Here is a 62,248-nt window from a genome sequence, read left to right as displayed (position 1 = left end):
ATAAGTCTTTGCTTATCTCAGCTCACTGGTCACCATAGCATAACCCACCCGTAGCACACGCTCCAGCAGGTATATTTCACTGGTCACCCCCAAAGCCAATTCCTCCTTTGGCTGCCTTTCATTCCAGTTCTCTGCTGCCAATGACTGGAACGAACTGCAAAAATCACTGAAGCTGGAGACTCATATCTCCCTCACTAACTTTAAGCACCAGCTGTCAGAGCAGCTCACAGATCACTGCACCTGTAAGCCCATCTGTAAACAGCACATCCAGCTACCTCATCCCCATATTGTTATTTATTTTTTCTCATTTGCACCCCAGTATCTCTACTTGCACACTCATTTTCTGCACATCTATCACTCCAGTGTTTAATGGCTATTTTGTAATTATTTTGCCACTATGAACTATTTATTGCCTTACCTCCCTTATCCTACCTCATTTGCACACACGGTATTCTATATTATTATTGACTGTATGTTTGTTTATTCAATGTGTAACTCTGTGTTGTTTGTGTCGCACTGCTTTGCTTTATCTTGGCCAGGTCGCAGTTGTAAATGAAAACTTGTTCTCAACTAGCCTACCTGGTTTGGTTAAATAAAGGTGAAATAAAATAAATTAAAACGTAGCTCAAATTACCCAACTCTTCCCGACAGTTATGTGTTTTAATTCAGTCTGCCCACAAGCACAAGAAAATGGTAGAAGTGATCGGGATTTGGTTGATAGCCTAATTTTGGTGTTTGATTACAACTAACAACAATAATAGTGTTTCCTGGGTGTGTCCCTGTCAGGTGTTTCTCCTTTGGGGTCGGGGAGGGGGCCAGCACTGCTCTCATCTCTGAGGTGGCCAAGCAGGCCAGAGGGCACGCACAGTTTATCACAGGACAGGATGCAGCCCAAAGTAAGATCTTATTAGTGCGTGTGTGTTGTATGCATGTGCATACGTAAAGAGAGTGCTGTAATGGTTTTATACCTTTCCCACCTCCGTCACTCTCAGCAGTGTGAGAGAGTTCTATAGATTAGGGTGTTTCACCCCTGTGGGAAAACAAAAGCATTTCTGGGGTGGCCAAGCAGGCCAGAGGGCACGCAGAGTTTATCACAGGACAGGACAGGATGCAGCCCAAAGTAAGAGAGCGTATCAGTGTGTGTACATGTGTAAATTGAGGGCTGTATTGGTTATAAACATTTATCACCTTCCTTATTCTCTCTTGTTTTATCTCTTTCCTTTTTTAATGATGTTTTTTACCACTCTCCCACCTCCTTAACACTCCTCCCTCAGGTGATGCAGTCTCTCCGGTTTGCCCTGCAGCCAGCTGTGGTGGACATCTCAGTCAAGTGGAATGTCCCAAAGGAGGTGTCTGTCACCCTTCTGTCTCCACCAATCAGAGTGCTCTTCCAGGGTCAAAGGGCGCTTCTGTATGCCCAGCTCACTGGGGAGGTAAGGGCTCTGCCTTCTACTGTTATGTGTGTTAATATTATTTAACATACAATTTGTCAATGTTCAAAGGACATTGGTAAGGTCATAATTTATTTGCAAGACAACATTTCCTCTTTTGTTTTATCTCTTTCTCTCTGTCTCTCTCCTTTACTCTTTTCCTCTCTCAAACCTCAGGGGACACAGAGGGCTCGATAACAGTGAAGTACAGCCTGGCCAAGCAGCCTGTTGAGAACCAGCTGAGCTTCAGTCTTAAGCCTACAGAGGACACTGGGTAAAAACAACACTGCAGGCCTTGGTCAGATGCATTAAGGGAATGTGCCACTATTTACAGGCAACACTGCCATGATGCTCCATTAACAGAAACTGTGCCAGCACTTCTAATGCACTTCAGCTATGTAGTATGATTTGATATATATAGTACTGTGGGTACCCCCATCTTATCATCGACCCTCGTCTTTCCCACTCCGTCTTAATATTTATATCCCTCCTGTCCCCCACTCCAACACTAAGACATCATTTACAAGCTAAGCATTTGTGTTTAGTGAGTCTGCCAGATCAGAGGCAGTGGAGATGACCAGAGATGCCCTGCACAACTGATGAGCGTCGGAGCCGGTGTAGTAGGATTCAATCTTAGTCCTGTATTGACGCTTTGCCTGTTTCATGGTTCGTCTGAGGGCATAAGCGTCCAGATTAGTGTCCAGCTCCTTGAAAGAGGCACCTCTAGCCTTTAGCTTGGCGCGAATGTTGCCTGTAATTCATGGATCCTGGTTGGGAAATGTATGTACGATCACTGTGGGGACGAAGTCGTCGATGCACTTATTTATGAAACTGGGGACCGAGGTGGTGTACTCCTCAATGCCATGGATGAATCCCGGAACATGTTCCATTCTGCACTAGCAAAATAGTCCTGTTGTGTATAGTATACTTTTTTCCCCCTCTGGTTGCACTTGTGACATTCTGGTAGAAATGAGGTAAAAAGGATTTAACTTTGCCTGCATTAAAGTCCCCGGCCACTAGGAGCACCACTTCTGGATGAGCATTTTCTTGTTTGCTAATGGTTTTATTCAGCTCGTTGAGTGCGGTCTTAGTGCCAACATCGGTTTGTGGTGGTAAATAGACGGCTACGAATAATATAGATAGTAGATAGTGTGGTCTACAGCTTATGAAGTATTCTACCTCAGGCGAGCAATACCTCGAGACTTCCTTAATATTAGACATCGCGCACCAACAGTTATTGACAAATATACACACTTCCCCGCCCTTCGTTTTACCAGACGTATCTGCTCTGTCCTGCTGACGCACGGAGAAGTCAGCCAGTTCTATATTATCCTTGTCGTCGCTGGGGGATCTGTACATTACTTTATTATTTATATTTTGGACAACTTTTACTCTCTGCAGGTAGCCTAGTTGTTGGAGCATTGGGCCAGTAACTGAAAGGTTGCTGGATCAAATCCTGAGCCGACAAGGTAAAAATCTGTCATTCTGCCCCTGAACAAGGCAGTTAACCCACTTTCCCCAGTAGGCTGTCATTGTAAATATGAATTTGTTCTTAACTGACTTGCCTACATAAATAAAGGTTCAATTTCAAATACAAAAAAATATTTTTACTCCATACATTTACTACTTTTTACTCCATACATTTTCCCTGACACCCAGAAATAGTAGTTACATTTTGAATGCTTAGCAGGACAGGGAAATGGTGCAATTCACACACTTATCAAGAGAACATCTCTGGTCATCTCCACTGCCTCTGATCTGGCAGACTCACTAAACACAAATGCTTTGCTTGTAAATGATGTCTTAGTGTTGGAGCGTGCCCTGGCTTTCCATTTAAAAGAAATTGTGCCGTCTCATTTGTTTAATATAAGGAATTTGAAATTACTTTTACTTTGGATACTTAAGTATATTTTATCCATTACATTTGCTTTTGATACCTGAGTATATGTAAAACCACATACTTTTAGACTTTTTCACAAGTAGTATTTTACTGGGTGACTTTTACTTGAGTCATTTTCTATTAATGAATCTTCACTCAAGTATGACAATTGGGTACTTTTTTCGCCACTGTTGAACACACCTGATTAATAGGGGCCATGAGGAGTGTTTCGGTACCTCCTTATGAGGATGAGTAGGCTAGAATACCGCCCACACAGACACTCTAGGATGATTGTTTTCGGGAACACACTCTGGACGACGCAGGGATACTCCCAATACATCGGCATCCTTCACACCGTCAGATCAACCCTACAACCCACTATTCTTAGCTGCTTCAACAGTGCCCAGACCCATTTTCAACTCACTTAATCTCTAAAAGCCTTTTCGTTTTTTCTGCTTTAGTGAAAGAAAACCATAACGTCTTATTAAACCTAATATGGGCAGCAGAATGTCGTAACACCGTACTTCAATCTGACAGGAGATATCCAATGAATTGACTGTCTACAAGCACAATGACCAGCCAGCTATGTTTAGTGTTCAGTCCATTGACGAATTGCTATAGCCTATTGAAATATGTGCCTAATAATACGTTTAAAGCATAAGGTAGAAAAAAACTGCACTACAGATGCAAAAACAACGATTGGTTGAATGGCCCATTGTGTCTTTTCACCAATGGTAAGGAAGATAGCAGGCGTGACTATGAACACTGGCCAATGAGTTGATTGCGCAATGTTTTCTATTGACGTTAATCTTTATAAACCAGGAAGAAGTAGCCTACTCGGATATTAATGCTACACGAACGTAGAAACGGTGGGATTCTATCTCCAAGACCAGTAAAAGGAAATAATTGAAAACTAGCCTATCACATATGTCAAGGTAATACGTTACATAACTGCATCGTTTGGGGTTGTTTCGCATATTTATCTCAAAATATTCAACATATGTTGAAATGGCATGAACCTACTTTGCTTATTAATGTTGGTGGCCAATAAATGTTAGCCAGAAATAGCCATTCATTTCGATTACATCCACATATCATACCATACTTATTTTATGGATGTATTTTATGGAGGTTTAAGTTGCTAGAATTAACGCAATGACAGCGGAGCAACAAGCAAAGTGACCACGCCTCAGTGTCTGTTCTAGAGTGCGCAACGTTACAGAACGTTAAGAAATTAATCATTTTGGGGAGACCAGAGGCAATTGTGATTTTGTGTGTGTTACACTATTGCCCGGAGCCCACCTGAATTAGGCCAGTAATTTTCTTATGTAAGACACTTCCATCCATAGCAGCTTGAAGTATCAGGGGGTGCTGCAGCACCCCCTGATAAACTGAAAAAATAAACTCCCTTAATTTATACGGTTGAAGTCAGAAGTTCACATACACCTTAGTCAAATACATTTAAACTCAGTTTCACAATTCCTGACATTTAATCCTAGTTAAAATTCCCCGTCTTAGGTCAGTTAGGATCACCACTTTATTTTAAGAATGTGAAATGTCAGAATAGTGATTTTATTTAAGCTTTTATTTATTTAATTACATACCCAGTGGGTCAGATGTTTACATGCACTCAATTATTATTTGGTAGCATTGCCTTTAAATTGTTTAAATTGGGTCAAATGTTTCAGGTAGCTTTCCATATTAAGTTGGGTGAATTTTGGCCCATTCCTCCTGACAGAGCTGGTGTAACTGAGTCAGGTTTGTAGGCCTCTTTGCTCGCACACGCTTTTTCAGTTCTGCCCCACATTTTCTATAGGATTGAGGTCAGGGCTTTGCCATTCCAATACCTTGACTTTGTTGTCCTGAAGCCATTTTGCCACAACTTTGGAAGTATGCTTGGGGTCATTGTCCATTTGGAAGACCCATTTGCAACCAAGCTTTAACTTCCTGACTGATGTCTTGAGACGTTGCTTCAATATATCCATGTAATTTTCCTCCCTCATGATCCCATCTATTTTGTGAAGTGCACCAGTCCCTCCTGCAGCAAAGCACCACCACAACATGATGCTGCCGCCTCCGTGCTTCACAGTTGGGATAGTGTTCCTCGGCTTGCAAGCCTCCCCCTTTTCCTCCAAACATAAATGGTCAATCAGTTCTATTTTTGTTTCATCAGACCAGAGGACATTTCTCCAAAAAGTACAATCTTTGACCCCATGTGTAGTTGCAAACTGTAGTCTGGCTTTTTTTAATGGCGGTTTTGGAGCAGAGACTTCTTCAATGCTGAGCTGGTTTCCTCCAGCATCTTCACAAGGTCCTTTGCTGTTGTTCTGGGATTGATTTCCACTTTTCGCACCAAAGTACGTTCATCTCTAGGAGACGGAACACTTCTCCTTCCTGAGCGGTATGATGGCTGCGTGGTCCCATGGTGTTTATACTTTCGTACTATTGTTTGTACAGATGAACGTGGTACCTTCAGGCCTTTGGACATTGCTCCCAAGGATGAACCAGACTTGGAGGGAGGTCCACCATTTTTTTTCTGAGGTCTTGGCTGATTTCCCCATGATGTCAAGCAAAGAGGCACTGAGTTTGAAGGTAGGTCTTGAAATACATCCACAAGTACATCTCCAATTGATGTCAATTAGCCTCGGAAGATTCTAAAGCCATGACATAATTTTTCCCAGCTGTTTAAAGGCACAGTCAACTTAGTATATGTAAACTTCTGACCCACTGGAATTGTGACACAGTGAATTATTTGCAAAATAGTCTGTCTGTAAACAATTGTTGGAAATATTACTTGTGTCATGCACTGTATATCATTAACGTTTATGAATTAGCAAATTATCTAGCCTAGGCAGCCAATGTGCATATCTAGCCTAGTGCATATCGAGCACCCATTATTGGCTTCATATCATCATATATAGCTATTTCTTTACATAACCAATATTTACAGTTACACCCCTGTTTCTGCATGAACATTTTGTTGCTCTCAAAACTACTTGAGTAGTCTGATGGTGCCCAGAATATATTGTTTGCAACTTATTTGGCTTTCCACTTCTGGGAGTACTTGGCCCATCCACAGGGGGTACTTGAGAAGACTCATGAGACCATAGGCCTACTGGTAAAATATACATAAAGGGGTACTTCAGTGGTACTCTGAACAGAGCAAAATGTACTTGGTGTTACATTAACTGAATAAGGTTGGGAAACCATTGCTCTACAGGCTATTTAAATACATTTTTTGTAGAATTCATACAATCTTAAGGTTAAAATCACTTGTTTTCATAATTCAGCTGCTTGGCTCAGGATAATTTTAATACTGCGCTACAATTGCTCCAACCCTAGCAGTCTTGACAACCTCACGTGCCTAGCAAGAGACAACAATAGTCATGTCATTCATGTTATCCAACATATAGACGTTAATGCTCAGGACAGTACAATGACATAGTCGCCCCCCCCACCCCCAAAAGAGCAAACATTTGCCCATAAAACATGCAGACAGTGAGACACTTTTCAAGCAGGGATAGGACCAAAATGGGCGTACTGAGTTTCATCACTAGCTTGTATCGGTTTGTAGAAATTCAAGGTGTTTCATTTGCCTCCGGTTACAATTGGCCCTGGTCTCCCCTGAACAGACATGAATCACAGGCTCTAACTTATTTATCTGCTGTGGTTAATGTTGCACTATTGCATATTCTACCTTCGGTATGATGGGATAAAGTAGCCTAAATGCAAGGGTGTGTGTTTGTTCTGAGAAGCTTCTTGCAAAATGTTTATATAATCCTGGTTGATCAAAACTAGTGTGAAACGTTTACTTGCATCTGTAACTCCGTTTGTGGTAGCCTAAATCTCTGAACGATGACATACCTGACCTCCAGGTGGCAGGTAGGCAGGTAGGCAGGTAGGCAGGTAGGCAGGTAGGCAGGCAGGCAGGCAGGCAGGCAGGTAGGCCTACCTCCTGACATTATTGACTGTATTTTTTTTTTAATTATTATGTTTTACAAAAAACACAAGGAAGGGGTAACATTAAAGTATTAGAACATGAAGGACAAACAATACAGCATCAAGACACACATGTATGTATCAGTCTTTCCGCAACAGAGCCATCCTTGTGTGAGGGTGCATGTGCATGATAGTGATATAAAATAAGTAAGTTTCCTTTTTCATGATCACAATCTTGTGAAACCCGAGCCCTCCAAGATCCCCCCCACAGTTCCCCAATAGCTGTCCCTCAACCATTCGAGTCCCCCGCCCCCTGAAAAAATAAATTTATACAATTAATTCCATTCCCCATCCCCAAGACTGCACCAACAACCAAGAGAATGAACTAATGAGAAAAAAGACAGAAGAAAACAGCAAACAACAATACACTTTTTTTAAATATATTTTTTTCGAATCCATTTAAAACAAAGGACATGAAGGACAACTGAAATCATAACAGCAATGCCTACTGTATGTTTGTGTGCATGTCTGGCACTATTACATGTATGTGTGTGTTCTTGTATGTGTTTATTTGAATGAGAGTGTGTATATGCATGTGTACAAACACCTGCACGGCATCAGCCTCAGGCAAACCGGCATTAGTTGTAAAAACACTGTCCCACAGTGTCATTCTACTTTTATTATGTTTTATTTAGACTTTTGACCATCATTCTCTCTCTCACACAACAACTCCACTGCCACTTGTCTCCAATTCCACATACCAACCCTCAGCTTCCCTCAGCCCATCCTATCATTCTCTCTCTCACACAACAACTTCACTGCCACTTGTCTCCAATTCCACATACCAACCCTCAGCTTCCCTCAGCCCATCCCATCATTCTCTCTCTCACACAACAACTTCACTGCCACTTGTCTCCAATTCCACATACCAACCCTCAGCTTCCCTCAGCCCATCCCATCATTCTCTCTCTCACACAACAACTTCACTGCCACTTGTCTCCAATTCCACACACCAACCCTCAGCTTCCCTCAGCCCATCCCATCATTCTCTCTCTCACACAGCAACTTCACTGCCACTTGTCTCCAATTCCACATCCCAACCCTCAGCTTCCCTCAGCCCATCCCATCATTCTCTCTCTCACACAACAACTTCACTCCCACTTGTCTCCAATTCCACATCCCAACCCTCAGCTTCCCTCAGCCCATCCCATCTATCTCTGCTGGCCACCCACTTCGTGTTTCTACGCAACACATATCTTTCAACTATGCTATGATGTTTAACATACAATTTCTATCTATCTAATCGAATAGAATCTACAGATTGCGTGTTGAAGATAAATACTTTTACTAAGAGTATTAGTAATTGACTTACCCGGTCTCTCAATCTCCTAACAGTACTATTTATTATTGACTATTGCATTCCATTCTATTTTACCAGTTCAACCAGAGATTACACTGGCTGGACATATATTGACGTTATTGCATCAGGCTGCTGTGGTTTCATACTTTGTTGTTAACAACAACTTCATGCTTGAAAATGTACATTTCTGCACAAAGCTTCTGTTTTTTCAGGAATTACTGTATGTTCTGGAAAGACCAATATTGTATTATTGTACAAAGCAATGTTCTTTTTCAGCAACCAGCAGTTATGGTGCATGGTCAACCAGGGCTCGATACAAACTTAAACCAATTTAATGAAGAAGCAACATTAGCACGGGAATGCCCCTGTCGGTGCGTGGGTCAGGGTTCCACGTACAGGGCTGCACAGTTAAGCTAAACACTCCAGGCCAGACGATCATCCCTGTCAGTACCAGTTAAAAAATTAAATAATGTTTGTAATAATGCTATTTTTAATCAACCTATTAAATTACAGATGGATTACCGAAGCGGTTTGTTGTAGATTATTATTCACATGTGCGCTGCACACACAGCCTGTATCAGGGATCATCAACTAGATTCAGCCACAGGACATATTTTTCTTGAGTAGATGGATGGGGAGCTGAACATAATTACAAATAATTTGTTGACTGATCTGTGGGCCACCATCTAGGGAACCCTGCCATAGATAGTCTCTGCCTGGCAGAAAGAATGTGCAGCTTTGAAACAGTTGGTTGTTGAGTGGTGCTGAAAGTGGTTCAAAGTGTTGTTTGAATCCTTGGGACATCCCTGCCCTAACCCTTACCTAATCATTGTAAATTTCAACTTCAATAGCATGTGTTGCAGAAGACATTGCAGAGCTACATTGGAAGTGTGTGTGTAACAGACCACAAGATGGAGTAGAAGATGCTCTTTCCTCATCCAGAACAATTCATAAACTTCCATTGGAATAATACAACTTTAACCAAGGACTGTTTTACTTGAACTGATAGCAGGTGCAAATGGTAATACTATATGGGTACCTTTTTCCAACCCATGTTAGAGCCGACAGGGAAACCTTCTTACAACTTCAATCCAGTTCAATGGCAGTTCAATAGTTCAATGGCAGATCCCCAGGCTTAGTTCAATCCAATCCATTTGCACTAAAGCATTCTGCCTCAATGAAGGAGCACTTTCTTGGCACAACTGTCAAAGGCCTTCTTTCCCAACCACAGTCAGGACTGCCTTTTATACCATTCTGCTTTCCCTGGCCATTGACTTCTCTCTGTGATGCCATTCCATCTCTTCCCAACCCAATCCAACAGGAACTAACACTGGCATGCAGACCAAAGCATAAATTGCCTGAATGAATTTACTCCTACCTCCGCTCCCCCATTCTTAAGAACTGGAACTACAGTTTTGATGAATTCAAATATGTTCACTACTCATTTTGGGATCTTATGAGTGTTGAAACATTTGGACAGTGCAGTCTTTGTGTTCTTGTTTATTTATATGGGCTCCAAGTGGTGCAGTTGTCTAAGGCACTGCATCTCAGTGCTAGAGGCGTCACTACAGACCCAGGTTAGATTCCAGGCTGTATCACAACCGGACGTGATTGGGAGTACCATAGGGCGGCGCACAATTGGCCTAAAGTCGTCCGTGTTAGGGTTTGGCTGGGGTAGGCTGTCATTGTACATAAGAATTTGTTCTTTACTGACTTGCCTAGTTAAGTAAAAATAAACGGTGCAATCTCAATTGTGTCAATTCCTTTGTTTGGAGAGCATATGTCTGGTTTGTCCATAATGTTTCATGTGTGAACGCGCATGCTTCAGCATGCATAGATATACCTGGCCTGTGCACCAAGAATAGGTATGGCCAAATGTTTGTGATGTTCACGTATGGTAACTCAATGGGGAGGCTGTATTCAAGCCTAGGAGTCTCTACCTGTGCCTTGTATGGTTAGGAGAGGTTTTGCTTGAGAAGAGGCCCTTTTTGTTTTGAATGCTCACATTTTAAAGTCAGAAGTTTGTAAATATAATTTAATTGTACATTTATCACCATCACCAGCGCTGTGTAAATAAATCTCTATCTGCCTGACTACTGCAAAATCTTTGTCCTTATGACTGCTACAAGGTCCCTATTTTACAGCAGTATGCTGTCTATTTAGTCAGGCAATGCCCACATTATTCTGACATATTTAGAATGTGGTAATGTTTATTTGTTCAATTTTTTTTCTTTCTGTCGGCTATTAAAACGATTAAACATCAAATGTAGGTCTTTGAAAATTTACAGTTAAGTGCTTGAAAAGGTCCCAAAGAGGAACAAGAATGTGGTCCTCCTGAGCACTGCACAAAATGGCTGAGATCAGTGATCGTGAGGAAATGAAGCCAGCCATCATCCTGGACTACAACCACAACAAATGAGGTGCGGAAAACCTGGACAAGGTAATTGGGACTTACAGCTGCAGGAGGATGACTGGCCCCTGGTCGTCTTCCAAAACGTCATTGATGTTACAATGCCTTTGTGATATGGAACAAGATCAACCCTGCCTGATAAGCGGAACAAGAGGGTGTTTCCGGAACAGATGGGAAAGGCACTTGTAACATCACACATTCAAAGAAGGGAGCGCCTCCCCCGTACAGCAGCCTCTGCAGTGCTTGTGAAAGCTGTTCTGATCCACCTGAGGCTGCAGCTGGGGCAGGCAAGAAGAGGAGATGCCAATTCTGCCCCCCCCCCCCAAAGAAGGACTGTCAAACAAATACGATGTGCTGCACATGTGAGAAATACATCTGCAATGTCCATGCACACACACTTGCATATTGTCCTACATGTGCTAATTAGAGTTGATTGATTTATGTTTTTGTTTTGTATCTATTATCATATTGTATTTGTATTGTTGTTTACACCTTGTGGGTGGGGGCAATAGTTTAAAAAATGGGAGAAGACTAGTATTTTGTAGTTGAATTACTCATTGTACAGTATATACGAATATATCACTATGTTGCCAAAATTGTTTGACTTATTGTTTTACTTCAATAAAATGCATTCAAAACTACTTTCTGCATATTTCTGCTACTTTCTTAGGTAATCTCTTGCTAAAAAAAGTTATGTTTACACCTATGCTGTACCTTTTAGGAATAATAATAAACCTCTACTTTAGTAAAGAAAACAACTATGACAGGTGTGTTGTAATAAAAATGAGTGGTGTCCACTGATTTTAAAAGCAGGCTCATTATGGGACACAGGCCAGGTCATTATCAATTATAAAAAGTGAGACCAAATCATGTGATTGGTGCAACAACTGAATGTTGGTAGCAGTAGACCCCAGAATAAATACCTGTCCACCGAGAGAGCCACAAGATTGAACTTCTCTCAACTTTCTAGAGTTTTCCCTGTTAAAACCATCCGCATTTCCCTTTACCGTGTCAATTGTGATCGAATCGACGCAATATTAGCCACTTTAAATGCAACAAACAAACTATGCAAGAGATTTTGTTGTAGGTAGAAGGCACCAGAGTAGGATTCTATGGTACTCCTTTTGTGCACGACTCGGCCCCTACACTACACAGACCGGTGCAGCATTAACAATCAGAGTTGCAGCAGGCTTATATGCCAATACACTATTGCCATATATGGATGTGTGAAATTTACTTTTAACTGGTCTGTGTTTACAGCTGTGAATGTGAGTAGCTGTGCTTGATTTGAGTAGAAAGTTGCATGTGCAAATTTTGTTCATATCCTTTGCTAGTTAGTAATTAGCCCAGTTGTTATAGATCATTTGTAGTCAGAAATAGGGGAGTGAATGCTTCCTACAAGAGCACACAAAGTGTGCTTGAATACGCTAAGTAGCCAATAGGCAGAGGGTAGCATAATTTGTCTGATTCTCTGTAATTATGGTATGGGAATAATAATGCATTAGATTTTGTAAAGTGATTTATTGCATCAAACACATTTTCATTCACCTTCTTGTATGAAGGACAAGTGGATAAACAGGTTAATGTCAAGCCCTGCATGTTGAAAAAAAAAAAAATTCTCATGTAATGTATTCATACATTGAACACCACACATTGGCTGTGACTGTAGGCTGAATGATTGAACAGCTATTTCCATGTTAAAATGTTATGGGATGCATTTTCCTCCATTGTTTTGATGGTAGGCCACTCTGGTAGACCTTCAGTAGGATCAAATAGCCACAGTAGCCTACTTGGCCACGGTTAAAACTGTAACTGAAAGTGGGTACAGCCTCGGTGTTCACAATTAGTTAAACGCGCGCTGGAAGTTACACAATATTTAAAACATGTCCAGTTTGCTTTCAGCAGACTTGAAATTTGCTCCGTGGTAAAAAATGTTTTGAGGGAACATTGTTGGAGAGCCCTGCCAACATGGTTAGATAAACCTCTCAATGACTGTCATCCTACTGTCAGTGGTTGCATTCTGTGGCTGCCTTTATAAAACAATTAATCATAGACACTTGGCATATTACCATTAACTGTTTACTGTTGGCAATTAACTTTATTCATGTAAGACGCCGGTAAAAGGACTGATATGACACCTGACTTCTCCATACAGGAGCCAAAATGGTGAACTGCTGTGGATTGGTAACTGTCAAGAATGAACCAGGTACGGTTTGAAAGCAGACATGATTGTTTACTTCCAGTGTCTGTTTCTCTTCCTTTATGAAATAAATACTTCAGAACATTTCACCACATTTTATATTGTTTTTCACTAAATTAAACATTTCCATGAGATGAGCCATAAATGACATTTTACTATTTCCAAGTTGTTCCCAAACGTTGTCATCGTCAGTTTTCTCTCTTCCATCTGTTGCTCCATCCACCCCTCCTTCTCTCAGTGCCTCTGAAGAGTATTGTTGTGGAAGTGAGTGTGCAGGGGCATGTGGCCACTGTGAGCTCCACTCTGCAGTATGAGAACCAGGAGCAGAGCCCCCTGGAGGCCATCTTTGTTTTCCCTCTGCCAGGAGAGGCTGCTGTCTGCAGGTTCAGCGCAAAGATAGGACAGACTGAGGTGGTGGCTGAGGTTCAGGAGAAACAGAAGGTGAGGAGAGATGACAAGTCAATAATGAGACAAATGCAACATTTTTATGACATTTTCTGAGATCTACAAAAGTATAATTTATTGCAGGACTTGGGTTAATTTAATGTTAATACCAATCGATAATATGTTAGTACAAATGTTGTTACTAGTGTAATTACTAGCATTACTACACAGTTTTAAGAGCAACTTAGTTTCATGGCAACCTAATAATTGATTCCTAAATGGCAAATATCCTCACAATCCACCATGTTATCTGGTGTGTGTGGTGAGCATTCTGGTACAAAATGGTTGCTGTGTATCACCTAGGTGGGTACCACACATTGATGGTGGATGAGATGAGTTTCCCCCTTACTATGTAAAGTGCTTTTGGTACCTCAGTTGGTAGAAAGGCTCTATATAAATCCAATCCATTACTTATAATTATCACTTTATGGTTAACCAGCAGTCTATGACCTAGGGGCCTTCAAAAGTTATTCAGATGTTTGTTGACAGCTCTCTGCTCTCAGTATTAGACTCACCCTGTAAAACTGGTTCCCAACCTACTGCTTTGTCAAAGCGACTCTCTGTCAAACCCCATTGACCTGACTAGTGTCAGTCACACGGCACCCTCCCCTGGATGTATGCTACTGTACTATACTGTGTCAGGTTGATGATGCGTCCTTGTGTTCCTCTGTCCCTCCTCAGGCACAGGAGCAGTATGATGATGCATTGAGTTCGGGCCAGCAGGCCTTCCTATTGGAGGAGAGTGATGAGAGCCCGGACGTGTTCAAGCTAAGTGTGGGCAGTCTGCCTCCAGGGGAGAAGGCCTCTGTCAGCCTGGACTATGTGACAGAGCTGGCTGTACAGGCTGACGACGGCCTGAGGCTCTGCCTGCCCGCCGTGCTCAACCCCCGTTACCAACCCCAGGGTAAGAACATGGGCCCCTGTATAGAGACACAAACCACTAATACATCATAGGGCAGTGTAAAACAAAGTAAAACCCTTGTGGGCAGCAGTGTGACTAGGAACCAGTACCTGGTCCCATAGGGTGGTGGTCCTCACTCCTGCTATTGGAGACCCACAGGGGATGGTAAAGGCTTTCGTTACAGTCCCGTTTTAATGAATGAATCATTATTGAATTCATCAAGGTCTTGGTGCGTTGTTGATGAGATGAAAGGAGTGTTAGTGTTGGGCTGGAACAAAAACATTCTAATCTGTGGGTCTCTCTCCCCTCTCTCTTCCTCTCTCCCTCACCCATCTCTCTCTAAGGGTCAGACAGTGGTAGTGGTGGCAGTGCCCAGCTGTCCTCGGTGCCCGCTGGTTCTGTCCCCTACAGTCTGTCCCTCAGTGCCCATGTGTTGTCCCCTCATCCCATCTCTAGAGTAGAGTCCAACTGTCCCCTGGACCCACTCAACTACCTCAACACAGAGAAAACCCAAGCCACGGTACTGTGTGTGTGTGTGTGTGTGTTCATATGCATGTGTAAGTGTGTTGCTTTACGTACGTACGTATGAATGTGTACACTGTGTGTATGTCTGTGTGCTTGCACTCTCACTAGCACCATAAACCATCAGAATCCTTCATAGTTGTTCAATTCCCTCTCTGACTGCTCTGCCTTCATGTGAATGTTGTTCTAACTGCAGGTCAGTCTGGCTGCAGGTCATCAGTTTGACCGGGATGTTGAGCTGTTGTTGTATTACAAAGATACCCATCAGCCTACTGCTATAGTAGAGGCAGCACAGGCTTCGGCCAAGCCAGGTGAGGGGGGTGCACTCTGTTGTAGATTGGTGTATATGGTGTACATAGTCTATCGGTAAATAGCCCACCCATTTTTACCTACCTCATCCCCATACTGTTTTTATTTATTTACTTTTCTGCTCTTTTGCACACCAGTATCTCTACCTGTACATGACCATCTGATCATTTATCACTCCAGTGTTAATCTGCAGAATTGTAATTATTCGCCTACCTCCTCATGCCTTTTGCACACAATGTATATAGACTCCCCTTTTTTTTCTACTGTGTTATTGACTTGTTAATTGTTTACTCCATGTGTAACTCTGTGTTGTCTGTTCACACTGCTATGCTTTATCTTGGCCAGGTCGCAGTTGCAAATGAGAACTTGTTCTCAACTAGCCTACCTGGTTAAATAAAGGTGAAATAAAAAAAAATAAAAAATATGAGATCAATGAGTAGTCTAGTCTACTACCATCATCCATGTTTATAGAGAGGGACATGGTGAGACTGAAGGAGAGGCGTCTTATAGAAATGGAGAAAACTGTTGGACACTTTCTTTCTCCTTCTTTCTCTCGCCCCCCCCCCAGGCTCTCTGATGGGTGACCCAGTGGTCATGCTGAGCTTGTACCCAGAGTTCCCTAAGGATGTGATGTCATCTATGACCTCACACGGGGAGTTCCTGTTCGTAGTGGATCGCTCTGGCAGCATGGAATGCCCCATGCACCTTGGGTCTGGGTCACAGGACCGTATTAGCAGTGCCAGGGTATACACACACACACACAACCCTATTCTAGTGAATGAACAGCTCAATCTGCACAGGATTCACCACATGGTAGTTTGGCGTTAAATCCAGTACACAGTGGTTACTCTGTACTAGTTCTTTAAGACTGTCCTATAAAGTTTGAAGAGTAAAGACACTTGTTGGACTTCTCTCTTGCAGGAAACTCTGCTGCTCTTGCTGAAAAGCCTGCCCATGGGCTGCTACTTCAACATCATCGGCTTTGGGTCCAGTTATGAGTCCTTCTTTCCGTGAGTGTTTTCTCCTTCCAACCCCTGTTTCAATCTTGTTTACATCTAATAATTTGCAGCAGGTAGGGGAAGGATTCAAATGTCCATGGCTTGGGTCTGTAATATGTTGTGGTAATGACCCTTTGACCTTGTGTGTGTATATCTATCTGGACGTCAGTAAGAGTGTGGAGTACAGCCAGAAGACTATGGATGAGGCTCTGCAGAAGGTGAAGGGAATGAGGGCTGACCTGGGAGGTACAGAGATCCTCCAGCCTTTAAAACATATCTACAGCCAGCCCTGCCTCCCCGACCAGCCCAGACAGGTATCTAACACACCTTACATTCCTTACAGTGCCTTACCGAGTGGCGCCGCAGTCTAAGGCACTGCATTTCAGTGCTAGAGGCGTCACTACAGACCCTGGTTCGATTCCAGGCTGTATCACAACCGGGACATGATTGGGAGTCCCATAAGGCGGCGCACAATTGGCCCAGCTTTGTCCGGATTAGCGTTTGGCCGGGGTAGGCCGTCATTGTAAATAAGAATGTGTTCTTATCTGACTTGCCTAGTTAAAAAGCAATAATAATATACACAAACACTCCCACAGAGAAAAATGTCTGTACTTTCTGTAACAATCCTTCCATTGTAACAGAACCTCATGCGTTGCTTTACTGTGGGTTATACAATGACAGTAGGGATGATGTTTTTCGACAGATGTCCAAACATAATGATAGTTAAAATGATCTAGATGAAAATAATAAATTGTGTGCAATGTTATCAGGTAACAATAATGTAAATGCCTTTGCTAAAGCCTGCCACCGTATCCTCCAACAGGCATTTCTTTGGAAGTTTCTGAATGTCCTTTTATCTACTTTAGTTTATGCATACGTGTATAGATGCCGCAATGTATAACGACTGTTACCCAAAATACAGATGATGTATTTTTGATGATGCCAAAGGAACGACTGTACCATGTTTGACTAGGTTTGTTTTTTGGTGTCTCAACTATCTGAGTGGTCAACAAAAATCTGTCAGTTATTGTATCATTGTGGAGTGACATTTGAATATTTTTTTCTAATCATCTCACTCATTGGCCTTCTATATACCTTACACACACACACACACACACACACACACACACACACACACACACACACAGTGATTCATTCAGGTTCCTCTTGAAACACCTGAAACTCCTCCCACCTTTCCATGTGTAACGCACAGGATATGAACCCTGGTCTCCCACGGGAGCAACCAATGTCTTAGACCATGAGGGAATTCCCTTTTGGGCATGTTTAGTTATTTTGAGTGTGGTATTACTGGGACACCAAATAGACCTGTGTTTTTGGTTACTAAGGAAGCATTCTCAGTATCAGTGCTGCACGTACATTATTTAACGTTGACACATTATCAACATACCCGCTCTGTCCTCCACAGCTCTTCTTGTTCACTGACGGTGAGGTGGAGAACACCAAGGAAGTCCTGGATCTGGTGAAGACGAATGCCGGTTCTCACAGGTGGGCCCACAAGCACTGTTTCCCCTATCATTACCTAGTTGGGGCAGAGATCCCATAGCTAGGTCTGTCACCTCCCACCTGAAAGAATTGGACTAACTGGTTTTAATGGAGTTTGTTACAGAACCCACTGCGCCTGTCTGGAAAGTAAAGGTCAAAACACTGGTATTTTTGACTCAAAAGATGAATTGTAAAACCCAATCTAAAGTAAACCTACCCAACCTGTCTGTGTTTTCAGTCACCCCACGAGGACAAGAAAATGATACAAGTGATATGGATTTTGGTGTTTGATAACAACAATAATAGTGATTCCAGGGTGTGTCCCTGTCAGGTGTTTCTCCTTTGGGATCGGGGAGGGGGCCAGCACTGCTCTCATTTCTGGGGTGGCCAAGCAGGCCAGAGGGCACGCACAGTTTATCACAGGACAGGACAGGATGCAGCCCAAAGTAAGAGAGCGTATCAGTGTGTGTACATGTGTAAATGGAGGGCTGTATTGGTTACAAACATTTATCACCTTCCTTATTCTCTCTTGTTTTATCTCTTTCCTTTTTTAATGATGTTTTTTACCACTCTCCCACCTCCTTAACACTCCTCCCTCAGGTGATGCAGTCTCTCCGGTTTGCCCTGCAGCCAGCTGTGGTGGACATCTCAGTCAAGTGGAATGTCCCAAAGGAGGTGTCTGTCACCCTTCTGTCTCCACCAATCAGAGTGGTCTTCCAGGGTCAAAGGGCGCTTCTGTATGCCCAGCTCACTGGGGAGGTGAGGACTCTGCCTTCTACTGTTATGAATGTTAATATTGTTTAACATGCATTATGTCAATGTTCAAATGACACTGGTAAGGTCATAACTTATTTGCAAGACAACTATTTTTTGGGTCACGGTCCACGTGTTTCACTCAACCCTGTATTTCCTTGTTTTCTTTCTCTCGTTCTGTCTGTCTTTCTCGCTCTCTCTCATTCTCTCCCCTGCTCAGAGCTCGGGGGACACAGAGGGCTCGGTGACAGTGAAGTACAGCCTGGCCATGCAGCCTGTTGAGAACCGGCTGAGCTTCAGTCTTAAGCCTACAGAGGACACTGGGTAAAAACAACACTGCAGGCCTTGGTCAGATGCATTAAGCAATGTGCCACTATTTACAGGCAACACTGCTATGATGCTCCATTAACAGAAACTGTGCCAGCACTTCTAATGCATTTCAGCTATGTAGTATGGTTTGATATATATATATCGTACTGTAGGTACCCCCATCTTATCATCGACCCTCGTCTCCCCCACTCCATCGTCTTCATCTCTCTATCCCTCCTCTCCCCCACTCCACCCTCTCGCTCTTTCCTCTAATTCTTCTCTCTATCCCTCCTCTCCAGAATGGCCGTCCACAGGCTGGGTGCTCGAACCCTAATCCAATCCCTGGAGGTGGAAGAGCGGGAGGAGGATGGTGAGAAGGAGGGAGTGAAAGAGAAGGTGATAGAGCTCAGCGTCCAATCAGGAGTGAGCAGTGCCTTTACTGCCTTCATCGCTGTCCACAAAGGAGATGGAGAGGCCCTGCAAGGACAGCTGCTACGCAGACATGTCCCCACACCAAGTGAGTGAGTGTTTGTGTGACGGGGAGAGGCCCTGCAAGGACAGCTGCTACACAGACATGTCCCCACTCCAAGTGATTGAGTGTTTGTGTGACGGGGAGAGGCTGTACAAGGAAATTATTTTATGCAGATATGTAAATGGCGCTAAATAAATTGTAACCGCGAGCTGAAGTGTCTCAATCTGTGCCCCCTGCACGTGTAAGACAGAATCCTCATAGTTTAGTCATTAATGAGTTTGGTGCGTGTACCTTCATGTTTGTAACCCAGTGACCTGTGTTTCCCTTCTTTCTCAGTGTTGAATCTAAGGGGATGTTCACTGACAGGTTTGTGCTACTTTGCCACGGTTATATTGTTACTGTTGCAGATTCATTTTATTTGAACAAACAATACAAGGTACTTATACAAATTGAATTGACTAATTTATTCTTTAAATTAATACCATTGTTGGTGTGGGTGGAAATCTAACCACTTTATAATTTGTATTGTGGATCTTCATGTTTTGTGCAGATTTTAGCAGTAGTGTACTTGAGCGCGATATGAAACTATCTGAACTCGATGACCGAGCTGATCAGCTTGTTTGCTCTGCGTCAGAGTTTGTGGTCGGCACAAAGAGTAAGTGTAAGATGCATAAAAGAAGCAGTAAGCACCAAGTCTCTATTTGGTTTAGAAACAAATTTGCATGATTTGAGGATATTACCATATTTAAATTATGCATAAGTATCCGTTTATGAGTTTATAATGAACATACTAATTCTAGACCCTGTTAATACAATCACTGTTAATTTGTATTAAGGTATGTCTGCTAAAAAGAAGGCTGAAGGTTCGCTCGCCTCTAGGGTGAAGGGTACGTCTAAACTACACTTGTTTAGTAAAAAAAAAAAAACATTTTAATTTGTGTGATTCGCGTTGAATGATTGAGGAAGTTACTAATACTGCTCTTCGTCCTTTACCTTCTGGTTTCTTGTGTCCTGGTGCAAATAGGATTCTTCTCTAAACAACGTATGTAATTTGCAAACTATTTAATATTCTATTTGAACTGTATTACTCCCAGCACAAATATTTTGATGCGATAATTAGGGTCAGGGTTCCAGTCCATTTAGGGTCAGGGTTCCAGTCCATTTAGGGTCAGGGTTCCAGTCCATTTAGGGTCAGGGTTCCAGTCCATTTAGGGTCAGGGTTCCAGTCCATTTAGGGTCAGGGTTCCAGTCCATTTAGGGTCAGGGTTCCAGTCCATTTAGGGTCAGGGTTCCAGTCCAGTTAGGGTCAGGGTTCCAGTCCAGTTAGGGTCAGGGTTCCAGTCCAGTTAGGGTCAGGGTGACCCAGTTAGCCACTGGCGATTATAATGGAGGGGTTGAGGTATTAGATAACAGTATGTAACCGTTTTGATAATTTGTTGTCCCATCAAACTTTGCCCATTCTGAAGGGAAGCCATTAGTGCCTGGAGATTTGTTTAGTTTTTAAAAAGAAATGCATTTTAATTTGTGTGATGCGCATTGAATGATTGAGGAAGTTACTAATACTGCTCTTTGTTCTTTACTTCTGGTTTCTTGTGTCCTAGTGCAAGTTGGATTCTTCTCTAAACAAGGTTTGTAATTTGCAAACTTGTAAATATTTTTTTATTTTGACTGTATTATTCACAGCACAAATATTTTACCGTGATGATTAGGGTCAGGGTGACCCAGTTAGCCACTGGCGATATAATGGAGCGGTTGAGGTATTAGGTTCCAGTAAATCAAATCAAATTTTATTTGTCACATACACATGGTTAGCAGATGTTAATGTGAGTGTAGCGAAATGCTTGTGCTTCTAGTTCTGACCATGCAGTAATATCTAACAAGTAATCTAACAATTTCACAACAACTACCTCATACACAAGTGTAAAGGAATGAATAAGAATATGTACATAAAAATAAATTAATGAGTGATGGCCGAACGGCATAGGCAAGATGCAGTAGATGGTATAGAGTACAGTATATACATATGAGATGAGTAATGTAGGATATGAAAACATTAAATAAAGTGGCATTGTTTAAAGTGTCTAGTGATACATTTAATTACATCAAGATGCAGTAGATGGTATAGCGTACAGTATATACACATGAGAAGAGTAATGTAGGCTATGTAAACATTATATAAAGTGGCATTGTTTAAAGTGGCTAGTGATACATTTATTACCTCCATTTTTCCATTATTAAAGTGGCTGGAGTTGAGTCAGTATGTTGGCAGCAGCCACTCAATGTTAGTGATGGCTGTTTAACAGTCTGATGGCCTTGAGATAGAAGCTGCTTTTCAGTCTCTCGGTCCCCGCTTTGATGCACCTGTACTGACCTCGCCTTCTGGATGACAGCGGGGTGAACAGGAAGTGGCTTGGGTGGTTGTTGTCCTTGATGATCTTTTTGGCCTTCCTGTGACATCGGGTGGTGTAGGTGTCCTGGAGGGCAGTTTGCCCCCGGTGATGCGTTGTGCAGACCTCACTACCCTCTGGAGAGCCTTACGGTTATGGGCGGAGCAGCTGCCGTACCAGGCGGTGATGCTCTCGATTGTGCATCTGTAAAAGTTTGAGTGTTTTTGGTGACAAGCCGAATTTCTTCAGCCTCCTGGGGTTGAAGAGCTGCTGCTGCGCCTTCTTCACCATGCTGTCTGTGTGGGTGGACCATTTCAGTTTGTCCGTGTTGTGTACGCCGAGGAACTTAAAACTTTCCACCCTCTCCACTACTGTCCCGTCAATGTGTATAGGGGGGTGCTCCCTCTGCTGTTTCCTGAAGTCCACAATCATCTCCTTAGTTTTGTTGACGTTGAGTGTGAGGTTATTTTCCTGACACCACACTCCGAGGGCCCTCACCTCCTCCCTGTAGGCCGTATCGGCGTTGTTGGTAATCAAGCCTACCACTGTAGTGTCGTCTGCAAAATTGATGATTGAGCTGGAGGCGTGGATGGCCACGCAGTCGTGGGTGAACAGGGAGTACAGGAGAGGGCTGAGAATGCACCCTTGTGTGGACCTCAGCGGGGTGGAGATGTTACCTACCCTCACCACCTGGGGGGGTGGCCAGTCAGGAAGTCCAGGACCCAGTTGCACAGGGCGGGGTCGAAACCCAGGGTCTCGTGCTTAATGTCGAGTTTGGAGGGTACTATGGTGTTAAATGCTGAGCTGTAATCGATGAACAGCATTCTTACATAGGTATTCCTCTTGTCCAGATGGGTTAGGGCAGTGTGATTGTGATTGCGTCGTCTGTGGACCTATTGGGGCGGTAAGCAAATTGGAGTGGGTCTAGGGTGTCAGGTAGGGTGAAGGTGATATGGTCCTTGACTAGTCACTCAAAGCGGGGCGGCAGGGTAGCCTAGTGGTTAGAGCGTTGGACTAGTAACCGGAAGGTTGCGAGTTCAAACCCCCGAGCTGACAAGGTACAAATCTGTCGTTCTGCCCCTGAACAGGCAGTTAACCCACTGTTCCTCGGCCGTCATTGAAAATAAGAATTTGTTCTGAACTGACTTGCCTAGTTAAATAAAGGTAAAATACATTTTAAAAAAGCACTTCATGATGACGGAAGTGAGTGCTACAGGGCGGTAGTCATTTAGCTCAGTTACCTTAGCTTTCTTGGGAACAGCAACAATGGTGGCCCCCTTTAAGCATGTGGGAACAGCATACTGGAATAAGGATTGATTGAATATGTCTGTAAACACACCAGCCAGCTGGTCTGCGCATGCTCTAAGGACGCGGCCGGGGATGCCGTCTGGGCCTGCAGCCTTTCAAGGGTTAAAACTTTTAAATGTTTTACTCACGTCGGCTGCAGTGAAGGAGAGCCCGCAGGTTTTGGTATGGCCGTGTCAGTGGCACTGTATTGTCCTCAAAGTGAGCAAAGAAGTTTTTTAGTCTGTCTGGGAGCAAGACATCGTGGTCCGCGACGGGGCTGGTTTTTCTTTTGTAGTTTGTGAATGAGTGTAGACCCTGCCACATACCTCTCGTGTCTGAGCCTTTGAATTGCGACCCCACTTTGTCTCTATACTGACGTTTAGCTTGTTTGATTGCCTTGCGGAGGGAATAGCTACACTGTTTGTATTCGGTCATGTTTCCGGTCACCTTGCCCTGATTCAAAGCAGTGGTTCGAGCTTTCAGTTTTGCGCGAATGCTTCCATCAATCCACGGTTTCTGGTTGGGGAATGTTTTAATCATATGTAACTGTTTCGGTCATTTGTTGTCCCATCAAACTTAGTCCATTCTGAAGGAAAGCCATTAGTGCCTGGAGATTTGTTTGCTTAGTGCCTGGAGATATTGCATTATTCATTTTTGAAGTGGTTATTTCTGAAGTAAGTCTATCATGTTGCTCTGTCCCAATTGAGGGGGGATGAAGTAAGTTTGAAAAAATGCTCTTTCTCTGGTTGCTTGTACAGATTTGTATAGTATGACTCAAATGCATTCTGTATTTCATCCAATTTGCATGTAATCTTCTTTGTTTTAGGGTCTTTTATTTTGAAAATGTTATTTTGTGCTTGTTTTCTGAGTCTCCATCATTCAGCATGCTTGTATTAAGCCTCTATACCGTATTTATTGGTTTGCGATCAAGGAGTTGAGTTAGGCAAACACCCTTATGATCTGATAAGTCGCTCTGACCGACCCTACAATCCTTAAGCTTGTGCCTTTCTGTACTGCATATAAAAAGTTGTCTAAATTGGAGTATTCAGTGTGGCGGGCTGAGTAAAAACCATATTCCCTATCTGACATGGATGTCACGCCGTACATGAAGGAGTCCTAAATCCTGTAATATCCTATTGATCTTTTTAGCAACCAGGTTAATTTTCCTATTTTGATTTGTGCTGTCCTATTTTGAGTTTAAAATCCATATTAAAATTCCCTCCACAGATAAGAGTGCCAGAGTTTCTGTGGCAATTACCGTAATTTCTGGACTATTAAGCGCACCTGGATATAAGCCGCACCCACTGAATAAAAAATAAAAAGTATTTTGTACATAAATAAGCCGCACATGTCTATAAGCCGCAGGTGCCTACCGGTACATTGAAACAAATTAACTTTACACAGCCTTTAAACGAAACACAGCTTGTTACAAAAATTAATATGCTCCGCTATCTTTGCATCAGTGAATTTGCGGATGTTTGAAACTTTTTCCTCGTAGTTGGGAGGGAGCTGCTGACACAGACTCGTCTGTACCCTGATAGACAGGCCTTTATGTCTCATAAATCTTAGACACCACGATGGTCCACCTCTAAAATCCTCAAACTTCATTGCGGTGGTGATTGTTTTGACTTTCAGTCGGATCTGCACAGTTGAAACACCTCGGCCGTCTGCTCTCTGTGTGTTGACCCAGTCTTCAAGCTCATTTTCTAGTTCGGGCCATCTGCTTTTCTTCCCTCTGAAAGCTTTTTTTGTCTTTTTGCACTGAGTCAGGTCTTCAAGGGTTCAAAGCGTGGGAAAAAAGTAGCGGCTTATAGTCCGGAAATTACGGTAAATCAAACACCTTCCTGTACAAGACCATGTCACTCTCCAGAGGCACGTATGCATTAAATAATGTAAATTCCTTGTTATCCAGTTTACATTTAACAAATATAAATCTACCCTTTTACGTCTGATATAAACTCAAAGTTAACTGATTTTGGGATCAAGATTCCAATGCCCCTTCTACCCATGTTATAAGAAGAAAAAAAGGTATTCCTATATGCCATTTTCTTGAGTTCTCGTGTTCAGGAGGGGATAAGGAAGTTTCCCGCCAGAATAGTATGTCAACTCTCTCCCGTTCTTCTTTGCTATTACGTTACTTCTCTTGATGGCACTCCCCAGTCCGTTTGAGACTGATGACCTTACTTCTCTTGATGGTACTCCCCAGTCCGTTTGAGACTGATGACGTTACTTCTCTTGATGGCACTCCGCAGTCCGTTTGAGACTGATGACCTTAAATTCTCGATGACTCATCGATATAAACCATAAAACCTGTGCACCATAACAGCCTGCTTAATATGAACCTAAAAATGAACTCAAACAAGAACAATAAAAAGGTAAACCAAAGTGGGAAAATAGTTTATTTGGACTCCCGTGTCAGTGGACTGTCTCTTGCCTCTGGAATTTGAAAGGCCCCTCACTCAAATATCAAAATCCGTGACGCACCTGTTGGAACCAAAAATAAAAAGGGCACCCTTTGTCACTTAAACACATTGGTTAATTACAAGAGAAAAAAAATAAAGGGAACACTTAAACAACACAATGTAACTCCAAGTCAATCACACTTCTGTGAAATCAAACTGTCCACTTAGGAAGCAACACTGATTGACAATAAATTTCACATGCTGTTGTGCAAATGGAGTAGACAACAGGTGGAAATTATAGGCAATTAGCACTCCCAATAAAGGAGTGGTTCTGCAGGTGATAACCACAGACCACTTCCTTCAGTTCCTATACTTCCTGGCTGATGTTTTGGTCACTTTTGAATGCTGGCGGTGCTTTCACTCTAGTGGTAGCATGAGACTGAGTCCACAACCCACACAAGTGGCTCAGGTAGTGCAGCTCATCCAGGATGGCACATCAATGCGAGCTGTGGCAAGGTTAGCTGTGTCTCAGCGTAGTGTCCAGAGCATAGAGGCGCTACCAGGAGACAGGCCAGTACATCAGGAGACGTGGAGGAGGCCGTAGAAGGGCAACAACCCAGCAGCAGGACCGCTACCTCCGCCTTTGTGCAAGGAGGAGCACTGCCAGAGCCCTGCAAAATGACCTCCAGCAGGCCACAAATGTGCATGTGTCTGCTCAAACGGTCAGAAACCGACTCCATGACGGTGGTATGAGGGCCCGACGTCCACAGGTGGGGGTTGTGCTTACAGCCCAACACCGTGCAGAACGTTTGACATTTGCCAGAGATCACCAAGATTGGCAAATTCGCCACTGGCGCCCTGTGCTCTTCACAGATGAAAGCAGGTTCACACTGAGCACATGTGACAGACGTGACAGAGTCTAGAGACGCCGTGGAGAACGTTCTGCTGCCTCCAACATCCTCCAGCATGAGCGGTTTGGCGGTGGGTCAGTCATGGTGTGGGGTGGCATTTCTTTGGGGGGCCGCACAGCCCTCCATGTGCTCGCCAGAGGTAGCCTGACTGCCAATAGGTACTGAGATGAGATCCCTTGTGAGACCATATTTTGGTGCGGTTGGCCCTGGGTTCCTCCTAATGCAAGACAATGCTAGACCTCATGTGGCTGGAGTGTGTCAGCAGTTCCTGCAAGAGGAAGGCATTGATGCTATGGACTGGCCTGCCCGTTCCACAGACCTGAATCCAATTGAGCACATCTGGGACATCATGTCTCGCTCCATCCACCAACGCCACGTTGCACCACAGACTGTCCAGGAGTTGGCGGATGCTTTAGTCCAGGTCTGGGAGGAGATCCCTCAGGAGACCATCCGCCACCTCATCAGGAGCATGCCCAGGCGTTGTAGGGAGGTCATACAGGCATGTGGAGGCCACACACACTACTGAGCCTCATTTTGACTCGTTTTAAGGACATTACAGCCTGTAGGGTGGTTTTCCACTTTAATTTTGAGTGTGACTCCAAATCCAGACCTCCATGGGTTGATAAATTTGTTTTCCATTGATAATTTGTCTGATTTTGTTGTCAGCACATTCAACTATGTAAAGAATTTCATTCATTCAGATCTAGGATGTGTTATTTTAGTGTTCCCTTTTATTTTTTTTGAGCAGTGTATATAGGTCATACATGCATATCATGAATCCTCCCCATGATATGCCTTTCTGCCACCCTGTTGTCGCTGTGTCATTCATTGTTAGCTAATAGATATGTTATTAAATTGACCAGACATAATGTGTCCATAAAGGCACGTACTTTTGGCTACTCGCCCTTGCTCAGTAGTGGGGAAAAATAGGGAAGACATTTACGTATTGCAATGTCAACCGTAACAACTCAATATGTCTAACAGCTAGCGGTAACTATTAAGTCTGTTAAATCTAATTCAGTGTTTTGCATCTTCTCACTGGAAATGCGTGAGTCTCTGTCGAATGTGAGCGTCCTCTTGCCGAGGTGACTTGCTTGAGTCTTTCCGCCGGTGAAGACTACTTTCTCCTGGTGGTATACTTCACTGAGATGCCCCTCGACTTCAGGTCCTCCGCCGCCTTGTCTGCATTGCTCGTATGTAACCGGGCCATTACATTTTTGCCGGGAATGGTGTTTAAAAGTGAATCCCTTTGTCTTTTAGTGCCTTCTTGATAGGGGTGTAATTCCTTACTTCCTTTTCAGTATTTCTCCCGTGTAGTCATGATCAAAGAACACTCGTTGGCCTTGGAAGTTAACAGGCTTTTTCCAGGCTGCGCGGGAAAAAACGATGGGTTTTGGTGGGACACAACTGGGGGTTTTTGAGGCCAGAACTCGGTGTGCTCGGTGTGTTCTCTCGAGTCCCAGGTCTGTGTCAAGTATTTATTTGAATAGACCCTCCACGAAGGTGGGCATCGAGTCTTTTTCTGTGCCCTCTGCCACGGAATAAAGTTATTATGTTATTATGAAGTGAAAAACTGTCGTTCTGTCACTGTTGCCTGTAGTGCATGATGGCTTTTCAAAGACTGTACAAGTGCACCCTTGACTGCAGTGTTATGTGTCTGTTTCCCAAATGTGCTGATCTGCATCCCACATTATTTGTTTTCTTTGAGTTTGTGGTTAATGTTCATGTTGAACTCCTTTAGTTATTTTCGTACATCTTCTCGAAGTTCCTCTTGAAACGCCTGTGAGCGCATTCCGCAAATCCTCCTTTATCACCTCATGAAATTAGGATACTTTTGCTGCTGCTAGCTTATTTGCGCTAGCATGAGCCATCTCTGTTTAGACTACGATTTTAGCTTCTCCTGTCTTGTTACAAACTATTGTTGTAGCTCCACAACCTTTTCCTACTTTCTTCTTTTCCATTTTAAAGTAAGTTACTATAATGCTCAGAGTAAATACTTGAATTTAGGGGGGGGAAAAAACAATCGATGTGCAGTATGAAAAATCAGGCAGCCATTTCCTAAATTGCGTCACAGGAAGCCCTCGACAATACACATTTTATAGCTTTATTTCACATTTCATAGATTTTACAGAAGTGTTGAATCACATAATTAATATTGATTTATTTTAGAAGTAAACTGTGATTAGATTATTTAGTTAATCAATTATTGATAGACTTGTGTTAATGGGAATATTCAACGAATATATGTTTTTCAGGTGCTTGTGAAGTATTAGAATGTGACGAAGACTGTGATGAAGAAGGTAATTTGGGACAGGTGTTAATGTCTGTTTTAAGCTAATTCCAAATACCTGCAAATTGTTACTGTGTTTGATGCTCCCTACGTTATTTTTTATTGTGACACAGCAAAAGGATTTAAGTGCAACGGTTAGGATTAGAGTTCGGGTTGAGGTATTGATGTACATTACGGAAGCATTTCCATTTCAATTATGTTGTCCAATCCCAATAGACTTTGACTCTCCAGCCCCAACCTCTAAGCCTGTGAGGGACCCTCTCCTCCAGCTGATCTCCCTTCAGAAGGCCTCTGGTTCCTGGGTCCTGGAGGCAGCATTGGCTGAGGTGCTGGTGAAGACAGAGGAGGAGGTGTCCAAGCCAAAGCCTGCACAGGTAGGTCCACAGAATTAAACTGATATGGCGTTTCGACAGGCAGCAGGATGAACCGAAAATAGATGAGCATGCTGCAAGATGATGCACTTTCACAGAGTGTCTGCGCGCGTGCTCTATAGAAAGACCATCAGATCTGGACAAAGGCATGATGACCATTGAACTGAATCTCATGTCTCAGCGTCCTTATCTTCTGCCTCTTTCCGCTCTCTTTCTCATCATCTTTCTCTATCCCTTACTCTGTCTCATCTGTCTGTCTCTCCCTATCTAAGGTGGACCAGGAGGTGTGGGCCACGGTTCTAGCCCTGGTATGGCTCTATGGTTTCAAGATGGAGGCTCAGGAGGAGTGGCAGTTTCTTGCCATGAAGGCAGTATCATGGATTCAGGCTCAGAAAGGTAGCTATAGCTTACACTCATAGTCCTGGCAACTCTTGTCCTTCTGCCCTGATTGGAAAGAAAATGTTTAGGTGAAAGCAATTTCCTAATAGGAATCTACCATACTGTATTACTTAAATGACAAATATATTTACATTTTGAGTATAATCATTCACAATACAATGTTGGTGGTATTTTGTCTTCAAACAAGTGTTGAAGATACATTTTGCCCATCCTTGCCAACATGATGCCACAGTATAATGATGCCTGTCCTGGTGATGTTGTGTGTTTCAGTGGCCAGTGTGTCTGAGTGTGTCCAGGCTGGAAACACCCTTCTGGGTTGCCAAGTGCAGAAAGACACCCTGGGGCTCTGACATGTTCACCCTCCCAGTCCTCAATCTGTCCCCCATATGCCTGCTACTCTACCTGGAGTGGGATATATACACACAACCCTGCCTGCTCCTAGTCCAAGCAAACTGGTGGAGCTAGACACTGTATCCGCCTAAACAAGCCTAATTATCAACCTCTTACCTATATCAGCCTATTGTCATTTACTGTTGGGACACTTATGTATCTCAATGTATTGGTTGTTATTAACATATCACCATTCATCTACGTGCTACGTATACAGCTAAACTTGTTTAGACTTTGCTTTGGTTATCAATTCCATATAGACTACTGGAAACAATGTGTATGCAGTACTTGTCATCACTAACCAAAATGATAGCCTTATGCTTGCTCCAAACTGGGCACTTTATTAAAATAACGTGGAAACAACATTCTATGTATATTGTATGTATCCATTATCCATGTATATGGGGCCAAATGCATGCAGGAATGAGTTGTGGATAATATGCAAAGCTAGATGAGTGCCTATCCCAGTGCCTTTACTGTGTGATCATGAAACACTGTGTCTCTGTATTCATGTAATTCCTCATATATGACTGCACTTGATTAAAATCTATCACAATCTACATCTTAATTGGTCATTGTATCTATTTTCTTAATGACTTCACTCTGTTCCTTCTGCATGGAACCTAGAATAGGAGTAGCTGAACCCTCCTGGAGAGTCACTGGGAGTGCAGGCTTTTGTTCCAGCCCTGCTTGAACACAGTCCATGAGGAGTGTTAGGTATGATGAGTAGGCTAGAAGACCCCATTAACGTCTTTTTAAGCCTAATATGGGCAGCGGAATGTGGTGACGCCATACTTCACTCTGAGTAGATAACCAATGAATTGACTAGCCATAAACACGATAACCATACAGATATGTTTAGTGTTTAGTCCATTGACGAATTGCTATAGCCAATATAAATAAATGTCTAATAATACGTTTAAAGCGTTATAAGGTCGTAAAACCCCGCGCTACAGACACAAAAACAACGATTGGTTGAATGGCCCATTGTGTCTTTTCACCAATGGTAAGGAAGATAGCAGGCGTGACTATGAACACTGGCCAATGAGTTGATTGCGCAATGTTTTCTATTGACGTTAATCTTTATAAACCAGGAAGAAGTAGCCTACTCGGATATTAATGCTACACGAACGTAGAAACGGTGTGATTTTATCTCCAGGACCAGTAAAAGGAAACCATTGAAAACTAGCCTATCACATATGTCAAGGTAATACGTTACATGACTGCGTCGTTTATAGGATGATTCGCCTATTTATGTGAAAGCATTCAGGTTCTCAAAATATTGTACATTATATCAGACATTTCGAAATGACGTATTACCTACTTTGCTTATGATTGTCGGTGGCAAGAAATAGCCATTCAATTCAATATCATCCACATATCACACTCCTTATTTTTGGGATGTTTGTTGCCCCCGGTCATGTTGAGGAGACCGGGGGCAATTGTGTGTTAAAATTTATTCTAATCCGCAGAGTCCACTTGAACTAATCCTGTAATTTTTGTATATTAAACACTGGGTGTACTTGGCTTATCCTCAGAGTGTACTTGAGAAGACTCATGAGACCATATGCTAACTGGTAAAATGCACTTCTGGGGGTTCTTCTGTGGTACTCTGGACAGAATAAAATGTTCTTGTTGGTACATTAACCGAAAGAGGTTGGGAAACCACTGCTCTGTTTGACATCAAGGCTATTTTACATGTATTATTTGTATAATTCATACCATCTTTAATTAAAGTTAATCACTTGTACTCATAATTTGGCTGCTTGGCTCAGGATCATTGTATTACTGTGCTACAATTGCCCCCAACCCTAACAGTCATGACGGAACCTGATGTGCCTAGCAAGAGACAGTAATAGTCACATGTCATTCATGTCAATGTTTATCCAACATGTAGTTTGAATTGTTGGATGTTAATGCTCAGGACCGTACAATAAGAATACAAATGAAATACCTGACCTCCAAGTGGCAGGTCGGCCTACCTCCTGACATTATTGACTATTGCATTCCATCCTATTTCACTAGTTCAACCAGAGATTACACTGGCTGGACAGATATTGACGTTATTGCATCAGGCTGCTGTGATTTCATTATTTGTTGTTCACAATAACTTCCGGCTTGGAAATGTAAATTTTTACACAAAGCATCTGTTGTATGAGGAATTACCGTCTGTTCTAGAAAGACCAGTATTGTGTTACTGTACAAAGCAATCATTTATCAGCAACCAGCACTTATGGTGCATGATCAACCAGGGCTCGATACTGCGACCAGAACAGTTGTATTTGTGACCATTTGACTTGGCAGTGCGACACACATTTTGAATTGGTCACAATGGTGCCAATGAGAAATGTACCTGGTCACAGTCGTTTTTAGTTCACAATTTGCTTTTCAAATGTTAATTAAAATTTAATGATTTAATTAAACAGCAATGTGCAATTGACCCAAATTTAACCAACATTCTGAAGAAGCAACAACAGCAGGGGAATTCCCCTGTCAGGGGGGGGGAAACAGGGCTCCACATACAGGGCTGCACAGTTAGGCTAAACACTCCAGTGCAACATTGACTGTCAGTGCCAGTAAAGAATGTTCTTGTGATAATGCTGTTTTTAATCTAGGCTATATAATTGATTATTAATCACAAGTGCGTTGCACACATATAAATCAGAGATCATCAACTATATTCAGCCACGGCCAATATTTTTCTGGAGTGGATGGTCGTGGACCATAACATAATTACAAATCATTTGTAGACTGCATATTGACTGCAAGAAAACCAAATATATTTGACTAAAACAATCATTTGAAACCTTGCATACATTTGTGTACAATCACTTGGGTTTCTCTATTATGCGTGGGAATACTTGGGATGTCCAAAATAAAAATCACTTGGAGCTCATTTCCTGGTGTTTTTACAGTTTTATATCCAACAATTAAAAATATATTTTAAAATGAAAATTTAAGTTCGGGAACCCTGCAATAGTCTCTCTGGAATAGAGAATGCACAGCTTTCAAACGTTTGGTTGTTGAGTGGCGTTGAAAGTGTTATAAAGTGTTGGTTGAATATTTGCAATGCCAAATTCAGTCAACGGAATAAGCCTACCTTAAATGATATTCTGGCCTTGAAAAGTAATTGAAGTTATGGTAGCATATTTAGAAGTTCTACTGCTCCAATATAATTATTCTGTGATTTTATTTCAGTTCAGTTTATATGATAGATGTTGCCGCTTTCATTTTGTTTCCCACTGTGTCAATTGAAGGGTGTTGCACTAGTCTGTTGTACTTGTTGAGGTAAAACCATGTGCGGTTATTATGAGCAAGGCATCAGATGTTTGTTTCAATTTGGTTTTCCATACAAGCGCCTTGCAGTCAACTGTGTTTTCCATACAAGTGCCTTGACGGTCTCCATGTCACCCCTGTTGATGAGGATGGAGTCTTGTCCAGCCTGGTTCCTCCTGAAGTCCACAATCAACTGCTTTATTTTGCTAATGTTGAAGGAGAGGTTGTTTACATGGTGCCACGCCATCAGAGTGCCTACCTCCTCCCAGTAGTCTGTCACGTAGTTAATGGTAATCAGGCCTACCACTGTCGTGTCGTCAGCGAACTTGATAATGGAATTGGAACTATGTTAGGCACGCAGTCGTGGGTACACAGGAAATATAGGAGGGGACTGAGGACGCACCCTTGTGGGGCCCCGTGTTGAGAATCAATGTCAAGGAGGTAATGTTGCCTATATTCACCGCCTGGGGGGGACAACCCATTAGGAAGTCCAGGACCCAGTTCAGACCCAGGGCTGTCAGCTTTGTAATGAGCTTATAGGGCACTATGGTATTGAAGGCTGAGCTGTAGTCGATGAACAGCATCCTCACATATGTATCCCTTTTGTCAAGGTGGGTAAGGGCAGTGTGTATTGCAATGTCGATTGTGTCAGTTTCTTTATTTTCTTTGTTTGGAGAGCATGTGTCTGGTTTCTCCGTCATGTTAAATGTGTGAACTTGCGTGCTTGAGCATATATAGATACACCTGGCCTGCGCTCCAAGATATGGCCGGCCACACCTATTCTTTAGAAGTGCCTGATTTGGGATGTTCATGTCTGTTCACGTTTGATAACTCAATGGGGAGGCTGCATTTGAGCCTAGGAGAACCCACATGTGCTTTGTATGGTAAGGATAGTTTTTTTTCCTGATAAGAGGCCATTTTCTTTTTGAATGCTCACATTTTAAAGTCAGAAGTTTGTAAATATAATTTAATTGTACATTTATCACCATCACCAGCGCTGTGTAAATAAATCTCTATCTGCCTGACTACTGCAAAATCTTTGTCCTTATGACTGCTACAAGGTCCCTATTTTACAGCAGTATGCTGTCTATTTAGTCAGGCAATGCCCACATTATTCTGACATATTTAGAATGTAAAAAATAATCATCTGAATGTCAATTCATAATGCCATTGGGTAGGCCTGTTAAAACATGTTATCCTTACGGTGGTAATATATATATATATACTTAAAAATATATAGAATTATATTGGCTATTAAAACTGTTACATTTTTAAATGTAGGTCCTTGTAAATTACAATTCAGTGCTTGAAAAAGTCATTTTAAAATTGTCTTGGTAATGTCTGTGTAAACCCTTCCTTGTGGCTACTTGCTCAGTCCACAAATGAAAGATCAAATCACCTGCTATTGAAATTATGCACTCGTCATTCGCTTCCCTGTCACATTTTTACAAGGGCATGCTAATTTAAAAGATGGCTTGTCATTATTAGGCAGGTTCTATATGGAATTCAGGCTCATTATGGAACACAGGCCAGGTCATTGTCAATTATAACAAGTGAGACCAAATCATGTGCTTTTTGCAACAACTGAAAAAGTTGGTGTAGAGAAATGTTCCCTCTAAAGTGCGTAGTAGTGCGCAGAAGGTATAAAGTACCTGTCAAAAGTTTGGACACACCTGCTCATTCAAGGGTTTGTCTTTATTTTTACTATTTTCTACATTGTAGAATAAAAGTGAAGACATCACAACTATGAAATAATCATGTTGCAACCAAAAGTGTTAAACAAATCAAACTATATTTTATATTTGAGACTCTTCAAAGTAGCCACCCGTTGCCTTGATGACAGCTTTGCACACGCTTGGCATTCTCTCAACCAGCACCTGGAATGCATTTCAATTAACAGGTGTGGGATTTCTTTCCTTCTTAATGCGTTTGAGCCAATCAGTTGTGTTGTGACAAGGTAGGGGTGGTATACAGAAGATGGTCCTATTTGGCAAGAACAGCTCAAATAAGCAAAGAGAAACGACAGTCCATCATTACTTTAAGACATGAAGGCCAGTCTATCTGGAACATTTCAAAAACTTTGAAAGTATCTTCAAGCACTATGATGACACTGGCTCTCATGAGGACTGCCACAGGAAAGGAAGACCCAGAGTTACATCTGCTGCAGAGGATAAATTCATTAGAGTTACCAGCCTCAGAAATTGCAGCCCAAATAAATGCTTCACAGAGTACAAGTAACAGACACATCTCAACATCAACTGTTCAGAGGAGACTGCACGAATCAGGCCTTCATGGTCGAATTACTGCAAAGAAACCACTTCTTGAGGACACCAAAAAGAAGAGACTTGCTTGGGCCAAGAAACACGATCAATGGACATTCGACCTGTGGAAATCTATCTTTTGGTCTGACGAGTCCAAATTGTATATTTTTGGTTCCAACCGCCATGTCTTTGAGACGCAGAGTAGGTGAACAGATGATCTCTGCATGTGTGGTTCCCACCGTGAATCATGGAGGAGGTGTGATGGTGTGGGGGTGCTTTGCTGGTGACACTGTCTGTGATTCATTTAGAGTTCAAGGCGCACTTAACCAGCATGGCTCTCATAGCATTCTGCAGTGATATGCCATCCCATCTGGTTTGCGCTTAGTGGGAGTATAATTTTTTTTTCAACAGGACATTGACCAAACACACCTCCAGGCTGTGTAAGGGCTATTTGATCAAGAAGGAGAGTGATGAAGTGCTGCATCAGATGACCTGGCCTCCTCATTCACCTGACCTCAACCCAATTGAGATGAGTTTCGCATGAGTTGGACCGCAGAGTGAAGGAAAAGCAGCCAACAAGTGCTCAGTATATGTGGGAACTCCTTAAAGACTGTTGAAAAGGCATTCCAGGTGAAGCTGGTTGAGGGAATGTCAAGAGTGTGGAAAGCTGTCATCAAGTCAACGGGTGGCTACTTTAACTATCTCAAATATAAAATGTATTTTAATTTGTTGAACACTTTTTTTGTTACATGATTTCATATGTGCTATTTCATAGTTTTGATGTCTTCACTATTATTCTACAATGTAGAACATAGTAAAAAATAAAGGAAAACCCTGAATGAGTGTCCAAACTTTTCACTGGTACTGTATATCATCCCATGTATAGAACCACAAGATTGAACTTCACTCAACTTTCTAGAGTTTTCCCTGTTAGTCCTTTTGTGACTAGGGGCCAGTATTTTAATTTTTGGAAAAATAACGTTCCCGTAGTAATACGGGATATTTTGTCAGGACAAGATGCTAGCATATGCATATAATTGACAGCTTAGGATAGAAAACACTCAAGTTTCCAAAACTGTAAAAATATTGTCTGTGAGTATAACAGAACTGATGTTGCAGGCGAAAGCCTGAGAAAAATCCAATCCGGAAGTGCCTCATGTTTTGAAAGCGCTGCGTTCCAATGAGTCCCTATTGAGCAGTGAATGGGCTATCAACCAGATTACTTTTTCTCCGTATTCCCCAAAGTGTCTACGGCATTGTGACGTAGTTTTACACATTGATGTTGAAGAATACCTGTAAGCGGCTACATTGCGCAAGTGGTCACCTGATGCTCCCAGAGTGATTCTCGCGTAAAATACAGAGGTAGCCATTATTCCAATCGGTCCTACTGAAAAACCAATTGTCCCGGTGGATATATTATCGAATAAATATTTGAAAAACACCTTGAGGATTGATTATAAACCACGTTTCCCATGTTTCTGTCGCTATTATGGAGCTAATTTGGAATATTTTTCGGCGTTTTCGTGATTGCAATTTCCGGGCGATTTCTCAGCCAAATGTGAAGAACAATTTCGCCTACAAAAATAATCTTTTTGGAAAAAAGGAACATTGGCTATCTAACTGAGAGTCTCTTGAGTGAAAACATCCGAAGCTCATCAAAGGTAAACGATTTAATTTGATTGGTTTTCTGATTTCCGTGACCAAGTTACCTGCTGCTAGCTGGACAAAATGCTATGCTAGGCTATCGATAAACTTACACAAATGCTTGTCTAGCTTTGGCTGTAAAAGCATATTTTGAAAATCTGAGATGACAGGGTGATTAACAAAAGGCTAAGCTGTGTCTCAATATATTTCACTTGTGATTTTCATGAATAGGAATATTTATGTCCGTTGCATTATGCTAATTAGTGTCAGTCGATGATTACGCTCCCTCATGCGGGGTGGGGAGTCACTTAACACTGTCAACGTTTCCCTTTACTGTGTCAATTGTGATTGAATCAACACAATATTACCCACTATCAATTCAACATAACGAAACAACAAACTACGCAAGAGATTGTCATATGAAGAATTCGTTAGAGTAAGATTCTATTGCGCACAACTGAGCCCATACTTTACACCGACCGGTGCGGCATAACTAATCAGAGCTGCAGTAAGCCTATATGCAAATAGACCATTGCCATATTTGAATCTGTGCCATTCACTTTGAACTGGACTGTGTTTACAGCTGTGGTCTTGAGTAGATGCACTTGTTTGGAGATCAAAGCGAGAGCAGCATGTAGCCACGTGTGCACATTTAGTTCATATCCTTTTCTAGTTAGTGAGTTATTAGCCCAGGTATAGATCATTTTTAGTCAGCAATAGGGAGTGATTGCTTCCTGCAAGAGCACAAACCATGTACATGTGTTGTACTTTGAGACAGGCTTGAATACGCTAAGTAGCCAATAGGCACAGGTTAGCAGAATTTGTCTGATTCTCTGTAATAATGGTTTGGGAATAATAATGCATTATATTTTGAAAAGTGGTTTCTTGCATCGAAATAACACAACATATTTTGTCACCTCCTTGTCTGAAGGACAAGTGGATAAACAGGTTAATGTCAAGCTCTGCATGTTTTAAGTCTTATGGAATGAAGCCTACATTGAACACCACTCATTGGCTGCTACTGTAGGCCGAATGATAAAACGGCTATGTCCATGTTAAAATGTTATGAGATACATTTTTGCATTGTTTTTGATGGTCGGCCACTCTGGTATACCTACATAATGATCAAATAGCCACAGTAGCCTACTTGGCCACACATGGCAATTAACTTCATTAAAGTAACAGGCCGGTAAAAGGACAATGATATGACACCTGACTTCTCCATACAGGAGCCAAAATGGTGAACTGCTGTGGATTGGTAACTGTCAAGAATGAACCAGGTACGGTTTGAAAGCAGACATGATTGTTTACTTCCAGTGTCTGTTTCTCTTCCTTTTTTATGAAATAAATACTTCAGAACATTTCACCACATTTACAGTTGAAGTCGGAAGTTTACATACACTTAGTTTGGAGTTATTAAAACTTGTTTTTCAACCACGCCACAAATTTCTTGTTTACAAACTATAGTTTTGGAAAGTCAGTTAGGACTTCTACTTTGTGCATGACACAAGTCATTTTTCCAACAATTGTTTACAGACAGATTATTTCACTGTATCGCAATTCCAGTGAGTCAGAAGTTTACATACACTAAGTTGACTGTGCCTTTAAACAGCTGGGAAAATTCCAGAATATGATGTCATGGCTTTAGAACCTTCTGATAGGCGAATTGACATCATTTCAGTCAATTGGAGGTGTACCTGTGGATGTATTTCAAGGCCTACCTTCAAACTCAGTGCCTCTTTGCTTGACATCATGGGAAAATCAAAAGAAATCAGCCAAGACCTCAGAAATAAAATTGTTGACCTCCAGAAGTCTGTTTCATCCTTGGCAGCAATTTCCAAACGCCTGAAGGTACCACGTTCATCCGTACAAACAATAGTACGCAAGTATGAACACCATGGGACAACACAGCCATCATACCACTCAGGAAGGAGACGCATTCTGTCTCCTAGAGATGAACGTACTTTGGTGTCAATGTGCAAATCAATCCCAGAACAACATCAAAGGACCTTGTGAAGATGCTGGAGGAAACGGGTATCTATCTATATCCACAGTAAAATGAGTCCTATATCGACATAACCTGAAAGGCAGCTTAGCAAGGAAGAAGCCACTGCTCCAAAACCACCATTAAAAAAAGCCAGAATATGGTTTGCAACTGCACATGGGGACAAAGATCGTACTTTGTGTAGAAATGTCCTCTGGTCTGATGAAACAAAAATATAACTGCTTGGCCATAATGACCATCGTTATGTTTGGGGGAAAAAGGGGGAGGCTTGTGTTGTGTCTTTGGCATCATTAAACTTAAGACTTATTTATCAAATAACTCTCAGTAATTATTATTACGATTTAAACTGATTAACCATGTAACTGTAATTAACTAGGAAGTCGGGGACCGAGGAAGAATACAGATTACAAAGTTATCATTTCCTAAAATAACTTTTCAGATATTTTATCTGATCAATTAGTCTTCGAATGAATGAATTATTTATTTTACCTCACATTAGTCTCATTCCAAACGTCGTAAATTGATGTATGTTTCATCCATACATCAATTGTCTTAAATCATGTATTTATTAAATAACTAAACAATCACAGAAGTGCACACACAAACAAACAAAGTAAATATGGTTACAAGAAATGATAGGGGAATGTGCCCTAGTGGGCCCTAGTGGGCTAAACCGGCATCGCGGCTTGTTAGACAAAAGGGGAGTGTGGGGGTCAGATGAGAAGTCGCGACAGAGTTGATAATTATAAAATTGAAATGCGAATCCTTTGCACATGAACTCTCACTCATTCGGGAACAATTGCAATCAATATATATATTTACGCTCAGTGTGTCGTCTTGATCGCTGGTGAAAAGTTTGTTTATTTTGTAGAATTGTCCGTCTCTCTCACTCTGACATGGTTAGAATGGGTAGTTCAGTAACATTCATTCATGTCGTTATGGATAGATGTTTCAGCGGATGTCGTTCTTCGCGTTCAATGATACCGAATTCCTAGCTGCAGACTAGTTATTAATATCAAAGATTTGTTCTTATTCTGTCGGTATCGATAGTCTAAGAGTTTAACCACGTGGTATGGTTAAAAGATTCAGCCATCTACTCAAACCTTGGCCCTCTCGTTATCAAGGTAAGCTGGTCTGCAACCTTTGTCCTCTCGTGATTGAGAGAAACATGGTCTGTTGAGAAATTCTCATGGTGAGGTTTTATTCAGAAAAGGGCCTGTACCAGGATGCCTTACCTTAACTGGGCTCATGGGCGGTCCTCTGATTTAGTTCAACTCAAAGGGGAATTGGAGTTTCCTTCATTAAAATGTCCAAAATCACACACAATTTTACAAACAGTATCATCCTCACTCATTCATCTTATACAACAATTAGATGTAAACCTCATATCTGAGGTTATTATATAAACAGTGTTATGGTAATGTGGCCGCACCGTCTACCATGAGCTTCACCAAATTGTACCAACCGGACCAGTTCGTAGCTGGATTCTTCACTGATCTTTTATACCTTCTCCGGAACATAAATGTTGTTCAGACCTCAAGTTCTGTGAGGTGGAAGAAATTCCTTTGTTCTCTATGAAAATTCACTCTGTCTCCTCATGGCCACAGTATAGAGACAATCTCCTCCAGGAATTTACGACCTCTCTGACCACAGCAGCCTAGTTGTAGGAGACAGAGAGATTGGGTTGGTGCTCGCTGTACCCAAAGAGGGCAACGTCATGACACTTGCAAGCCGAAGAACACCATCCCAACCGTGAAGCACGGGGGTGGCAGCATCATGTTTGCGGGATGCTTTGCTGCAGGAGGGACTGGTGCACTTCACAAAATAGATGGCGTCATGAGGAAGGAAAATTATGTGGATATATTGAAGCATATATCTCAAGACATCAGTCAAGTCAGGAAGTTAAAGCTTGGTCGCAAATGGGTCTTCCAAATGGACAATGACCACAAGCATACTTCCAAAGTTGTGGCAAAATGGCTTAAGGACAACACAGGCAAGGTATTGGAGTGGCCATCACAAAACCCTGACCTCCATCCTATAGAAAATTTGTTGGCAGAACTGAAAAAGCGTGTGCGAGCAAGGAGGCCTACAAACCTGACTCCGTTACACCAGCTCTGTCAGGAGGAATGAGACAAAATTCACCCAACTTATTGTGGGAAGCTTGTGGAAGGCTACCCAAAACGTTTCACCCAAGTTAAACAATTTAAAAGCAATGCTACAAATACTAATTGAGTGTATGTAAACTTCTGACCCACTGGGAATGTGATGAAAGAAATTACAGCTGAAATAAATAATTCTCTCTTATTATTCTGACATTTCAATCTTTAAATGAAGTGCTGATCCTAACTGACCTAAGACAGGGAATTTTTACTAGGTTTAAATGTCAGGAATTTTTAAACGGAGTTTAAATGTATTTGGCTAAGGTATGTAAACTTCTGACTTCAACTGTATATTATTTTTCACGAAATTAAAAATCTGTTGATCCATCCATCCCTACCTCTCTCAGTGCCTCTGAAGAGTATTGTTGTGGAAGTGAGTGTGCAGGGGCATGTGGCCACTGTGAGCTCCACTCTGCAGTATGAGAACCAGGAGCAGAGCCCTCTGGAGGCCATCTTTGTTTTCCCTCTGCCAGGAGAGGCTGCTGTCTGCAGGTTCAGTGCAAAGATAGGACAGACTGAGGTGGTGGCTGAGGTTCAGGAGAAACAGAAGGTGAGGAGAGATGACAAGTCAATAATGAGACAAAAGTATAATTTATTGCAGGATTTGGGTTAATTTCATGTTAATACCAATCAATAACATGTTAGTACAAGTGTTGTTACTAGTGTAATTAGAGCGTTACTACACAGTTTTAAGAGAAACTTGGTATAAAATGTTACCGGCCAGCTAACCTGGCCCCATTTCCATCATGGCAACCTAATAATCCCTTCATTCTTAATTGGTAAATATCACTCCTCGCCTCTCCACCATGTTATCTGGTGTGTGGTGAGCATTCTGGTACAAAATGGTTGCTGTGTATCACCTAGGTGGGTACCACACATTGATGGTGGATGAGATGAGTTTCCCCCTTACTATGTAAAGTGCTTTTGGTACCTCAGTTGGTAGAAAGGCTCTATATAAATCCAATCCATTACTTATAATTATCACTTTATGGTTAACCAGCAGTCTATGACCTAGGGGCCTTCAAAAGTTATTCAGATGTTTGTTGACAGCTCTCTGCTCTCAGTATTAGACTTTGACCCTGTAAAACTGGTTCCCAACCTACTGCTTTGTCAAAGCGACTCTCTGTCAAACCCCATTGACCTGACTAGTGTCAGTCACACGGCACCCTCCCCTGGATGTATGCTACTGTTACTATACTGTGTCAGGTTGATGATGCGTCCTTGTGTTCCTCTGTCCCTCCTCAGGCACAGGAGCAGTATGATGATGCATTGAGTTCGGGCCAGCAGGCCTTCCTATTGGAGGAGAGTGATGAGAGCCCGGACGTGTTCAAGCTAAGTGTGGGCAGTCTGCCTCCAGGGGAGAAGGCCTCTGTCAGCCTGGACTATGTGACAGAGCTGGCTGTACAGGCTGACGACGGCCTGAGGCTCTGCCTGCCCGCCGTGCTCAACCCCCGTTACCAACCCCAGGGTAAGAACATGGGCCCCTGTATAGAGACACAAACCACTAATACATCATAGGGCAGTGTAAAACAAAGTAAAACCCTTGTGGGCAGCAGTGTGACTAGGAACCAGTACCTGGTCCCATAGGGTGGTGGTCCTCACTCCTGCTATTGGAGACCCACAGGGGATGGTAAAGGCTTTCGTTACAGTCCCGTTTTAATGAATGAATCATTATTGAATTCATCAAGGTCTTGGTGCGTTGTTGATGAGATGAAAGGAGTGTTAGTGTTGGGCTGGAACAAAAACATTCTAATCTGTGGGTCTCTCTCCCCTCTCTCTTCCTCTCTCCCTCACCCATCTCTCTCTAAGGGTCAGACAGTGGTAGTGGTGGCAGTGCCCAGCTGTCCTCGGTGCCCGCTGGTTCTGTCCCCTACAGTCTGTCCCTCCGTGCCCATGTGTCGTCCCCTCATCCCATCTCTAGAGTAGAGTCCAACTGTCCCCTGGACCCACTCAACTACCTCAACACAGAGAAAACCCAAGCCACGGTACTGTGTGTGTGTGTTCATATGCATGTGTAAGTGTGTTGCTTTACGTACGTACGTATGAATGTGTACACTGTGTGTATGTCTGTGTGCTTGCACTCTCACTATCACCATAAACCATCAGAATCCTTCATAGTTGTTCAATTCCCTCTCTGACTGCTCTGCCTTCATGTGAATGTTGTTCTAACTGCAGGTCAGTCTGGCTGCAGGTCATCAGTTTGACCGGGATGTTGAGCTGTTGTTGTATTACAAAGATACCCATCAGCCTACTGCTATAGTAGAGGCAGCACAGGCTTCGGCCAAGCCAGGTGAGGGGGGTGTACTCTGTTGTAGATTGGTGTATATGGTGTACATAGTCTATCGGTAAATAGCCCACCCATTTTTACCTACCTCATCCCCATACTGTTTTTATTTATTTACTTTTCTGCTCTTTTGCACACCAGTATCTCTACCTGTACATGACCATCTGATCATTTATCACTCCAGTGTTAATCTGCAGAATTGTAATTATTCGCCTACCTCCTCATGCCTTTTGCACACAATGTATATAGACTCCCCTTTTTTTTCTACTGTGTTATTGACTTGTTAATTGTTTACTCCATGTGTAACTCTGTGTTGTCTGTTCACACTGCTATGCTTTATCTTGGCCAGGTCGCAGTTGCAAATGAGAACTTGTTCTCAACTAGCCTACCTGGTTAAATAAAGGTGAAATAAAAAAAATAAAAAAATGAGATCAATGAGTAGTCTAGTCTACTACCATCATCCATGTTTATAGAGAGGGACATGGTGAGACTGAAGGAGAGGCGTCTTATAGAAATGGAGAAAAACTGTTGGACACTTTCTTTCTCCTTCTTTCTCTCGCCCCCCCCCAGGCTCTCTGATGGGTGACCCAGTGGTCATGCTGAGCTTGTACCCAGAGTTCCCTAAGGATGTGATGTCATCTATGACCTCACACGGGGAGTTCCTGTTCGTAGTGGATCGCTCTGGCAGCATGGAATGCCCCATGCACCTTGGGTCTGGGTCACAGGACCGTATTAGCAGTGCCAGGGTATACACACACACACACAACCCTATTCTAGTGAATGAACAGCTCAATCTGCACAGGATTCACCACATGGTAGTTTGGCGTTAAATCCAGTACACAGTGGTTACTCTGTACTAGTTCTTTAAGACTGTCCTATAAAGTTTGAAGAGTAAAGACACTTGTTGGACTTCTCTCTTGCAGGAAACTCTGCTGCTCTTGCTGAAAAGCCTGCCCATGGGCTGCTACTTCAACATCATCGGCTTTGGGTCCAGTTATGAGTCCTTCTTTCCGTGAGTGTTTTCTCCTTCCAACCCCTGTTTCAATCTTGTTTACATCTAATAATTTGCAGCAGGTAGGGGAAGGATTCAAATGTCCATGGCTTGGGTCTGTAATATGTTGTGGTAATGACCCTTTGACCTTGTGTGTGTATATCTATCTGGACGTCAGTAAGAGTGTGGAGTACAGCCAGAAGACTATGGATGAGGCTCTGCAGAAGGTGAAGGGAATGAGGGCTGACCTGGGAGGTACAGAGATCCTCCAGCCTTTAAAACATATCTACAGCCAGCCCTGCCTCCCCGACCAGCCCAGACAGGTATCTAACACACCTTACATTCCTTACAGTGCCTTACCGAGTGGCGCCGCAGTCTAAGGCACTGCATTTCAGTGCTAGAGGCGTCACTACAGACCCTGGTTCGATTCCAGGCTGTATCACAACCGGGACATGATTGGGAGTCCCATAAGGCGGCGCACAATTGGCCCAGCTTTGTCCGGATTAGCGTTTGGCCGGGGTAGGCCGTCATTGTAAATAAGAATGTGTTCTTATCTGACTTGCCTAGTTAAAAAGCAATAATAATATACACAAACACTCCCACAGAGAAATGTCTGTACTTTCTGTAACAATCCTTCCATTGTAACAGAACCTCATGCGTTGCTTTACTGTGGGTTATACAATGACAGTAGGGATGATGTTTTTCGTCAGCTGTCCAGCCAAAATGATAGTTAAAATGATCTAGATGAAAATAATAAATTGTGTGCAATGTTATCAGGTAACAATAATGTAAATGCCTTTGCTAAAGCCTGCCACCGTATCCTCCAACAGGCATTTCTTTGGAAGTTTCTGAATGTCCTTTTATCTACTTTAGTTTATGCATACGTGTATAGATGCCGCAATGTATAACGACTGTTACCCAAAATACAGATGATGTATTTTTGATGATGCCAAAGGAACGACTGTACCATGTTTGACTAGGTTTGTTTTTTGGTGTCTCAACTATCTGAGTGGTCAACAAAAATCTGTCAGTTATTGTATCATTGTGGAGTGGCATTTAAATTTTTTAAATCTCACTCATTGGCCTTCTATATACCTCACACACACACACACACACACACACACACAGTGATTCATTCAGGTTCCTCTTGAAACACCTGAAACTCCTCCCACCTTTCCATGTGTAACACGCAGGATATGAACCCTGGTCTCCAACGGGAGCAACCAAAGTCTTAGACCATGAGGGAGTTCCCTTTTAGGTTTTGGGCATGTTTAGTTAGAGTAACACCCTAGCAAACAGTGTATTTTGAGTGTGGTATTTACAGTAACACGCCTGGCTTACTGGGAGACCAAATAGACCTGTGTTTCTAGTTACTAAGGAAACATTCTCAGTATCAGTGCTGCACGTACATTATTTAACGTTGACACATCAACATACCCGCTGTTACAAATCCCTTTGGCTCTAGTCTAGGGGGGATGGCAATGAGACCCGTAACATAACTCATGCAAATTATAACAGTGAAAAAGTAGCAGAAAAAGGGACTGAGCTGGACCCAAGGAAAGAAACAAATTTCCAAAAACACCCCTAAGCTAGACTAGCCTACTTCAATACAGCTAACTAACCAAAAATACAGTGGGTGGTCCACCCAGTTCTAACTAGTGTTCTTAGACAAAGTATTCCTTCGGGTAGTGTATGCCCATGGGCGACTTGTCTAAGTACCCCCTTTTCCCACCAGCAAACAAACAGTCAAACACCATAACAATAACTAATACTCACAGGGTAATGGACAAAGTGACACGTAGTTGCTAAACCAAACAAGAGATCTACAGAGAGATTGAGCTCTAGAGTAAATAACTGACAGGGTTTTTAAACCAAGGGAATGTGATAGGGTAAGGGAAAAGGAGCAGGTGTCTTCTGATTGGTGACTGATTGGAGAATGATGATTGTCATCTGTGAGGGGAGAAGGAGAGACAAGAAATACACACAGGATACACACAGGATACCTGTATCTGTAACACTCCCACCCTTAAAAGAGCAACCCCGGGGATTGCGACCACAGTATTTACAAAACATTCAATAAATATAATTTTTAAACACGAGACAAAGCATCTGTCAACACTTTTTTAGAACCTTTTTTGTGGCGGATCTCCAAATGATAATTTGCACAATAAGCGCCCAACGCATAAGGCGCTGGTTCTGGTTGTACATCCGGTGGAGAAACACTAAGGGGTTATGGTCAGTATATATGGCCACTGGTAGGGCACTGGAACCAATATATACTTTAAAGTATTGCAGAGCTAACAACAAAGCTAAAGCTTCTTGTTCGATGGTTGCATAGTTTCTGACATTTGTTAAATTTACAAGAAAAATAACAAACAGGATGATCCACTCCACTTGTCCTGCTGCAGTAGAACAGCACCAGCACCTCTGGCACTAGCATCTACCTCCAGTTTAAACGGTTGTTCAAAATCCGGAGCAGCAAGTACAGGGGTACTACATACGAGTGCTTTCGCAGTATCAAAAGCTACCTTAAAATCAGGGGGGCACTCAAATGATCTAGCTGGACTGAGCAAATCAGTCAATAGAGCAACTACAGCAGAGACATTTTTACAGAAACTACGGTAGTAGCCAACCATCCCTAAAAAGCGGCGTAGCTCTCGTCTGGTGGTAGGTGTGGGAAATGCAGTTATAGCCAAGACTTTGGCATCAACAGGGCGCACCTGTCCATGGCTGACCTCTTTGCCGAGATTGGGAAGGCTACTGTTACCTAACTCGCACTTTGCCAAGTTCAGGGTTAGAGAAGCAGCTGCCAAACATTCACATACTACCCTTAGAGAGTCAACATGATCTGAGGTCCAACTTAGTTACATAAGTCACAGCACCAACAGTGTCGATACAGTCGTCCAGTCTGGATAAAGGGAACGAATCTGGCATTGTGACAGAGTTTACCTTTCGATAATCCGTACATAATCTGGATGTACCATCAGATTTATGAACCAGAATGCAAGGAGAACTCCAAGGGCTTGAACTTGGCTTAGCCACGTCATTCTCCAACAAATATCTCACTTCATCCCGCATTATCTTCCTCTTAGAAGCATTGATACGATATGGGTGTTGCTTGATAGGGGCAGCATTTCCAACATTAATGTCATGTTCCAACACGTTGGTGCGAGTAGGAACGTCATTAAAGAGACATGGAAAACTGTGTAGTAGCCTCACAATATCGTCGGCCTGTCCGTCCGTTAAATGAACCAGACCTGGAGAGACAGCAGCATTTCTGAGTTGGGCAATCAAATGCACTGCTGCTGAGTATTGCACAACTCTAATCCATCTCCATCAACATCATTAATATGACAGCCCACTATCATAGCAGTAGAAGCAGAGGAGACAGCAGTACCTTCCACTGTTTTTGAACTATCTACCTGGGTGATGGGTCGGGTGTGGTATGCTTTCAACATGTTAATGTGGCACACCCGATACTTGCGTTTCTATCAGGAGTTTGAAGCACATAATCAGTTTCACTTAATTTCTTTTCAATGAAATACGGACCAGAGAAACGAGCTGACAGTGAAGATCCTGGAACAGGCAAAAACACCAGTACTTGGTCACCTGGCTGTAGTGGACGAGAAACAGCCTGTTTATCATAATGTATTTTCATACTCCTCTGTGAGGCAGAAAGAGAACGGCATTTGGAGCTCAAAATGCGCCAGATGGAACTGGAGGCAGAGACCGCGAGGCCTCCTCACCAGCTGTCTTCCAACACTTTTGATATTAGTAGGCAGATTGCCTCAGTACCTTTGTTCAGAGAGTCAGAGGTTGACTCCTATTTTTGTGTTTTTGAACATGTAGCCGTAGCATTGAAATGGCCTGAAGAGGTATGGTGCCTGTTACTTCAGTGTAAATTAACTGGTAAAGCCCAATAAGTTTTTTCAGTGCTATCTCCGTAACACCTGCTCTGTCCTCCACAGCTCTTCTTGTTCACTGACGGTGAGGTGGGGAACACCAAGGAAGTCCTGGATCTGGTGAAGACGAATGCCGGTTCTCACAGGTGGGCCCACAAGCACTGTTTCCCCTATCATTACCTAGTTGGGGCAGAGATCCCATAGCTAGGTCTGTCACCTCCCACCTGAAAGAATTGGACTAACTGGTTTTAATGGAGTTTGTTACAGAACCCACTGCGCCTGTCTGGAAAGTAAAGGTCAAAACACTGGTATTTTTGACTCAAAAGATGAATTGTAAAACCCAATCTAAAGTAAACCTACCCAACCTGTCTGTGTTTTCAGTCACCCCACGAGGACAAGAAAATGATACAAGTGATATGGATTTTGGTGTTTGATAACAACAATAATAGTGATTCCTGGGTGTTTCCCTGTCAGGTGTTTCTCCTTTGGGATCGGGGAGGGGGCCAGCACTGCTCTCATTTCTGGGGTGGCCAAGCAGGCCAGAGGGCACGCACAGTTTATCACAGGACAGGACAGGATGCAGCCCAAAGTAAGAGAGCGTATCAGTGTGTGTACATGTGTAAATGGAGGGCTGTATTGGTTATAAACATTTATCACCTTCCTTATTCTCTCTTGTTTTATCTCTTTCCTTTTTTAATGATGTTTTTTACCACTCTCCCACCTCCTTAACACTCCTCCCTCAGGTGATGCAGTCTCTCCGGTTTGCCCTGCAGCCAGCTGTGGTGGACATCTCAGTCAAGTGGAATGTCCCAAAGGAGGTGTCTGTCACCCTTCTGTCTCCACCAATCAGAGTGGTCTTCCAGGGTCAAAGGGCGCTTCTGTATGCCCAGCTCACTGGGGAGGTGAGGACTCTGCCTTCTACTGTTATGAATGTTAATATTGTTTAACATGCATTATGTCAATGTTCAAATGACACTGGTAAGGTGCTTAACTTATTTGCAAGACAACTATTTTTTGGGTCACGGTCCACGTGTTTCACTCAACCCTGTATTTCCTTGTTTTCTTTCTCTCATTCTGTCTGTCTTTCTCGCTCTCTCTCATTCTCTCCCCTGCTCAGAGCTCGGGGGACACAGAGGGCTCGGTGACAGTGAAGTACAGCCTGGCCAAGCAGCCTGTTGAGAACCAGCTGAGCTTCAGTCTTAAGCCTGCAGAGGACACTGGGTAAAAACAACACTGCAGGCCTTGGTCAGATGCATTTTAAGGGAATGTGCCACTATTTACAGGCAAGACTGCTATGATGCTCCATTAACAGAAACTGTGCCAGCACTTCTAATGCACTTCAGCTATGTAGTATGGTTTGATATATATATATATATAGTACTGTAGGTACCCCCATCTTATCATCGACCCTCCAACTCCCCCACTCCACCGTCTTAATCTCTATATCCGTCCTCTCCCCCACTCCACCCTCTTAATCTCTCTATTCCTTCTCTCCCCCCTCTTAATCTCTGTATCCCTCTAATTCTTCTCTCTATCCCTCCTCTCCAGAATGACCGTCCACAGGCTGGGTGCTCGAACCCTAATCCAATCCCTGGAGGTGGAAGAGAGGGAGCAGGATGGTGAAAAGGAGGGTGCGAAAGAGAAGGTGATAGAGCTCAGCGTCCAATCAGGAGTGAGCAGTGCCTTTACTGCCTTCATCGCTGTCCACAAAGGAGATGGAGAGGCCCTGCAAGGACAGCTGCTACGCAGACATGTCCCCACACCAAGTGAGTGAGTGTTTGTGTGACGGGGAGAGGCCCTGCAAGGACAGCTGCTACACAGACATGTCCCCACTCCAAGTGAGTGAGTGTTTGTGTGACGGGGAGAGGCCCTGCAAGGACAGCTGCTACGCAGACATGTCCCCACACCAAGTGAGTGAGTGTTTGTGTGACGGGGAGAGGCCCTGCAAGGACAGCTGCTACGCAGACATGTCCCCACACCAAGTGAGTGAGTGTTTGTGTGACGGGGAGAGGCCCTGCAAGGACAGCTGCTACGCAGACATGTCCCCACACCAAGTGAGTGAGTGTTTGTGTGACGGGGAGAGGCTGTGCAAGGAAATTATTTTATGCAGATATGTAAATGGCGCTAAATAAATTGTAACCGCGAGCTGAAGTGTCTCAATCTGTGCCCCCTGCACGTGTAAGACAGAATCCTCATAGTTTAGTCATTAATGAGTTTGGTGTGTGTACCTTCATGTTTGTAACCCAGTGACCTGTGTTTTTCCCTTCTTTCTCAGTGTTGTATCACAGCTCCATGCTCATGATGCAGCAGTGTGCTATGCCCATGTTGATGGCGTGTAGTCTGAGAAGTGTCCCAGGCAAGTTAAAGTTGAGCAAAAAGAGCAAACGTAAAGGTCAGCACCGAGTTTATTTGTTTAAAAAACAAGTTACATGTCTCCATTTCAATATGCTTACGTATCACTAGTATGAGTTAATACTAAACCCTGTTAATATGATCCCTGGTCATTTGTATTAAGATTGTGATCTTATGGGTTCATGTTTAAAGTCTGCATGTTTTGATGGAACTACATGTTTTATTAATTTCAGGGTTAATTCAAATAATTCAGTTTTACAAAATGTGTTTTGACACATTTCATAACTTTTACAGAAATGTTGGAATCAACATGGTTCATGTTGAATTATACTGAACAAAAATGCAACATGCAACAATTTTAATATATTTTACAGAGTTACAGTTCATATGAGGAAACCAGTCAATTTAAATGCATCCATTAGAACCTAATATATTGATTTTACATGACTGGGAATATAGATATGCATCTGTTGGTCACAGATACCTTAAAAAAATTGGGCCTTAGGATATCATCACGGTATTTTTGTGCATTCAAATTGTCATCGATAAAATGCATTTGTGTTCGTTGTCCGTAGCGTATGCATGCCCGTACCATAACCCCGCCACCATCTGTTCACAACGTTGACATCAGCAAATCACTCACCCACACAACACCATACACATGGTCTGCAGGTTGTGAGGCCGTTTGGACGTACTGCCAAATTTTCTTAAAAGGTGTTGGAGGTGGCTTATGGTAGAGAAGTTAACATTCAATTATCTGGCAACAGCTCTGGTGGACATTCCTGCAGTCAGCATGACAATTGCATGCTCCCTCAACTTGAGACATCTGTGGTGTTGTATGAAAAAACTGCACATTTATTGTCCCCAACACAATATCATGCTGTTTAATCAGCTTCTTGATATGCCACACCTGTCAAGTGGATAGATTATCTTGGCAAAGGGGAAATGCTCACTATCAGGGATGTAAACCAATTTGTGCACAACATTTTATTTGAGTTTACCGAAAATTTCCGGCATCTTTTATTTCAGCTCATGAAACCAACACTTTACATATTGCGTTTATATTTTTGTTCAGTGTGTTTTGGGTAGAAGTACTGTAATGATGAATTGTGATCTTTAATAGATAGACTTTTGTTTGTGGGAATGTACGACACAACATAAACAATTTACATGGGGTTTCAGCTTTGGATGATTTAGAAGTATTCGGCTATGACTACAACTGTTCTGAAGGTAATGTTTTATTTTATTTTTATTTCACCTTTATTTAACCAGGTAGGCTAGTTGAGAACACCTTTATTTAACCAGGTAGGCTAGTTGAGAACAAGTTCTCATTTGCAACTGCGACCTGGCCAAGATAAAGCGTAGCAATTCGACACATACAACAACACAGAGTTACACATGGAATAAACAAAACATACAGTCAATAATACAGTAGAACAAAAGAAAACAAAAAGTCTATATACAGTGAGTGCAAATGAGGTAAGTTAAGGAAATAAATAGGCCATGGTGGCGAAGTAATTACAATATAGCAATTAAACACTGGAATGGTAGATTGGCAGAAGATGAATGTGCAGGTAGAGATACTGGGGTCCAAAGGAGCAAAATAAATAAATAACAGTATGTGGATGAGGTAGGTAGATAGATGGGCTGTTTACAGATGGGCTGTTTACAGATGGGCTATGTACAGGTTCAGTAATCTGTAAGCTGCTCTGACAGCTGGTGCTTAAAGCTAGTGAGGGAGATGTGAGTCTCAAGCTTCAGAGATGTTTGCAATTCGTTCCAGTCATGGGCAGCAGAGAACTGGAAGGAAAGACGACCAAAGGAGGAATTGGCTTTGGGGGTGACCAGTGAGATATCTGCTGGAGCGCGTGCTACGAGTGGGTGCTGCTATGGTGACCAGTGAGCAGAGATAAGGCGGGGCTTTACCTAGCAGAGACTTGTAGATAACCTGTAGCCAGTGGGTTTGGCGACGAGTATGAAGCGAGGGCCAACCAACGAGAGCGTACAGGTCGCAATGGTGGGTCGTTTATGGGGCTTTGGTGACAAAACAAATGGCACTGTGATAGACTGCATCCAGTTTGTTGAGTAGAGTGTTGGAGGCTATTTTATAGATGACATCACCGAAGTCGAGGATCGGTAGGATGGTCAGTTTTACAAGGGTTAAGGGTTAATGTCTGTGTTAACCTAATTCCAAATACCTGTTATTCAAGGAATTGTAACACTGTTTGATGCTCCTCAGTGTTCTATTTATTGTGATTGTATTACTCAAGCACAGCACAAGGATTTTACCGCAACTGTTAGGATTCCGGTTAGGGTGACCCAGTTAGCCACTGACGCTATAATGGAACAGTTAAGATATTAGGCATGTAATCATTTAGATCATCTCTAACCGTTCTAACCATTATGTTGTCCAATCCCATTAGACTTTGACTCTCCAGCCTCAACCTCTAAACCTGTGAGGGACCCTCTCCTCCAGCTGATCTCCCTTCAGAAGGCCTCTGGTTCCTGGGTCCTGGAGGCAGCATTGGCTGAGGTGCTGGTGAAGACAGAGGAGGAGGTGTCCAAGCCAAAGCCTGCACAGGTGGGTCCACAGAAATAAACTGAGATGCCAGGGTTTTTGTTTTGACTATTTTCTACATTTTAGAATAATAGACAAGACATAAACACTATGAAATAACAGATATGGAATAATGTAGTAACCATATGTGTTAAACAAATCAATCTTTTTTAAATTCTTCAAAGTAGCCACCCTTTGCCTTGATGACAGCTTTGCACACTTGGCATTCTCTCAACCAGCTTCACCTGGAATGCTTTTCCAACAGCCTGTAAGGAGTTCCCACATATGCTGAGCACTTGTTGGCTGCTTTTCCTTCACTCTGCAGTCCAACTCATCCCAAACCATCTCAATTGGGTTGAGGTTGGGTGATTGTGAAGGCAGGTCATCTGATGCAGTACTCCATCTCTCCTCTTCTTGGTCAAATATCCCTTACACAGCCTGGAGGTGTCATTGTCCTGTTAAAAAACAAATTATTCTCCCACTAAGCGCAAACCAAATGGGGTGGCATATCGCTGCAGAATGCTGTGCTAGCCATGTTGGTTAAGTGTGCCTTAAATTCTTAATAAATCACAGACAGTGTCACCAGCAAAGCACCATCACACCCCCTCCATGATTCACAGTGGGAACCACACATACGGAGATCATCCGTTCATCTACTCTGCCTATCACAAAGACACGCCGGTTGGAACCAAAAATCTCAAATTTGGATTAATCAGACCAAAAGACAGATTTCCACAGGTCTAATATCCATTGCTTGTGTTTCTTGGCCCAAGCAAGTCTCTTCTTCTTATTGGTGTCCTTCAGTAGTGGTTTCTTTGCTGCAATTCGACCATGAAGGCCTGATTCACGCAGTCTCCTCTGAACAGTTGATGTTGAGATGCGTCTGTTACTTGTACTCTGAAGCATTTATTTGGGCTGCAATTTCTGAGGCTGGTAACTCTAATGAACTTATCCTCTGCAGCATAGGTAACTCTGGGTCTTCCTTTCCTGTGGCGGTCCTCAAGAGAACCAGTTTCATCATAGCGCTTGATGGTTTTTGTAACTGCACTTGAAGAAACTTTCAAAAATCTTGAAATTTTCCAGACTGACCCTCTTTCATGTCTTAAAGTGACGACGGACCGTCGTTTCTCTTTGCTTATTTGAGCTTTTCTTGACATAATATGGACTTATTGGTATTTTACCAAATAGGGCTGTCTTCTGTATACCACCCCTACCATGTCACAACAACTGATTTGGCTCAAACTCAATAAGAAGGAAAGAAAATCAACAAATTAAGAAGGCTCACCTGTTCATTGAAATGCATTCCAGGTGACAACCTCATGAAGCTGGTTGAGAGAATGCCAAGAGTGTGCAAAGCTGTCAAGGCAAAGGGTGGCTACTTTGAAGAATCTCAAAAACAAATCAAAATATATGTTTAACTTTTTAGGTTACTACATGATTCCATGTTTTATTCCATAGTTTTGATGTCTTCACTATTACTCTATTCTATGTAGAACATAGTAATGAAGAGGTGTGTCCAAACTTTTGACTGATACTGTGTATTATGAGCATGATGCACTCACAGAGTATCTGCACGTGCGCTCTATAGAACGACCATCAGCTCTGGACAAGGGCTTGATGAACATTGAATTGAATGTCCCCATGATACCCATGTCTCAGTTTCCTTATTTTCTGTTTCTCTCTCAATCTGTCTGTCTCTCTCTCTCACTCTCTTCCTCACTCAGGTGGACCAGGAGGTGTGGGCCACGGTTCTAGCCCTGGTATGGCTCTATGGTTTCAAGATGGAGGCTCAGGAGGAGTGGCAGTTTCTTGCCATGAAGGCAGTATCATGGATTCAGGCTCAGAAAGGTAGCTATAGCTTACACTCATAGTCCTGGCAACTCTTGTCCTTCTGCCCTGATTGGAAAGAAAATGTTTAGGTGAAAGCAATTTCCTAGTAGGAATCTACCATACTGTATTACTTAAATGACAAATATATTTACATTTTGAGTATAATCATTCACAATACAATGTTGGTGGTATTTTGTCTTCAAACAAGTGTTGAAGATACATTTTGCCCATCCTTGCCAACATGATGCCACAGTATAATGATGCCTGTCCTGGTGATGTTGTGTGTTTCAGTGGCCAGTGTGTCTGAGTGTGTCCAGGCTGGAAACACCCTTCTGGGTTGCCAAGTGCAGAAAGACACCCTGGGGCTCTGACATGTTCACCCTCCCAGTCCTCAATCTGTCCCCCATACGCCTGCTACTCTACCTAGGGTGAGATTTTCACACAACCCTGCCTGCTCCTAGCCCCCTACTCCAAGCAAACTGGTGGAGCTAGCAACTGTATCCGCCTAAACAAGCCTAATTATCAACCTCTTACCTATATCAGCCTATTGTCATTTACTGTTGGGACACTTGTGTATCTCAATGTATTGGTTGTTATTAACATATCACCATTCATCTAAGTGCTACGTATACAGCTAAACTTGTTTAGACTTTGCTTTGGTTATCAATTCCATATAGACTACTGGAAACCATGTGTATGCAGTACTTGTCATCACTAACCAAAATGCTTGGTAAAAGGCCTTATTATTGTATGTATGCATTATCCACGTATATGAGGCCAAATGCATGCAGGGAGAAGTTGTGGATAATATGAAAAGCCAGATGAGTGCCTATCTGGGTGCCTTTACTGTGTGATCATGTAACACTGTCTCTGTATTCATGTAATTCCTCATATACATTACCGTAAAAAAATTTGGGGTCACTTAAATATTTTCATATTTTTTAAAAGAAAAGCACATTTTTGTCCATTTAAATAACATCAAATTGATCAGAAATACACTGGAATAACACATGGAATCATCTAGTTACCATAAGTGTTAAACAAATCACAATGTGAGATTCTTCAAAGTAGCCACCCTTTGCCTTGATGACAACTTTGCAAACTCTTGGCGTTCTCTCAACCAGCTTCACCTGGAATGCTTTTCCAACAGTCTTGAAGGACTTCTCACATATGCTGAGCACTTGTTGGCTGCTTTTCCTTCACTCTGCGGTCCAACTCATCCCAAACCCTCTCAATTTGGTTGAGGTCTGGGGATTTTGGAGGCCAGATCATCTGATGCATCACTCTCCTCCTTGTTAAAATAGCCCTTACACAGCCTGGCGGTCTGTTGGGTCATTGTGCTGTTGAAAAACAAATGATAGTCCCACTAATCCCAAACCAGATGGGATGGCGTAAACAGCATTCTGCAGCGATAAGTGTTTCTTAAATTCTAAATAAATCAGTGTCACCAGCTGGGAAATGACTGACAACACAGCTCTTAGCTCCCTCAGTGGATGCCTACTGGAGAACTTATTTGTATTGCTTTTAATCTTATTAACACTGTTCTAGCTAGCTATTTCTGTAGGTAGCTATCAAGTAAACCCACCCCCACATCATAACACCTCCTCCATGCTTTACGGTGGGAAATACACATGCAGAGATCATCCGTTCACCCACACAGCGTCTAACAAAGACAATCCAGACCAAAGGACAAATTTCCACCTGTCTTATGTCCATTGCTCGTGTTTCTTGGCCCAAGCAAGTCTCTTCTTCTCATTGGTGTTCTTTAGTAGTGATTTCTTTGCAGCAATGTGACCATGAAGGCCCAATTCACACAGTATCCTCTGAACAGTTGATGTTGAGATGTGTCTGTTACTTGAACTCTGAAGCTTTTATTTGGGCTGCAATTTCTGATGTTAACTCTAATTAACTTATCCTCTGCAGCAGAAGTAACTCTGGGTCTTCCATTCCTGTGGTGGTCCTCATGAGAGCCAGTTTCATCATAGCGCTTAGTTTTTTTGCGACTGCACCCCCCACCCCCCACCTTGTCACAACACAACTGATTGGCTCAAATGCATTAAGAAGGAAAGAAAGTCCACAAATTAACTTTTAACAAGGCACACCTGTTCATTGAAAATCATTCCAGGTGACTACCTCATGAATCTGGTTGAGAGAATGCCAAGAGTGTGCAAAGCTGTCATCAAGGCAAAGGGTGGCGACTTTGAAGAATCTCAAATATATTTAGATTTGTTTAACACTTTTTTTGGTTACTACATGATTCCATATGTGTTATTTCATAGTTTTGATGTCTTCACTATTATTCTACATTGTTGAAGATAGTCAAAATAAAGAAAAAACATGAATGAGTAGGTGTTCTAAAACTTTTGACAGGTATCGTATGACTTTACTTGATAAAAATGGATAATAATCTACATCTTTATTGGTCATTGTATCTATCTTCTTAATGACTCCACTCTGTTCCTTCTGCATTGAACCTACATCAGGAGTTACCAACCCCTCCTGGGGAGCCACTGGGTGACCGGCTTTTGAACACACCTGATTAATAGGGTCCATGAGGAGTGTTACAGTAGGTCCCCCCTGATGAGGAAGAGTAGGCTAGAAGACAACTTTTAACAAACACTATATAGACACAAGTATTTGTGTATTTTCAAATTAGTGGATTCGGCTGTTTCAGCCACACCTGTTGCTGGCAGTTGTATAAAATCGAGCAGACAGATATGCAATCTCCATAGGAAAAACATTAGCAATAGAATGGCCTTACTGAAGAGCTCAGTGACATTCAATGTGGCACCATCATAGGATAGAGCTGCCCCAGTCAACCGTAAGTGCTGTTGTTGTGAAGTGGAAATGTCTTGGAGCAGCAACAGCTCTGCCAGTAGGCCACACAAGCTCACAGAACAGAACGGGAGTGCTGATGCGCTTAGCGTGTAAAAATTGTCTGTCTTCTACTGGAACAGTCGCTACTGAAATCCAAACTGCCTCAATGTCAGCACAAGAACTGTTCGTCGGGAGCTTCATGAAATGGGTTTCCATGGCCAAGCAGCCGCACACAAGCCTAAGAGCACCATGCGCAATGCCAAGCGTTGGCTGAAGTAGTGTAAAGCTCGCCACCATTGGACTCTGGTGCAGTGGAAATGCGTTCTCTGGAGTGATGAATCACACTTCATCTGGCAGTCCAACCGACAAATCTGGGTTTAGCAGATGCCGGGAGAACACTACCTGCCCGAATGTATAGTGCTAACTGCAAAGTTGGATGGAGGAGGAATAATGGTCTAGGGCTGTTTTTCATGGTTCGGGCTAGACCACTTAGTTACAGTGAAGGAAAATCTTAACGCTACAGCATAAAATGACATTCTAGACCAGGTATTCCCAAACTGGGGTACGCGCAATGCCGTCGGGGGTACGCCAAATAAAAATGTGATTCACATTTTTTTTTTTAAACATGTTTACATTTCTATTTTCCAACGGGACTACACATTTGGGTGAGGTTTTTTTTCTTGCCTGAGTAGCCTCGTTATACTGCCAAAAATTGTATTAAATCATCTAGTGTTCAGCGAAATAACAACACAATATCAAATTTTATTTATTTATTTATTTTACCTTTATTTAACCAGGTAGGCAAGTTGAGAACAAGTTCTCATTTACAATTGCGACCTGGCGGAATTGTAAATACAGGTAGCCTATTCAAATAATTAACATCCAATCACATTAACCGTTACTCTCTCACGGGAAACCTTCACTCAGACATTTAGAAATGAAACATGACCATTTTAAAAACAACCCCCCCGGAGTTTTTTGCGTGAGAAAAAGACTACTTTTGAGTAGTAAGACATCTGTAAAAGCAACAGATGCATTAATAAGAAGGGGCTAGAAGCATCTTATATGGTGAGCTACAGAGTGGCTATGACAGGCAAGCCCCATGCTATTGTGTAAGACTTCATTCTTCCTGCTGCCGCGGTTATGGCTGGGACAATGCTGGGGGAAAAGGCCCAAAAAACTATACAGACCATGCCTTCATCAAACGACAATGTTTCACGATCAGTGACATGGCAGGAGATGTTTTGAAACAATAACTGCTTTGCATACAAGCCAGTGAATTATATGCGCTACAGCTGGATGAGTCAACAGACCTGGCCTGGCACAGGTCCTGGTACAGGCCTGGCACAGGTCCTCGTATATGTCTGTTACGTTTATGGGGGGTCAATTAACTTCTTGCGTCGAACCATCCCGGATCCGGGATCGTGACTACAGCCTCAAGTCCATTACCATAACGCCATGTTAACTATTCATGAAAATCGCAAATGAAATGAAATAAATATGCTAGCTCTCAAGCTTAGCCTTTTGTTAACAACACTGTCATCTCAGATTTTCAAAATATGCTTCCAACCATAGCAAAACAAGCATTTGTGTAACAGTATTGATAGCTAGCGTAGCATTTAGCGTTAGCATTCAGCAGGCAACATTTTCACAAAAACCAGAAAAGCATTCAAATAAAATCATTTACCCTTGAAGAACTTCGGATGTTTTCAATGAGGAGACTCTCAGTTAGATAGAAAATGTTCCGTTTTTCCTGAAAGATTATTTGTTGAGGAGAAATCGCTCCGTTTGGTACGTCACGTTTGGCTACCAAAAAAAAACGAAAATTCAGTCATCAAAATGCCGAACTTTTTTCCAAATTAACTCCATAATATCGACTGAAACATGGCAAACGTTGTTTAGAATCAATCCTCAAGGTGTTTTTCACATATCTCTTCGATGATATATAGTTCGTGGAAGTGTGCTTTCTCCTCTGAATCCCATGGGAAAATGCCTGCAGCTGAAGATTACGCACCAATTTAGACAAAGGACACCGGGCTGACACCAGGTAAATGTAGTCTCTTATGGCCAATCTTCCAATGATATGCCTACAAATACGTCACAATGCTGCAGACACCTTGGGAAAACGGCAGAAAGCTTAGGCACATGGCACATTCACAGCCATATAAGGAGACAATGGAAAACAGAGCCTCAGAAATTCTGCTCATTTCCTGTTTGAAGTTTCATCTTGGTTTCGCCTGTAGCATGAGTTCTGTGGCACTGACAGATAATATCTTTGCAGTTTTGGAAACGTCAGAGTGTTTTCTTTCCAAAGCAGTCAATTATATGCATAGTCGAGCATCTTTTCGTGACAAAATATTGTGCTTAAAACTGGCACGTTTTTTTCATCCATAAATTAAAAGAGCGCCCCCTATATCCAAGAAGTTAAGGAAGACATTCTCTTCCGCAAACCACTGGAAACCAGGACAACATGAGAGGATATTTTTGAAGTACTGGACAGATTTGTGACATCAAATGGACTTTGGTGGTCAAGATGTGTTGGTATCTGTACTGATGGCGCAAAAGCCATGACAGGGAGACATAGTGGAGTGGTAACGCGCCTGCAAGCAGTTGCTCCCGACACCACTTGGGAATGCCTGACAGCTTGAAAAACGTTTTGAACACGACAGTGAAAATGGTTAACTTTGTTAAAGCAAGGCCCCAGAACTCTTGTGTATTTTCTGCATTATGCAATGATATGGGCAGCGACCATGTAACGCTTTTACAACATACAAAATTACACTGGTTATCAAGGGGCAAAGTATTGAAGTGGTGGAAGTGCAAATTAACTCAAGCTTACGGACAATGTAAAATGTGATATAGCAAAGCACCTGAGTCAGCTGGATGTGCAATTACGCAGGTACTTTCCCTAAACGGACGACATAAACAACTGGATTTGTTATCCCTTTCATGCCCTGCCTCCAGTCCACTTACCCATGTCTGAACAAGAAAGATTTATCGAAATTGCAACAAGCGATTCTGTGAAAATTGAATTTAATCAGAAGCCACTGCCAGATTTCTGGATAGGGCTGTGCTCAGAGTATCCTGCCTTGGCAAATTGTGCTGTTAAGACACTGATTCCCTTTGCAACCATGTACCTATGGGAGAGTGGCTTTTCGGCTCTCACTAGCATGAAAACTAAATACAGGCACAGACTGTATGTGGAAAATAATTGATGACAGACTCTCCAATACAACCCAACATTGCAGAGTAATGTGCATCATTTCAAGCACACCCTTCTCATTAACCTGTGGTGACTTATTCACAATGTTTGATGATCAAATAAGGTTTTATATGTAATATGGCTAAATAAAGAGCAAAATGATTGATAATTATTATTTGTGCCCTGGTCCTATAAGAGCTCTTGGTCACTTCCCACGAGCTGGGTTGTGACAAAAAAACACTAATTCTTAGGTTTAATAAATGTATCGTATAGTGTGTGTGACAGGCTTACAATGATGGCAAACAAATATTTGAGAGTGCTAGAGGGGGTTGCAGAACTATAGAACAATAAAACGTTTGGGAATCTAGACGATTCTGTGCTTCCAACTTTGTGGCAACAGTTTGCGGAAGGCCCTTTCCTGTTTCGGCATGACAATGCCCCCGTGCACAATGCAAGGTCCAAAAAGAAATGGTTTGTCAAGATCACTGTGGAAGATCTTGTCTGACCTGCACAGATCCCTGACCTCAACCCCATTGGGATGAATTGGAAAGCCGACTGCGAGCCAGTGTAACCGGTGTGAAATGGCTAGCTAGTTAGCAGGGTGTGCGCTAATAGCGTTTCGATCGGTGACGTCACACACTGAGACCTTGAAGTAGTTGTTTCCCCACGGAGTTTGTGGGGCGATAGGTAACGATGCTTCGAGGGTGTCAGTTGTTGATGTGTGTAGAGGATCCCTGGTTCAAGCCCAGGTTGGGGCGAGGAGAGGGACGGAAGGAAGACTGTTACACCAGGCCAAATCAGACATCAGTGCTGGACCTCACTAATGCTCGTGGCTGAATGGAAGCAAGTCGCCACAATGTTCGAGTGGAAAGCCTTCCCAGAAGAGTGAGGCTTTTATAGCAGCAAATGGGCTTTCATTGTAAAGGGTTTGCTTTTATAGCAGCAAAGGGGGACCAACCCATGACATATTTTTTACATTACTAGTCACTTAGCGGACACTCTTATCCAGAGTGACTTACAGGAGTAATTAGGGTTAAGTGCCTTGCTCAAGGGTACATCAACATATTTTTTTCATCTAGTCAGGGTTTCAAACCAGCGACCT

The 62,248-nt window shown here is 42.6% G+C and overlaps 2 protein-coding genes across 7 annotated transcripts; both read left to right on the top strand.

The window, feature by feature from the left end:
* Window positions 1-4,116: 4,116 nt before the first annotated feature.
* LOC109904911 (von Willebrand factor A domain-containing protein 5A-like) lies at window positions 4,117-30,434 on the top strand. Of its 2 annotated transcripts, XM_031791131.1 has the most exons (24): window positions 4,126-4,244; window positions 5,767-5,901; window positions 13,174-13,224; window positions 13,457-13,659; window positions 14,344-14,566; window positions 14,908-15,083; window positions 15,282-15,396; window positions 15,963-16,138; window positions 16,316-16,404; window positions 16,562-16,706; window positions 17,819-17,898; window positions 18,227-18,341; window positions 18,496-18,654; window positions 18,869-18,972; window positions 19,257-19,474; window positions 19,766-19,795; window positions 19,980-20,084; window positions 20,266-20,316; window positions 20,454-20,471; window positions 21,031-21,057; window positions 28,672-28,716; window positions 28,923-29,080; window positions 29,350-29,473; window positions 29,747-30,434. In XM_031791131.1, exons 3-24 carry the CDS (start codon window positions 13,182-13,184, stop codon window positions 29,824-29,826), a joined length of 2,484 nt encoding a protein of 827 aa, XP_031646991.1. In that variant the 5' UTR covers window positions 4,126-4,244; window positions 5,767-5,901; window positions 13,174-13,181; the 3' UTR covers window positions 29,827-30,434. The 2 variants fall into 2 exon arrangements, with proteins under 2 accessions (XP_031646990.1, XP_031646991.1); XM_031791130.1 differs by lacking the exon at window positions 5,767-5,901 and having other exon boundaries at window positions 4,117-4,244.
* Window positions 30,435-30,943: 509 nt separating this feature from the next.
* On the top strand, window positions 30,944-57,540 carry LOC109904910 (von Willebrand factor A domain-containing protein 5A). Of its 5 annotated transcripts, none has more exons than XM_031791134.1 (19): window positions 30,944-31,073; window positions 38,277-38,327; window positions 41,559-41,761; window positions 42,457-42,679; window positions 43,021-43,196; window positions 43,387-43,501; window positions 44,066-44,241; window positions 44,419-44,507; window positions 44,665-44,809; window positions 48,455-48,534; window positions 48,863-48,977; window positions 49,132-49,290; window positions 49,506-49,609; window positions 49,937-50,154; window positions 50,664-50,744; window positions 51,923-51,970; window positions 53,164-53,321; window positions 55,022-55,145; window positions 55,419-57,540. In XM_031791134.1, exons 2-19 carry the CDS (start codon window positions 38,285-38,287, stop codon window positions 55,496-55,498), a joined length of 2,337 nt encoding a protein of 778 aa, XP_031646994.1. In that variant the 5' UTR covers window positions 30,944-31,073; window positions 38,277-38,284; the 3' UTR covers window positions 55,499-57,540. The 5 variants fall into 5 exon arrangements, with proteins under 5 accessions (XP_031646994.1, XP_031646992.1, XP_031646996.1 ...); XM_031791132.1 differs by having other exon boundaries at window positions 50,664-50,780; XM_031791133.1 differs by lacking the exon at window positions 30,944-31,073 and adding an exon at window positions 37,037-37,064 and having other exon boundaries at window positions 50,664-50,780.
* The last annotated feature ends 4,708 nt before the right edge of the window (window positions 57,541-62,248 follow it).

Source organism: Oncorhynchus kisutch, linkage group LG15, assembly GCF_002021735.2.
Source record: "Oncorhynchus kisutch isolate 150728-3 linkage group LG15, Okis_V2, whole genome shotgun sequence".
Taxonomy (NCBI): Eukaryota; Metazoa; Chordata; class Actinopteri; order Salmoniformes; family Salmonidae; genus Oncorhynchus; species Oncorhynchus kisutch.
This window is presented reverse-complemented; position numbering and strand designations above follow the sequence as displayed.

Excerpts from the sequence above, each read along its gene's own strand:
- LOC109904911 (XM_031791130.1), top strand. The coding sequence starts at position 13,182 with ATGGTGAACTGCTGTGGATTGGTAACTGTCAAGAATGAACCAG. Across the intron at positions 13,225-13,456 it reads AACTGTCAAGAATGAACCAG|TGCCTCTGAAGAGTATTGTT; the intron begins GTACGGTTTGAA and ends TCCTTCTCTCAG. Across the intron at positions 16,139-16,315 it reads ACCGTATTAGCAGTGCCAGG|GAAACTCTGCTGCTCTTGCT; the intron begins GTATACACACAC and ends TCTCTCTTGCAG.
- LOC109904910 (XM_031791132.1), top strand. The coding sequence starts at position 38,285 with ATGGTGAACTGCTGTGGATTGGTAACTGTCAAGAATGAACCAG. Across the intron at positions 51,971-53,163 it reads TGACTACAACTGTTCTGAAG|ACTTTGACTCTCCAGCCTCA; the intron begins GTAATGTTTTAT and ends CAATCCCATTAG. Across the intron at positions 53,322-55,021 it reads CCAAGCCAAAGCCTGCACAG|GTGGACCAGGAGGTGTGGGC; the intron begins GTGGGTCCACAG and ends TTCCTCACTCAG.